Source organism: Natator depressus, chromosome 1 (genome assembly GCF_965152275.1).
Source record: "Natator depressus isolate rNatDep1 chromosome 1, rNatDep2.hap1, whole genome shotgun sequence".
Classification (NCBI taxonomy): Eukaryota; Metazoa; Chordata; order Testudines; family Cheloniidae; genus Natator; species Natator depressus.
Genome location: NC_134234.1, coordinates 218,060,840 through 218,132,928, shown reverse-complemented (window position 1 = coordinate 218,132,928; position 72,089 = coordinate 218,060,840). Strand labels below are relative to the sequence as shown.

General features: G+C 44.2%; 1 protein-coding gene across 3 annotated transcripts; it reads right to left on the bottom strand.

Moving 5' to 3' along the window:
• Positions 1 to 31,564: 31,564 nt before the first annotated feature.
• Positions 31,565 to 61,590, bottom strand: KCNA5 (potassium voltage-gated channel subfamily A member 5). Of its 3 annotated transcripts, XM_074935821.1 has the most exons (4): positions 59,669 to 61,590; positions 58,244 to 58,941; positions 35,347 to 35,478; positions 31,565 to 33,086 (listed from the first exon to the last, which is right to left on the bottom strand). In XM_074935821.1, the coding sequence occupies exon 1, from the start codon at positions 61,588 to 61,590 to the stop codon at positions 59,695 to 59,697; it is 1,896 nt and encodes a 631-aa protein (XP_074791922.1). In that variant the 3' UTR covers positions 31,565 to 33,086; positions 35,347 to 35,478; positions 58,244 to 58,941; positions 59,669 to 59,694. The 3 variants fall into 3 exon arrangements, with proteins under 3 accessions (XP_074791922.1, XP_074791910.1, XP_074791913.1); XM_074935809.1 differs by having other exon boundaries at positions 58,244 to 61,590; XM_074935812.1 differs by lacking the exons at positions 31,565 to 33,086; positions 35,347 to 35,478 and adding an exon at positions 44,365 to 44,436 and having other exon boundaries at positions 58,244 to 61,590.
• Between the last annotated feature and the right edge of the window lie 10,499 nt (positions 61,591 to 72,089).

The window sequence follows — 72,089 nt, the reverse complement described above, 5'->3', positions numbered from 1 at the left end:
TTCTAAAACTATATCAATAGAGCTATGTTTAATTTGACATTTCTCACTCTGAACGAGGGACCTTGTTCAGGAATGCTCTGTGTCAGCTTCAGAGGATATTTTTAGGAGAGGAAAATAAATTATTCATACATTTTAATTGCATTTTCCTTACTTCATCTGTTTAAGAATATATCATTCAATAATCCTTGTTAAGCAATTGCCAGAAAACAATACTCTTGTTATAATAAGATACATCAAGTTGAGTGTCTGGATAGTTCACTGGATTGATCAGGTACTTCAGTCCCTTTCACATCTAGATTGCTGGTTGTAGTCCGGCGGAGACCTGCAACAACTATAAGGTCTTGCTGCTTGCTCTGGAAGAATTCGTGACCTGAGCCCAGTTCCTAGCACACAAATTTTTCCACACCTGTGGACACATTTGTTAGACTCTGCAGAGATGCCAGTATCTAAATGTTGTCCTCTTCACCCTGGAAGCATGATCCCTTCAAATCAAGATTGAGGCCTCTTGGCAAGATGTTGTGAGGAAAATTTGTGGAACAACTATTTGAGCTATATGTGTTAGTAATAAATTCACTTGAAAAAGTATAAGTCACAGATTCAAATATGTGTTTATGGTGATGCATACCAAATACCATTTTCATGTGTATTCTCCCTTTCTAGATAATACTATACATATAAAGCAAAATCTGCAGCTCAGCCTCTCATCCTCTTCATCACAAGGTAGATTACTGCCTACATAGGTAATTTTATGGCCCTTCTCTCCAGAGTATTTGAGCACTTCACAAACAATGAATTTATCTTCTCAAAAAAGTCTGTCACAGAGCCAGGATCTGATTTGACTCCCAGTTCAGCCCCTACTGATAAGATTGTGTCATATGGGCTCTGGATTGATAACACTCCAGAAACAAGTCTCCCTGGAACACATTTTACCTAAACTCCCAAAGTCTTGGATAGGAAGGGGAGCCAGATAAACGTCTCTGGTTTTGACTCATCTCTAGTTTTGTGATTGTTTCACCACCATGACAATGATCTGTGTTACATAAATAATTCACAAGGAAGTATAACAAGACTGAAGTTCAGTGAGCACTCCAGTCAGGTTTACAGACCCCATTCAGATGCTAACACTAGCTTTCATCTTTCAGATAATACATATTCCATTTCATTTGCCAACCTGTTATGTGACATTGGAGCTACAGGTTACATTAAAGTCAATTTATTAAATCACTTAGCTGAAATCCCACACCAGCATTTGGCTTGTGCCTCTCCAGGATTAGCAGGCTGCATCATGTATCACTCCAAATGCTTTTAGTCAGAATCAGCAGTAATAATGGACTACAGAGCAGTACAAAGGGTTGAGTTTAGGATCTGGAAGGACCCCAGTGAAGTTAATTCTGAAGGCCCTTAAAACCACGTTGAACTATCACAAAAAGAAGTCCCTAGTTATCACATTGACATCTTTGTATTATGCCCTGGCTCCAAGATCATGGTGCTGCTGCCTCATCCCATAACATATTAATGAAACACGATTAGATTGCAATGCTGCATCATAACAATGTCATATCAGAGGGTCTGAATTAACAAGTGCCTTTTCTGTCTCTCACTTTCACTAAGAGCAGGAGGACATGGCCTTAGAGGGAGCTTCTCACTCATCCTGTCAGTATGTAGTGATCTTAAACTAAATTGCAAGGTGCTCAGACATCACTGCAACTGGCAAGGTATAAATACATTTTAAAAATACTCACATATTGCCATAAAAGCAAATACTTCCTCAGAACTCTCTCACATTACAATTGAAATCAAACCTACACATCACTATCTCGAATATATATATATATATATATATATATATATATATATATATATATATATATATATATATATATAAGGAATGTACCAATACATATTGGATCTAGTTCATTATTAGGGGGCAGGGAGTGAGGAGGAAATATACCAAAGTTTTCCTTTAGAAAAACACCCTCCCTCTTCACTCGCTGCCCCCTGGATACTACTGTGAGCAGCTTGGAGAAAAACCATAGGGAATTCTAAGAATGAATATCCCAGCATCTTAGTGAGTTAAAGAGCAGCACTACTCTGGCATCAGCTGCTTCTCTGTCTCAGGCCCTCCTTGGCCATTAGCTGCCTCTACCTGGATCATCAGACTGTCTTGGAATCTTTTGGGCCATAGGGTGGAGGCCCCTGACTCAGCTCAATCATTGGTTCAGTCTGTCATCAGGACAGCCATTCATTTCTGCCTCTGGGTGGGTGTCATGTTCCAGTGTGCAATCTAGACCCCAGTGAGGGGTTGTGTTACAACCTGCCCCACAACCTTGGGTGCCTCACAACATTTTGCTGCTGTAGGTCCCAACCAGGGCCACTCACAAACAGCCTAACATCATGCAGGTCACACCCTGAATGTCTGTGTATACATGCAGCCCTGGTTCAGTAAACCTGCCCCCAGCAGCCTGTCAGAAACACACCAGTCACACTCTGACTTCTACCAGGCTTTGGTTATGGTTTTCAGGGTGACCCCAACACACTCCCAGGTCTCAAATTTTCCCAAAAAATGTGGGTTTTGCACTGTCTAGCCCTCTCCTGGACAGTTCAGATTTGTTGCCCCTGTGAAGAGTCAATATTCAACTGTTTGTTACTTTAACTGGAGTTACTAAACAGTTCTGTTTAAACACAGCACTGGATTGTTTAGACTAAAAAAAAAGTTTATTAACAAAAGAAGATAGGATTGTAAGTGAATTCCAGAAATCGGGTATTAAAGGCAGATATGGTTACAAGATAAAGCTTTCTAGTATCTAAAATGTAACAAACTAGACTTGGTTCAAAGTCAAATCCTTACCACATAACTCCAGCAATGGGGCGGACCAAATTCTCATCTGAGGATCTGACCCCAGACTCAAACGGCTGATTCTTTTGTCTTGTTAGGCGAAAGAATACCTTGGGTGGTTTTGCCCCTTACTTTTATAGTCTAGTCACCATTTGAAATGCATTTTCCTGATAGTTACCCCTAGATAAAATTCATTCCAGCTGTGAGGACGGAGACATGGAGTCTCATGGTAAAAAAGAGGTTCCATGTTGTTATTTGCTAAAATGCAGCTAGATCTGTTCCTGCCCTCCTCTGTTGCAAAAGAATGGTCACTTGACAGGTGATTGCCAATTAACTTTGATGACACTTGGCTAGAGGCATCAGTTTGTCCTTTGCCTTGGAGAAACCAGATTATACCCATCTAGACTTGTGGTACAATATGTGGTAAAACATATTGTAGTAATCATTTCAGCTTATTTTCAAAACTCTTATTACACGTCATGCATCCATTACACAAGACTATTGATGATCAGCGTGTTATTAGTTTTTAAATGATACCTCACAAGGCATAGTTTGCACAAAGATTACTACAATAGTATGGAGGATATGAATACAGGGGTGCTTTTGATCACAGTGGGAGTGTGGGCTGGGGAGAGGTGGGGAGGCTCCCAGAATGTGCCCAACCAGAGTTGGCAACCCTAGTCTGCACGAACTCGTGCCATTTTATCCTGAGTGAAAGAATGGGAAAAGAATCTGGAGAGGACCTGCTTCTACCCGCCCTGAAACTTTGTCTGTTCCTCCTCCCTCCCCCTGATGGAGAGGCCTCCTTGGGTTGGCATGGTAAGGAGGGAGGGGAGACCCTCTTTTCTATGCTCCCCCAGCTGGGATCTGCATGTGCAGCCTCCCCTCCACTCAGAGTAATATAGGGGAACATGAAGCCTCTAATTCTCTGGTCTATATCTTATGGGTTTTATGTGATCCTAGATATCCTTTATAGCTTTATGTTGATACTGGGTGAGATTCTCAGATGGTGTAACCGAGAGCTCCACTGAAGTCAGCACTACATCATTTTATACCAGATGAGACTAAGGCCCTAGAAGGCTAACAACTAATTCTCAAAATTTGAAAAAAAAGGAACTCTTAATCAGCAATAAACTTAGGATACAAACAAAAGTCTCTATCCTTTACTCCTTCCACAGCCAAGCTTCTGACTGAAATCAATGGGATCAGGCTGTGGTAGTCTGCTTCTGCATAAATCAGATCCAGTATTACATGGATTTATATTATAAATCAGATCGAGTATTATATGGGGAGAACAAATATTCAATCACATTAGCAGACAATTGACTGATTTTCAGAAATTGTATATCTGGAGAAATGATTCCAGAGGGCTTACATCTAAAATGCATGTAATACTAAATTGGGCAGTGGGGAAAGAAAAGGGATAAGAATAAGTCCCAGACATTAGATAAGAATCTGTCTCCCTCACCCCAAAATGAAGAAAGCTTGGCAGCAAAACACAATAGATCTTGCACATTATTTGGAAGCCAAGAGAAGTTGCTTTGACACATTGTGTCCCATATGAAATCAGGAACAGCACGAGAGGGGAGGGAAGTGAAGGGGCTGCGTTGTGGAGAGCTATTAAAACAAGCTGTTAATTTTCTGGAAAATTGGGCAACATGCCTGTGGCTTCTAACACATAAAAAGCCAAATCAGTTTTGCTTTATGTTGTTTTATGTGATTTTCTTTTGCCATTGCTCTGTTGAGAGAAAAAAAACAAAACAAGAACACATGGACCTTAATTTTCTGGAGCATACAGGAAGATTAGTGCATAAGGGAGAGAACATCTGTTTCCCTTCATCACTAAACTAAAGATGGTTTTCATTGCAGAGAGATTGCAACCTTTATGATCTTGAGCTTGTAAATGCTTATTATTTGAATGAAGGCAGGAGTCTAGCAAGAGATTATTTCCCTTTAAAACCAATGGAATGAAATCACATGGATGATCAGCCTTTGAACTTTCTTCCTTCAGAACACATTTTTGTAGTGTCTATTGTAAGCCTTGACAAATTTCAAGCTGCGGTTTGCTCTGGACAGAGAGCAGAAATCTCTTATATTTTGTGAAGCACCTTCAGATTTGGTATTGATGGTTTCTTCTCCTGGAACACACTGAATCTTGGTACACACCACTACCATGATACTTTTCTAGTACATGTCCATAGCAATACAGGCATCTCTAGGATCATCCTATTTGTAAGCAGTTGGCACTCCCACCTGCTCCAATAAAAAAGTCTACACACACTGTATATTGTCAGATCGCTCCCTTCTTGGGGCTTACCTTTGTTAACAAGGTAATTCATAATACCTGGCTCTTACAAGTAGATGTCAAAGCACTTTACAATCTATAATGTGTTTATCCTCAACATCAGTGGGAGGTAGGGAAGTAGTATTCCTGTTTTACAGATGAGGAACTGAAGCACAGAGAGGCTAAGTGATTTTCTCATGGTCACCAAGGAAGTTTGTGGTAGAGATTGAAATTGAACCTTTGCCCTGGTCTACACTGGGGGGGAGGGTTGACCTAAGATACGCAACTTCAGCTATGTGAATAGCGTAGCTGAAGTCGGCGTATCTCAGGTCAACTTACCTGGCCATGAGGACAGTGGCGAGTTGACTGCTGCCACTCCCACGTCGACTATGCTTCCACCTCTCACGAGCTGGAGTTCTGGAGTCGACGGGGAGCACGTTCAGGGTTTGATTTATTGCGTCTAGACGAGATGCAATAAATCCATCCCTGATAGATCTATCACTACCCCCAGTAGGGAAGACCTGCTCTTTGTCTCCCAAGGCCTAGGCTAGTACCCTAGCCACTGTCTTCCTTCAATATAAATTCAAGACCAGCTCTGGCCTGCTTTATCTTGCTTTGTTTTTTGGTTCTTGTGTATTTGGGTTCTAGAATCTAAGAAATAAAATAGTGTTACATCACAGCCTTCCAGGAAAAACATTTTATGTTTTTCCATCTAACTTCTGTGTATGTGCCATAAACATAATTTCCCACAGGCCTGAATGTTCCTAGAGTTCATAGTATTCAAGCATTCACAAACCATGAAATTAGCTTAAAAATAATACATATGAGAGCAGGAGGTTGCCTTATGTTTGAGGCTTTAGGGTGTACTCTGGTCATATTCTCAAGCTTTCCTCTACAACAATATGGGCTAGAAACCTGCAGTCCAGATTTCTGACACACTGGCCGCATTGTATCTAGGGTAGCAATCTAGAGCAAAACAGGACTCATGGAAAGGTTCCCTACTCCTCTTGGTAGACTTTCTAGCTTTTTGGACAGAGCTCTTTTCTCTCAATTGAGCTTTGTTACCAGACTCAGGTGCACTAGCCACAGAGTCAGGGTGCTCCACTCTCTGTAATTTCTACTACCTTTTTGCTAGAGGATGTTTGTATCTGACACTGGGAGATGGCAGCCATGTTTACAGGCTCCAGGGATTGCTCTGAGGTGAGCCCAGGAGTGCTACCTATGCTTGTACGAGGGGTAGCACAACTGAGGGGCTTGGGGAAGAAGGTACCTTCTGGAAAGGGAGACTTGTGGGAAGAGGAGCAAAGCTGTGGAATTAGAATGAAGTGGGGTGGAGGAAGAGAAAAAAAAAGGAATGGAGACAAAAATAACTGTTAGCAAAAGGGCTTCAAATAAGGATATTTCTATTAGGGCTTGTAGCAGTAATAAGGGCTGTCTAGAGGTTCTGTCCCCCACCTCTCAGGTGAGTGTCCTTTTCCTGGGGCTATGGGATATTCTGATGGGTGTTTCTGCATTTCTTTTGTTGAAGCAGTTCCACTCCAATTAATTATTCATTGGGCCAGAAAGAATTACTTTCTAGTTCAGCAGTTAGGGCATTTACATGAGAGGTGAAAGAATTTGAATTTCTCATCAGGCAGTGTGGGGAGGGTAGGTGGGGGGGAGAAAGAGAGAATTGAACGTTGGTCTCTCACACCCCAGGTGAGTACCCCAACCACTGGGCTAAGGGAGACTACCACCTCCTCTTGCTGCTTGCCATTGTGTGGGGGTTAAAGAGGCTCTGAGAACACCTACCAGGTTGGGCCAAGCAGGCAAGATAGGTGGGGGAACACCTCATTCAAGGATCTCACTAGGGCTTAGACATGAGATAAGGTGCCCAGACTGAGGTGGCTGTACACATGTTCACTGGCAGAAACTTGACAGACATTTCCTAGGCACCTCCAGGATTAGATGGCAGCTGAGTAAGGGTTTTGAGGATCTCAGTGGTGCCAGAATGTTAGGAACCTAAGGCTAAGTCCTTGTCCAGAGTCCCTGCTCTTTCCAACAAAGCTATTCTCTCACATACAGCCCCTCACTCCACTTGTTGGTCTTGTACTCCCTACCCACCAGAGTCCACCAGCTGTCAGATCAGGGTGACCCACTGGCTAAAGGGTCTACCTTGTGTTGATGAAAGGGCATAGAATTGTAGAATTATGTTAACAAGCTATTATCATCCATAAAACACAACCATCTGGAACTATGGGTAAGCAAAAGTTATAAATTATTATAAGCAAATCTTATCTGAGCTGGCTTTTTCCTCCTAGAGGGGAAAGGAGAGAGTCTCTTTTCCCTTTCAACTTCCTGTAAGCTCCAGAGCTAGAAGGGTTTATGCCAAAACATTGCAATTAAATGCACATAAATGTTAGCATATGCATCCAGCACCTAGCACATCTGCTACTTCAGCACTGAATATTGCCCAGCTAGAGCCTCCCCAAACCCCCGTATCAGACCCAGCAGCACAAAAGAGGGATGAGAAGAACCCACCATTTATTCAAAATAAATATATTTGAAGGAGGGTTCATGACTGTAGGAAAAAAATGGTAGGGGAATAGCTGTCCTAGAGAGTCTGAAAACCACTGCTTTAGTGACCCCCATCCTGTCTTCCAGGCCTTCCCAATCTTCCCATCTTGATTAAACCAACTTATGACTTTCTCATAACTTCCTTTGCTGAATGTTAATAAGAGGCTGAAGTGCTTTTTCCAACCAAGAAGCATCTTCAAACTAAGCTACAACTCTGGTCTTCCTCCTTGACTCACGCCTACAAGACCGCGTGAGAGGGAATTACTTTCTGTTGGCCCTTGAAGGTAGTGGGACCAGGATCTAATATTAAGAGCAGGATTTCCTGATTGCCTTCTCTGATGAGATAATGGGCTCTGTGGATATGCGGGAGGCAGTGGACATGATAAATCTTTACTTTAGCAAAGCTTTTGATACCATCTCCCACCATATTCTTACCAGCAAGTTAAAGTAGTATCGATTGGATGACTGGACTGTAAGGTAGATAGAAAGCTGGCTAGATTGTCGGGCTCAACGGGTAGTGATCAATGGCTCGATGTCTAGTTGGCAGCCGGTATCAAGCGGAGTGCCCCAGGAGTCAGTCCTGGGGCTAGTTTTGTTCAACATCTTTATTAAAGATCTGGATGATGGGATAGATTGCACACTCAGCAAGTTCACAAATGACACTAAACTATGGGGAGAGGTAGACATGCTGGAGGGTAGGGATAGGGTCCAGAGGGACCTAGACAAATTGGAGAATTGGGCCAAAAGAAATCTGATGAGGTTCAACAAGGACAAGTGCAGAGTCCTGCACTTAGGAAGGAAGAATCCCATGCACCGCTACAGGCTGGGGACCGACTGGTAAGCAGCAGTTCTTCAGAAAAGGACCTGGGGATTACAGTGGATGAGAAGCTGGATGTGAGTCAGCAGTGTGCCCTTGTTACCAAGAAGGCTAACGGCATATTGGGCTGCATTAGTAGGAGTATTGCCAGCAGATCGAGGGAAGTGATTATTCCCCTCTATTCGGCACTGGTGAGGCCACATCTGGAGTACTGTGTCCAGTTTTTGGCCCCCCACTACAGAAAGGATGAGGACAAATTGGAGGGAGTTCAGCAGAGGGCAACAAAAATGATCAGGGGGGTGGGGCACATGATTTACGAGGAGAGGCTGAAGAAACTGGGATTGTTTAATCTGCAGAAGAGAAGAGTGAGGGGGGATTTGATAGCAGCCTTCAACTACCTGAAGGGGGGTTCCAAAGAGGATGGAGCTTGGCTTTTGTCAGTGGTAGCAAATGACAGAACAAGGAGCAATGGTCTCAAGTTGCAGTGTGGGAGGTCTAGGTTGGATATTAGGAAAAACTATTTCACTAGAAGGGTGGTGAAGCACTGGAATCAGTTGCCTAGGGAGGTGGAATCTCTATCCTTAGAGGTTTTTAAGGCCTGGCTTGATAAAGCTCTGGCTGATGATTTAGTTGGTGTTGGTCCTGCCTTGAGCAGGGGATTGGACTAGATGACCTCCTGGGATCTCTACTAAGCCCAATCTTCTACGATTCGGTCCTCAAACAGTCACATTTATTTTGCCCTCTTCATATTGGTTTAAAATGTGACTTCTCCTTATGTAATATGTTCTATTGTGCCAGATAAACTTACATGTGCACTGAAGCTGATGATTTTTGATGCTGAAGCTAAGCCTTAACACCGATGCCATGTAGCTGTGAGACTATTTTTGCCCACATTGTATTTGTTTGTACTTTGATACACTCATTTATGTTACAGTTCTTACAACAATGGATATTCAAGAGCATGATCAACAATTCCAAGTTGCATTCAGCTGTGAAATGAACAAGACAAGATTTCACAACTCAAGAATACTTCTGAGAAGAAACCTAGCCTTATCCTAGAACCTACAGGATATTCATAAGATTTTCATCTGAAATGAACCTCCCCCCCACCCTCCTTTTTGTTTCTCTCTTTCACACACACCCTTGGTCCCACCATTAGAATTAGTGGTATTGTTCTTTCAATAAAACATATATGTTTAAAAAATAGAAATCTGTGACTGAAGTTCAGGTTTACTAGCTTTTTACAATGACTTTAGCTGCTGCATGCAATTGAGACCCTAATCCACCAGCTGGATCCATTCAGGCAGAACTTTTCCCTACTGCGCAGAGGGTCTGCTCAAAGGACTCCCATTCCAGGATCAGCTCCTTGGTTATAACATTAAAAAAAATTTAAAGTGGTTAATGCACTGTGTGACGGGGCATGACTCACCACTGCAGTGCCTCCTGCCGAATGTCCTGAGGATCAGCTCTGCTAGCTAGCTATTGCAGCCTCTTCTGGTGGCATCTCGCCACCATAACTTCTTCTCCAGATACCCACATCACTCCCAGGTCTGTGGCTTCCTCTTCAGTGACGCAGCCCTCTGGCTATGCCGCACTCTGTGCTCCCCTCTTCTGGGTGACAGTATCACAGTCTGCTCTCCAGGCACTTCCCTCAGTGGTGACTGCAGTCTACTGTTTAGACACTTCACCAGTGGCGAGTGGGGGAGACCGGGGCTGAACCAATACTCCAGGACCTGGCCCAGGGACCCTGTAGAAGGCTGCTGCTTGCAGTGTCCCCTCTGACTCCTCTGTAGATCTCCCTGGGCCACTTCCCATGGCTCCAGCACCCTCTTTGCCCTTGCCTCAGGGTCTCAGTCTGAAGATCCCTGCAGCCTACCAGGAGCTGCCTTCAGCTCCCCAGGTCTCTGCCTGCAGCAGTGGTTTGTTCAGGGTGCTTGCTGCCTTCAGTCTGCAAGGCAGCCAGTCCCCCATCCCTCCTTAAGCTCCAGGAAATGACTGAAGCTTCTCTGCTCTGCAGCCCTTCTTACATGGGCCAGCCCTGATTGGCTGTTCCTCAGGTGTCTACCTAAGGCTCCTCCAAATTGACTGCCTCCTGTGTGCCTACCTAAGGCTCTGTTAACCCCTATGGGCCAGTGTGGGGCATATGCTTCATCACGCACTGAAAAATTAAAACTAACACTTTCCATTCTACCTATTAATACTGTGCACCTATTATACAAAATGCCATAGTCAGACCATTATTTAAAACTAATAAGAACAAAAGACACCCAAGAAATTAAAAACAAATATAAAAACAGATACAGATTCCATTTTTCATTACAGATTCCTTTCCCACACTCAGCCTGAGAGTCTGTGGGGCTGATTTGCTTCTCATTTACAGCGTAGACCAAGAGTAATAGTCTAATTTATCTATCAGCCCAGTTCTAAGTTATCTAACAAGTTTCATATCATGTTCAAATGAATTATTCAAGATTAAAAAAATATTCAGCCTGCTCTAGTTAACAAATGACAATGGGAGACGGGTAGGAGAGGTCAGTGAATAGGAAATTTCCAATGTACTTTGTACCTGTTGTGTGAAGAAAGAGGACTGCAGTCTCCAGGGCAGTCTGTTTAGCTGGCTTCCGTAGGGAAGTTCTCTGCAACTGTGTGTTAGGATATAGATATTCAGGTCTGTCTGTAAAGGCCTATACTCTAAGAATTTAGGTGTATTCTTATCACTTAGCTAGTTATAGAGGTATAAAAGAAAGAATCAAAATCACTGTCTTCTGGTGTAAGGCCTTCTCTTACTGTCACAGTCTGAGGCCCTGTTCTTAGGCTAAGATCTCTGGCTAAGCAGCAGAGGCAGCCATAAGCTGGGAAGCGACCGGTCACATCCCCACATTCCAAACTAGTCACATTGAAATAAGGCAATCTGGGGCTGTTGGAAAGGGTGATTCGATCTATCACCTCCAGAGAAAGGGAAGAGCCTAGAGGATGTAAAAGGAAGTTTAGTTTGATAGTTTTCTGTTCGGTAAGAACTCACTTATCAATAGATACAGCTGGGAAACCCTTATGTCTTTACAGATGTAGTTGTGAAATCCTCACTTCTGTATTGTTTTGTCATTATAGTTGCCACTTTGCTATTGTTTATTTGCATGGTCTCTGTCTGGTTCTGTAATTGTTTCTGTCTGCTGTATAATTAATTTTGCTGGGTGTAAACTAATTAAGGTGGTGGGATATAATTGGTAAAATAATCATGTTACAATATGTTAGGATTGGTTAGTTACATTTCAGTAAAATGATTGGTTAAGGTATAGCTAAGCAGAACTCAAGTTTTACTATATAGTCTTCAGTCAGTCGGGAAGTAAAGGGGGGGAATGGGAACAGGGAATGGGGGTGGGGAATTGGAATCATGTTTTGCTAAGGGGGGTGGAATGGGAACAGGGACACAGGTAAGGCTCTGTGGTGTCAGAGCTGGGAAGGGGGACACTAAGGAAGGAAACTGCAATCATGCTTGCTGGAAGTTCACCCCAATAAATATCAAATTGTTTGCACCTTTGGACTTCGGGTATTGTTGCTCTCTGTTCATGCGAGAAGGACCAGGGGAGTAAGTGGGTGAAGGAATAAGCCACTGTGGGGCCCACTTCTATTCCCTCATTGCTTCACGCATCCTGGCATAGTTCTTCTGGATAGTGTTCACCGATTCCTTAGATTTCTTTGTGGAGAAGTAGGCACTGTCTGGGGTTCTTTGCTTGGTATTCCCTGATTTTAAAACTGACACTTTACTGGTTTTTCATTTGTTGTCTTGTTATCTGTTTTTCAAACCCTGTGACTCCTCCCTCACCTAGGGGACAGGCCTTTAGCTGGTGGGCTCTGCTCATCTTCCTCAGAATTCAGAGAGGAACATTTGCATCCTTGGGAAGGGGGGGGGGGTCGGTGGGGGGGGTGGAATTCTCTGCGACTCCAGGGCCCTTTTCCAGTCCCCTATCCATTCACACATCTAGACAGAGTCCCTTTAAAGTGGACTTAGATTCTGTCTCAGATCAGTGGCTGTTTTCTAGAGGAATCTGCTTGGTGTCCCCTTCTGGCTTCCTCATTTTGACTCCCATGACCTGCACACCTATCCCTGGTTGTTCATTTTTTGGCCCCCATGCTCAGTTAAGTTCTGGGTTCTATGGCCCCTCTCTCATTTGAGGGAACAGGTCATTTGTTGCTTTTGGGGTGGGGTAAGGGGGCGCATTGCCCACCATCAGGATTTAAACAGGCTAACTGGCTTCCAAGTCTGTGGCATGTACTCTTCTGAGGTGGAGGCTGTCACAGTTTCAGGGTAACTGCATCTGTATTCCCCCATGCCATGGTCCACTCCAGGAGTTCCCAGTCAAGTCTCCTCCAGTGATCACCTGTCTCTGGGCAAGGATCCACACTACTTTCTAAATGGGATCACAGCCCCCTGCCTTTACACTGTGATGTCCCCAGCAAGCCAGTCTGCCTAAAGGCCAGCCCTTGTGCATTGCTTTCTCTCCCCAAGGGCTACGAACAGTGTATTGCCAGCAATTACAAGTTACCACACAGCCTTTTCTAAGCACGCACATTCATTCTTAAGGCAAAAATCAGAGTCTTTCCAACCCTTCCATGAGGGTTGGGGAGCCTCTCTTGGACAGAAGGCCCTGATGGTTTGAAGGATCAGAAAGAAGGCCCTTCATCCTCCTCCTATGTTATAAATAAGTAAGTAAATAAAAATAAAGTGAGGTACCTTGATTGGGGCAGGGGGTTGGGGTGCAGGAGAGGTCGGGGGGGTGCTTACCTTGGGTGGCCTGGTTCCCAAAGCGACCGGCACACCCCTCTGTTTTTTATTTCTGGAGAACTTGCAGTAACCTTCCCCCATGGAGTAGAACACAATCATACCTAAACTATTACAAAATGTAATACCATGATTTCTAAAGATAATGCATGCTATTCCAATATCTGTCACACCACCCACGGCTGTTCCTGTGGTGGGGGCTCCACCTCCTTCTGTGAGGTCAAAGACTAGTTGGCTTATGTCTTTGTTGTCTTTCCCACTCTGAAGGCTCTTTCCGTTTCTGTGGTGAGGCCCTTTTGGAGGGCACAGGATTGCTAGACAGGGACCTTTCAGGAGCTTGTTTACTTGAAAGGCAAAGAGAAAACACAGAGCTGTAAGTACAGCTGAAAAAATGAAGTTTTCCCTGGTGAAACATACAACTCAGAAGTAACGAAGAAGAAAACCCGCATTAAAGTGGGTTTACTATGAGCTACTGCTTGACAAACAAGATACAATTAATATAGAATCATTATTGAAAAGTAACTTTTCCTTGTATATTAGCTACATTTTAGTTCTGAAAGCTTTATTCGTTGGATTCTATAGAGGAGTAACCAGAATGGCCTATAGAGGCAAGGTGGGGGGGGGGGGGACACGGAGAAGATGCGGGTCACATCCCTGCTTACATTGTGCTGAGCATGCTTAGTAACACTGCTGAAGCCAGCTGCCCTCACTCTGCCCCCGCACTGTCAGCGGGCACGGGTCATCTCTGCTCATGTGTGTTGAACAGGGAAATACACTTTAATCCCTAGAATTGCAGCTTTTGATTTCCTGTTCTTAGTAAGGCAGCAGCTTTTAGAAAAGCTTTCATCCTCAAGCAAGACAAAGAATGGAGGAAGGAGAGCATCAACTGCAAGCAACATTCCCATTGCTGGCAAGGAACACCTAGAGCCCTGTCAAGTGCCTGGCTTCTGGTTGACCTCACTGTGTGGGCGCAGTACAGAGAGCAGGAAGGGAAGGGAAAGAAATTGCAAATGAAAGAGGTATTCAGGGATCTAAACATGCCTACTTGTGGCACTTTTCCCCTAAGGCCCTTCATGTTTGAATTTAAGTATATGACAGAACATAGTTCGTTACTCTGCCAGGTCAACTCAGAGTCAGGACTATATACTTCATCTTTTGGTGCTGTGCTTGCTGACACCCAAACCAGTGCTCATTTGAAGATGGGACAAAGCACTGGTAAGAGGCCACTAGGATCACTGATGGTGCTGTATTCAAGGGCAGATTTCAGTTCTGTTGGATGAAGTTTCTCTCAGGTACAGCTTGTGCAACCTCAATGGACTGGATTCTCCTCTCACTTGCTGTAGTGTAAATTGGGATAGCTCCATTGAAGTCAGAGTCAAAACATGTAAGTGAGGATAATCAGGCCTATGGACTCCAGGGGGTAGCTCAGAATGTAACTCAGCACAGATTAAGAGGCCTGATTCTGATCTCACTTACACCAATTTCCACACTGGAGTAACTCCATTTACGTCAATGGAGTCACTCCTAGTTCACACTGGCATGAGATCAGAATCAGGTCCTATATATCTGAGTGCCAGGGAAATTGGTGGTTAATTTTCAGCTCACGCTACAATAAAAAATGTGAATTGGGAAAGAAACTGGTTTGGGTGACAATTGCACTTATACTGGTGTAAGTGAAGGCAATGAAATCATTTCAGTTTCACGCAATGTATCCATGGTCAGGGTGTGGCTCAGAGCGTTAGCATTTCTCAACCTTTAAGAATACCACAGTAATAGTAAAAAAAAAAAAAAAAAAAAAAACCATGCAATATCACTATTGCATGCCATTGTGTTTTGTACAATTACTATAGAATAGAGTTGTATTTTTTCTTAAGGGAAAAATGCTAGAAATCTGAAAGGAGCTAAATTCTCAGCTGGTGGTAATGGGCATAGCTCCAGTGAAGTTAAAGAAGCTATGCTGGTTTACACCAGATAAGGATCTTGTCCTCAATTTCCAGCACATTGAAATGATCACAGAGAGGGGGCCAGATTTCCAACTGCCCCACACCTTGTGCAATCATTTACGCATGTGCAGAAGTCTGCTGTTGCTACTTTGTTTTCACAGTTATGAGTACACAGAGTGCATGGTAGTGAAGAATCTGGCCCACTGAATTTATCTCATGTGGAAACTTAACTTTGTAATGTGTGGCTTTAAATAAACTATTTAAATAATGAAAAGAGCATAAGAAGTGATGTTCTAGGGATATTTGGTCTCCTAGAATTTGGGAATTTTCTGTGGAATGGTTTCTTTGATGAAAAAAATCAGTATCCAGAATTTTATTTTAGAAGAAAAATCAAAATGAATTTTCTCATTTTGACATTACTGCGTCTACCAGAGCTACTGCTGAGGCTCATGAGAATTGTAGTTTTGGTTCTTCATGCCCCCATACTTCTGTGGGCCAGGATCCCTGGCTGCACTACAGTCTCCTCTCTGGCTGAGCTGCTGCGGTGCACCACAGGACCCCAGTGTATCCCAGAAGACGCAACCCAGCTGCAGAGAGTGGCACGGAGCAGAATGGGGGCATGAGGCATCTGAACTACAATCCCCATGAGGAACTGACGGCTCACGAGGACAGAAGTGAACCAAATCAAAACACACTGACATTTCTGAACTGATTTTTTTTCATATCTTTATTCGGAGATTCATAGATACTAAGGTCAGAAGGGACCATCTATGATCATCTAGTCCGACCTCCTGCACAACGCAGGCCACAGAATCTCACCCACCCACTCCTGCGAAAAACCTCTCACCTATGTCTGAGCTATTGTAGTCCTCAAGTCATGGCTTAAAGACTTCAGGGAGCAGAGAATCCTCCAGCAAGTGACCCATGCCCCATGCTACAGAGGAAGGCGAAAACCCCCCAGGGCCTCTTCCAATCTGCCCTGGAGGAAAATTCCTTCCCAACCCCAAATATGGCTATAAGCTAAACCCTGAGCATATGGGCAAGAATCACCTGCCAGATACCCAGGAAAGAATTCTCTGTAGAGATGTCCCACTTAGGATCAATTTTGAAATACTGGAATTTCATGAAGGATGAAAATTTAGACTGCTGACCAACTTTCATTGCAGTGATTGACTTCCTTCTCACAAGTTACATCCTTTAACATCTCACATAAATGAGAGAAATCTAATGAATCATGCCTATTACAACAGAAAGTAATGTATCATTATGTTCACCTATGTGGTTATCCTTCCCCATGGTTCTTAGAGCTGTATGGAGAATATCAGCAATGCAACACAGTGGTGTCCCATTAAGTAGCATTGCGAGTCTTCATGTGTGACATTTAATTGATTCTACTTAAAATTTACAGAGCAGCTGAGCCTTTAGAATACACTGTTCCCCTCCCAAGTCCATGTTGTTGGACAAACCAAGGGGCTTCAAAGAATGAAACATTAAAAAAGAATTTGGGAGTGGTGCCAAATTATCGGCCATGGAAAATGAATTTTTCTATTATCTCCACAACAGGTAGAGCAGCAGTTTAAGATTTCTCCATCCTCTTCTACACGGGTGTGTTGCACCTCAGCAAGAGTAAAGATGACATTTTAATTCTGACATGTCTTTCCCTCGTGGTTGCAGATCTTCTGCTGGAAGCATTTTGAGAATCCGAGGACAGGAAGGAAGCCCATAAAAAAATGTCTGCGTTCTTTATAGCTGTGGCTTCCAAACTGTGATTCATGGAGTTTGCTAGTCACATCATGTCAGCTCATCTTCCATGGTAGATTGAATTAAAAGAAGTGAATATAATTTTTTTCCACTCTAAGCAGCCACTAGAGTTTCCCCAAGGATGTTAATATGATTGCAAATGTGAGTCTATGCAAATACAAAGAGGAGGAGAGGGGTTGACAGGATGAGACCAGGTTGAAAAGTTTTCAGTTTCAACAAAACAGCATTTTCTGATGGAAATGTTTCATATCAATTTTGTCAAAATGGTAGATGGAAAAAATTTGGAACAATTGAAATCTAATTAGAGTGTTGCATGGTAACTCTCTTGTTATAATGATAAAAATATTAAACATAGAAAATATTATATTATGTTAAATATTAAATTGGCCATTTCAGTAAGTTCATTTTAATGTTTCCAAATAGAATAATTTCAGAGTTTCTGCTGTGAGAAATTTCAAGATTAAAGTTGATTCAGGACAAAAACGTAGCACAGTGTATATGTCCTAAGGCAAATCAGCTGTGATGCAGCCCATCTAATGAAGAAATCTCAGTACCTGAATATTAGTGGGCTGCTGGCTTCATTTCTAATCTCTTGCTTATACGATCTCTATGTTAGTAACAGGGCAGCCCAAAGCATGCTTGGATCAGACCTTTTTTGGTCATATCTTACAGATGAACCCATGATAAAGCCCTAGATAACATGGTAGTTGATCTACTCCAGGCAATGAAGAAAAGGAAACTACCACTGTCTGAACACCACTTTTTCCCCTTGAGAGATTATCAGCAGACTCTAGTTAAAAGACACAGATACTTGCAGTCTAGGACTAACTGGGGGAAAGAATAAGCTGATAAAAATCTGCCCATCTCACGTCAAAAAGATAAAGCTACATCAGTCTTAGCCCCTGAATTTAGAGATTAATTCACTGACTGTCACTTTTCTCCTGACAGACTGTTACTACAATCCATTCTAGGATTTATTTTGTTTCTGCTAATGGCTTGCCTGCCTGCCTCTCCCTCCCTCGTTGGAGTCCTCTCCTTTGGGTAAGTCTACAGAGGCCAGGCTGCCACTTTTGCACCTGCATGTACATGTACATGCACTCACACTTGTCAGGTGCAAACACCTGAGTATGCTCCACCGCCAGGATGAATCCCTTTAAGAGTCAAACAATTGCTCCAGCCCAGGTGTTACTCTTAAAAGCACATGCACTAGGATTAGAGTTTTCAGAGTGTGTGAGCAGACACCTATACCTCATAAATGAGGCACATGTGTATGAGCAACCCTGTATGTGCTCATCACACACATGAAGGCCCAGTAGAGGCCCTTTTGAAAGTATATCCCTTTATGACTGGGAGCACTTAGACAGTCATGACATCCTAGATAAAGTCCAAGTCTTATTTCCAAGCGAGGTGTTGAGGAGAGGATCTTACATTTGTTCCCGGGTTCAGTTTTATTTGGGTATGCTGTTCTAGGAGTAATAATGGGTCACATTCTCAGGTGGTGTAGATCAGTGGGGCTCCATTGAACTCTGTGGAGATGCTCTAATTTACATCGTAATTACACCTACACTGAAGCTGGGCAGTGCAATTTCTAGCTCAAGTTGACATACACGTTAGCTCTGCTTGAGCTAACGTCAAAAATAGCAGTGTGGCCGCAGCAGCATGGGCTAGCTGCCCGAGTACATGCCTAGGATCTTGGGCACGACTGCACTTGGGCAGCTAGCCCATCCCAATGCACATTACACCTTAGAGAATTCTGCACCACTGTGCATGTGCAGAATTTATGTCCCCTGCAGATTTATTTGCTTACCTGTAGAAAAATGACTTTCTGGTTGGGAAGCAAAGGGAAACCACAAGAGTGGTCATGCGACCCTCTCCAGCAGTATGTTTTGGGTGCCCAGGGCAGCTGGCAAAGAGGTAAATCACTGTGGGACAGGGGCCAGGACTGGGGAAGACTGGGCTAGTGGCTCTTATTTTGCGCCAGGCTCGGTTGCTAGTCCAGGCTGGGCAGGACTGGACTTCTTCTTCCCTTGCACGGCATCCTGGTCTGGGTCAGACCCACCCCCAGATTTCTCCCCCAACTGTAGGAAGCTCTGCAAACTCTTCCCCCCCACACACTTCCTGCACCCATTGCTCTTCAGCTGCATGGGGGGAGGGGGAGAGATCTCTGTACAGGGAGCTGCTCCCCCATCTGCCCAACCCCCATGCATCCAGACCCCCCTCATACCCGGACCCTCCCACCGAGCCCTGAGTCCCACTCCCCCTGCACAGCCCCAATGACCAGCCCCACCTGGATCACCACCCCACTGAGCCCCACTCCCCCAGCATCTGGATGCCCCCAGAACCTCCCACACCCAGTTCCCACACCTGAGTTCTATCCCCCCCCCAGCAACATCCAGACCCTGCATCCCCGCTGAGGCCCAGCCACCTTCATTGGGACCCCCCTGCAGAGTCCCATTATCGTTGCACCCAGACCCCCCTTACCCCAACAGGCCAGTGTGCGCACACACATCCCCCCCCACACCTGGATCCCCCACTGAGCCGCCCACACCCAGATTGCCCCACAAAGAACCCTCTCAGCCCACACCTGGATTCCCCCCCAACACTAAGCCCATCCACACTTGGATCCTGCCTTGCTGAGCCTGCCTCCCACACCTGGTGCACCTGGCCCAGAGGGACAGGCCCCTGTGGTTTTTCTGGGGCAGGCCCTGTCCTTGTGCTGTGTCAGGGTTGGATGCAGCCTCACCACTGAGTCCATGTCCCAGGGGGCAGGGGTGGAGGTGCTCACTGATCTCTCACCTTTGTGCAGCCAGTGGCTTGTGCGCCCCAATGCCATGCTGGAGCCTCCACATTTATTTGACAAATAAAATGTGCAGAATTTTAAAATATTGTGCACAGAATTTTTTATTTTGGGGGGGAAGAATGCCCTCAGGCATAGCACTTGCAGCTACACTGCTATTTTTAATGCACTAGCTCGATTCTGTGCTAGCTACCCAAGCTAAAAGTTACACCTCCCAGCTGCAGTGTAGATGTACCCTTAAGGGAGGATCTGACCCAATGTGTCCAAAGGCAAAGATAATTAATGCAGCAATGTGATGAGTACAGTAATCTAGATTAAAATAGATATATGTTACAGAATGTGTAACACCACCCCACAAGGTTTGAACTTGCAACCTTCAAGCCACAAGCCAGGTATATGAACCATTAGACTATGCAAACAATATTATAACACCACTCCATTTTTTTCAAGTAAAAACACCCAACCACCAGAGGGTGTTCATTCCATCCCATGACTGTAAAGGATATTGATGAACTACAGTGGAACAATAAATGTAGAGTGAGAAAGTTCGGTGTGTTCTCCAGTTCATACCAAGTTCTGATTGCACACAAATCTAGTGAAAAAAAAACAAGATTTTTTTTCCTCTTTGCTATCACAATTAGGGCTGATTGGGAATGTAATGACTCACCTGTTTTTTGTTGGACTGTTGATTTGTCAAAACGGGGGGGGGGGGTTGTGGGATTGTACCAGTTTCAGCTAGACTTTCATAGGGAAAAATCCCAGGTGGAATTTCTGGTTAAAACTAGAGACAGAGACCCACCCCAGAATACCCAGTGGGCAGGACACTCACCCAGGAAGTGGGACACCCAGGCTCAACTCCTTGCTCTACCTGATTCAGGGACTTGGAGCGGGGGGGATCCACATCTCAGGTGAGTACTCTAACCACTGGGCTATAGATTATTCTCTTGCTCGCTTTTAGTGAAAAAGTTTGAAAGGTCACAGTTTTGTCCTGTTCAAACAGTTTTGAAAATCTTGAAAATTTTCACAGGATGAAAAAAACCCAGCTCTAATTATAGTGCATACCTATGTGCAGCAGTGCCTCATTTAGCGGGAGTCTTGTGCAAGGGAGTGTTCATAAGAGGAGCATGATTGGAACAAGTCAGTATTTCAGTGGGAGATTGTTTCTCCTCCCCTTAACCTGCCCCCCCATGCACGTTCAGATATTACAGTGACGAGGACCATAGAATTACACAAGTAGGCGTGGATCTCAGGTACTGCAATTGGTTAAGCAGGTGACCTCTGATTCACAGCAGAGCCAGGGCTTCAGTCTAGTGGTATTTGTGGCAATGTGCTGTCACAACCTGTCAGAGGCACACGTGGTCAGACCATTCCTTGGCTATTAGAATCACCCAGGTTACAGATAGAAGAGGCTTCTTCGGTCACCTGCTGTAATTCATCCCCTGCAGTGCTGTTCCAGGGTTTTCTCCCTCCCAAGGTACTTTGACCAGTCATCTTTTAAAATGTGAATGATGGGGCTTTCCCCACTCCCTTTGGGAGACTTCCAGAGTGAAATACATCACCCCATTCCAAACTGGTTCTTTCTACTGGGCCGAAGTTGTCCTTAAAAAAAAAAGTTATCCCATTACTTGTTTATGTACCCTGCTGTACAGCCCCGAAAAATCCTTTTCTCCCAAGTGTTTATATGCTTCACATTCCTGTAGACACTTTTAATCTCTTCATTTAGCAGTCAGTCAAGAGATTCTATCTAATCTAATCCAGCAATTTGCTGATCTGACTATGCAGATCCTCTGGGACTCACTCCCTTGGGCAGAGGAGTGTGTACATTACAGCTATAAAATGCTGCTTCAGCTTGACTGACGTGGCCGCTACAGCATAGCTCTGCAGTTTCTCCATGGCCTAGAAGGGCATTCCTTCCTCCTTTCCCACTACACATCCATCCCAACTTCTTAGCCCAGAGTCTTCATAACTGCAGAGAGGACTTGTTGTTTTTAACTCCTAATGGCATTTGGGAAACAGACAAGCTATAGCTCATAAGAATAAAGAGGATCCTGAAGAGGTCTGCACTTGTGCCTACCCCATACGTGTTTGGAACTGTAACCGGTAGAGTCATCACCAGACCACCCAACAAATGAAAGAAAAGACACTTTAGAGACTGAGCTCTGTCTTTTACAGGTGGAGCAGCACCAAGGCTGGTTCCTATGCTTGGAATCTGGACCTAAGGGGATCTCCATGAAGACCAGATGTTTTCTCATTTGTACTGGTGTAAATCCTTAGAAGCTACATGGACTTCACTGGAGTTACTCAGGATTGACCCCCAGTAAAACGGAGGTAAAAATTGGGCTCAGTGTGAGAAGATATTCAATCTCACCAGTTAAACACCAGAAATTCATTCAGACAGATTTGGAAAACTGTAACATAGATAAGTTGCACTTTTGCATACATATTTGTGGTTAGGCTGCTTTACATCTAGTTTTAAAATGTCATTAACCATTATCAAAAAAAGAAAAGGAGTACTTGTGGCACCTTAAAGACTAACCAATTTATTTGAGCATAAGCTTTCGTGAGCTACAGCTCACTTCATATGTGTCCCTTCTCTTTTTCCATTGTCTCTTATTTGTTTGGATTTGATGCAACAGACTATCAGATATTAGATTATATGAGGAACACAGATAAGGGGGACAAATTACATCTATTAAGGTATTTGGAAATGCTCTGTGGTGTGTTCCTGTAAAAAAGTCTTTATTTGAATGCAGGACTGCTGCTGATTTCTCCAGCAAGGAGTCAAATCCTGCAGTATTTATTCAATGAAACCCTAATTGAAGTTAGTGAAAGTTTTGCCCAACTATGAACTGAAGGACTTATCCCACTGTTTTTGAGGGGCTGATTTTCAGACACTGGCCTCCATTTTTATGTAGATCTCTAAGTGACACTAACCCAGCATTTCTCCAGTGTAGCCACTGTGGCCATGTCATAAATATAAAGGGAAGGGTAAACCCCTTTAAAATCCCTCCTGGCCAGAGGAAAACTCCTCTCACCTGTAAAGGGTTAAGAAGCTAAAGGTAACCTCGCTGGCACCTGACCAAAATGACCAATGAGGAGACAAGATACTTTCAAAAGCTGGGAGGAGGGAGAGAAACAAAGGGTCTCTACCTGCCTGCTGCTTTTGTTGGGGATAGACCAGGAATGGAGGCTTAGAACTTCTAGTAAGTAATCTAGCTAGGTATGTGTTAGATTATGATTTCTTTAAATGGCTGAGAAAAGAATTGTGCTGAATAGAATAACTATTTCTGTCTGTGTATCTTTTTTGTAACTTAAGGTTTTGCCTAGAAGGATTCTCTATGTTTTGAATCTAATTACCCTGTAAGGTATCTACCATCCTGATTTTACAGAGGGGATTTCTTTACTTCTATTTCTATTAAAAGTCTTCTTGTAAGAAAACTGAATGCTTTTTCATTGTTCTCAGATCCAAGGGTTTGGGTCTGTGGTCACCTATGCAAATTGGTGAGGCTTTTTACCAAACCTTGTCCAGGAAGTGGGGTGCAAGGTTTTGGGAAGTATTTGGGGGGAAAGATGTTTCCAAACAGCTCTTCCCCGGTAACCAGTATTTGTTTGGTGGTGGTAGCGGCCAATCCAAGGACAAAGGGTGGAATATTTTGTACCTTGGGGAAGTTTTGACCTAAACTGGTAAAGATAAGCTTAGGAGGTTTTCATGCAGGTCCCCACATCTGTACCCTAGCGTTCAGAGTGGGGAAGGAACCTTGACAGGCCACATGTGGACACCAGGGGCTTTTCTTGTGGCCACAGCCTCCTGGGATGTGATTGGGGGTGGGGCAAAGTAGCAGCCCCCTCCACCCCCGTTGTTCCTGGGTGCAAAGCCTTGGTGTTGATTGCTGGGGCGGCCAGCAGGAGTTGGGATGTGCCCCCCCTCTGGAGACATCTGGGGCACAATGCTGTAGGAGCTGGCAGCCAGTGAATTCCCCACCTTCCTAGGGGCAGTAGGGCTCAGGCTTTGGGCTTCAGCCCTGGAGTGGTGGGGTGGCAGGCTCTGGCCACAGGGCTTCAGGCTCCAGACCCCTGCTGCTTCCCCCAACCCCCCATCCAGGGCTTAACCCAGGCTTGGCAGGGCTGAGTAAGTCTGCTGTGAAAAGTGACACTTGTATGTTTGTTAATGTTACTTTTCCCTAACAGACTTACTAGCTAGCAATTAAATACATTACAATGATTTGGACATGTATCTGTGTTGGCTAGAGTTGGTAGCCGCACTCTGAGGACACCAAAACGTTGGTCTTGAGAACTCCTGCACTAAACACTGGGCATCAGATTGCACCCGCATTCTGGATGCTAAAGAAACGGAGGCCTGTGTCAGAAAATTTGGTCCTCGCTATCTAGTTGTATTTGCTGGTTACTCTGTATTTACTTAGCAAATTTCAATAAGGAGCAAAGCAGTTTTTACTGTGCTTGAAATAGTAGCAAAAGTACAGAGAAAACCATGTAAACACTAAGCAACACAGTAGTTCCCACAGGACTGGTGCCAAGCCTGGGAATTCTCTACCTGCACAGTCAGGCATTGCCAAGAAGGCTCAGGTGTGCCCTGTATGAGATGGAGAACATGACACTGTGAGGGTTGGAATAGCTGATATGCAGCAATGTTTTTAATGTGAATTAAAAGCTTTGATAGTATAAGTTGTTTGAATCTCTGCCGGAATAGTAGAGAAAGGAAAGAAAGTTATAAGGGACCTGTGAGCAGACAGAAGAGAATTTGTTCCAGCCAACAATTGAATCAAGAAACTTTACTTGATTTTTTGTGAATTATTATATTTGGATTTTTACCAATTTGTTGCGACTTGTAACATTTGTTGAGTGATTGATACAGACCTATTTCAGCCTAAAGTTACTGAGTGATACACTACGTGTTACTGTTGTTAAGAGTAGCTACTAGTTGTAATTCACTATCCATGTTACATGACCAGGCACCTAAGTCACATGGTATCTCCATTCTGACTGGAGGACTCCTAAATCCTCCAAGACCTTTCAAGATAGTCACACAAACCTTTCCAGTGCAGAGCCTAATGGGGGTCCGTTGTCACAACCTTTATGCTTTCCACACAATTTGAGTCACATAAATGTTTTCAAAGAGAAAATGAGAGGGGCTAAAGTGAATTGGTGGGGTCTTTTTTCCTCAGATGCTTTTTGGGGCTGTTTGCCCAGGTTTGGCAGCATTCAGGGAACAAGGATTGTTCAGCACGAGAAGAAGAGGTGAGCATCCTAGACAGGATAGATATCAAATGACTATATCTACAGAAATTAACTCAGCTCTCTTTCCTCTTATGAGTAGTTGTGTTCATTTCAGCTGCAATGGTAGTGTGAGACTATATCACAATATCAAAAGCAAGCATCTTTATCTGGCCATGTTTCAAACCCGTTTAGGTCATTTCAAAACCTTTTAGGTGTCAGAGGCCAGTTCCTCGGGGGGTCATTTCACATCCTTGTTTTCCCAATGTATTCTCTTGTTTAAAATAATCCCATGTGCTAGATATCCTTCCTACAGATCCATAACCTCCACACAGAGGAGGAATGATGCCTTTGATACATTTAGTAAATGGATTTTAGCTATAGATATCCCTCTTGTGACTGCTACCCTGCCAGCCCACAAAGTCTGTCAGTCTGATTCTGCTCTCCCTTATGCTAGTTTTCTATTGACCTCACTGGAATTACTCCTCAGTTAAACCAGTGAGACTAAAAGCAGAACTAAGCCTGATGTTTCATGGAACAGGAAGATTTCTGAAACCACTTCTCAGGCTGGAGAGCTATTCTAGAAATGACAAAGCACAAAAACAGTGACCCAGCTGTCCTTTAAAAAGCAATATGGGAAGTAGCGATTCATGTTTTACTAACTGCTGGAGCATACACTGTTTTTAATGGAGGGAGATAAAGAAAGATCATGCATACTCCAGTATTCTGTCTCTGCATGGAAATGGTTAGGACAGATTTCAGTGCAGAAGAAAGCGCTTGCACTGGGAAATTCACTTTTCCCCCCCCTCAGTTTTAAAAACTCAAATCTATTTACACATTAAAAGGCAGCTCTGAGTTACACTGGCTACAGACAGCCCCAAACAGTCCCTATAAACTCAGCTGAGCTTAGGGATGTCCCGACAGTGCCTCCTTTCCCTGGCCAGTGGAATGGGGCATGTATGCTAGAAAAGCCACTACACCAACTTTTACCACACAGGAGGATCCCTGCACACTGGATTTACCTTCCGATTGCAAGCTTTGTCAGGTTTAGGTCCAGAATATGCCACTTCTATTGTGAAAAGCACTAACATGGGTCTCTAACTTCAAAACCCATTCATAGTTAACACCTTCTGTGCCATACCTAAGCCAGCCTTATATCTGGACCTAGTAAGCATTAAATTAGAGGCCACATGAATAGCGAGTGAGGCGCTGCTATCAAGTTGCTCATCCTCAGAAGCAACTCACTGAAAAGTTTGTGAAGAGAGGTGGGCCATGGCCGTCTCCTTCGCTTCCATGTGCGGACCAGCAGAGCTGGCTGGCCACACAGGACTGGGGAGGGAGTACACCAAGTGACTTTAAGAGCACTAGTCAGTCACAAGTGAGTGCTACTCAGGCCAAGTGAGGATTGCAGAATTGGGCCCTCTCTTTTCAGGAATAGGAGGGTAACATTAAAACTCATCACCTTTTCCCCATCTGAGCCAAACGTGGATTCTTTTTGCACAATGCTTGAGGAGGGCAACTTCCTCCACTTTTGTGCATCCACACAGGGCCAAGGAGGACTTGCTGCTGCTATCTATCCATGAACACCCGGAGAAAGGAGATGGACTGCTGTGACTGTGCCAGTGCTGTAAAGAGTGTCTCCCAACCCAACTGGATAGCGTGTGCAGGGCTCTGCCTTCTGCTAGCAACCAGGAGGGTGTGGCGCTCACTACAGTTTATATAGCCTAATTCTGCCACCCTTACTCATAGAGAATAGTTCCTTACCCTGAAAATAACCTTGTTGATTTCAATGGGACTAGCTGTTCTGAGTAAGGGTGACAGAATCGGGCCCACACAAACAACATTGGAAACATCAAGCATTAAAAACACCAGAAAATAAACCTTCATGAGCCAGTCTGCCTCCCTGCCTCCACCCACACACACAGGAAGTTGGCTTAAATGTCATGATATTTAAAAAAATAATAATAATTTGGGGGTTCTCTTTATTTGACCTCTGGTTTTGAGCCATTAGGATTTATGCTTTTCTACAGGTTTGAGAGCTAATGTGCTTGTTGTTGTTGTTATCTGAAAGCTGAGATTCTCTCATAATCACAGGATTTCAGGAGCTGCTGGGGCTTTAAGAAAAACAGAACCCACACACCAGCTATCGCAAGACTTGCAATAGATCTGAGAGAACTGGCAACACTAATGTGTGTTCTTCTCCTGAGCTCTACACCCCAGTGTATTCTGCCTGCATAGGCAGAGCTCCTCCAGGCCTGCCCCAGCTGTACATCCCCTGCAGCATGGATAATGTGCTTAGCGGCACCATTTGGCCTACTAATCTTGTTTACTCCTGTCTTTTCTATCGTTTTGTTTTCTACATGCCTGTTCTGTAATCTTGTTTACAGAGGATTTCAACCCAGAATGTAAAACAAATGATGACCTTACAGGAATGTGTTCACCTGTCTCACATGGACAGCACCAAGTTGTTTGTTTGTTTGCCCAACACCCAGATCCTATTAGCATTCCCCTGAATCCCCCCAGTTTTTCAAATGGGCAGAAGAGAGTAACAGGATTTGTGGTGTGACCATGGAAAAATACAGTTACCTGACTCAAGGCTTCTACATACCTTTGAATGCTGTGTGTAATGTACTGTACACCTGCAGCTGCCCTACTCTAGTCCCATCTGTTAGAAATTGATGTTCCTTTTGCTCATCTTCCCTTCTTAAAAAAAAAAAAACGAATTAGTGTTCAATAGATGGAGTTGGCAGTGATTTTAGCCAGGCACATTGTGGGTATGAGCTGTGCAAGTTTCCCTTGCCACAAACATACACAGGCCTGTGGATTCTAATCCCAAATGGAAACATCCCCTGATATTCAAGCCCTGGCACCACACGTAGCTCTGCCAGGGCGCATTATTTCTGACCTACAGCATCCCCTACTATTCAGACTCTAGGATGCTACACAGCTCTGCCCATATACCCCATTCCCATCCTGCATCACCCCCTGATTTTCCAGCCTTTGAGCCCACCCACAGAATGACTGATTAGAGCTGGTTGGGAATTTACTGACAAAGTATTTTCTCATATGGAAATGACAATATGTCAAAACCAAAACGGATCACAAGAAAGGGTCGGTTTCAATGAATTTCCTGTTATTCCCCCCCTTCCCTGCCCCTAAAAAAGTTAACAAGCCTCATTCTGACATTTTAAAAACAAACTTCAGATTTTTGGGTCAAACTGATATTTTTGTTTTAAAAATTAAGTTAATTATAGCAAAAAAAAAAAGTAGAAGATATTAAAATCAAAAGTAGAACCAATCTGGTTATTGTTTTTCAGGGGAGGGTGAAATTTTCATTCATGAAAATCTGAGATTTCAATTTTTCATCCCAATTTGGGAGGGGGAAGATTTTTGAAATCTCACAAATTCTCTGTGGATAGGAAAACTCACTTCCTACCCAGCCCTATGAATGATGCTGTTTGATCCTGACTTGTAATACCCCCATAATTTCAATCTCAACACAGGAGCAGTGAACATAGGAGGACTGACATTTCTATTACTGCAGTCTACAGACTCTACACTGCTCAATTTGCAGCTGCTCAGAAGTAGGTGTTTTTCTTGTTGTCCTCTGAAGTATGCTGGAACCAATCATTGCCATAAGGGATTCAAAGTACGTTGGATTCAGCTCTAGTTTGGGATTTGTATCCAGCGTGTGCTTTGATTTCTTTATGAAATCTATAAGGGGTAGAAAGTCCTTGGTTTTAATAGAATAATATTATACAGTTGCATGCATTTGTCAGGATTCTACAGAAGTTACAGTAGTAAATTAATTATGAAGAAAAGTGTTCTCTCTTTGGATTGCTCAAGAGGTGGCAGCTGTGCTCAGAGCATGCATCAGAATAGAGGAAATATAAAAGGAATCAAGAGAAGTGAGTAGCTGTGACTGATAATAGCAGTTTGCTAAGAGGAACCAGCACATGGGGAAGCCAGAATGGCTTTCCACCCTCTAATAATTATGATCAGTTAGAAAGGAAAAATGACAATGTAGAAATGAGTTAATCCAAACTAATTTAATGCTAATTCTAACTAAACTACACTGCCCCAACTACTTGCTTCTGTGGATGCATCATACTACTTATTGGACATTGCTAGAGGTGTATATACTCCATGTCCAAAACTCAATGGGAGTCAAGCAGTGGCCATACAGGCAGAGACAGATTAAGATATATTGGAGCCCTGGGCACAAAGAACATTTGAACCCCCCACATCCCTCACCCCTGCCATGAGGCTACACCTCTGCTCCTCCCCTAACCCCCCCAAGGCCCTGCCCCCTGATCTGGCCACAAGCTGGGTCATGGTAAAAGCTGCCCGGGGAGCCTGTACCACTGTGGGGAACCCTGGACCCTCCATCTGCCCTGTGTAGTGCACTCTGGGGAGCAGCGAAAAGGGCTGGGGACTACTCTCAAGCACTCCTGTCCCCTGCCCAAGGCAGGTGCAGGGCCAGGTCTCCCCACAGCTGCCCAGGCTCCCTGGGCAGCTCTTACCACAGCCTAGGGCAGTGGTCCCCAAACTGTGGGGCACACCCTCTTAGGGCGGGGCATGCCAAATAAAGAAAGCTGACTGACAAGATAGAGTTCTAGAGGAACTGAGTGGAAAAGTTCTCAGGGGAACTCCAGCAAGAGTTTTCTTTTAATGGACACTTTTAAATTGACAGAGTTAGATTATTATAAACAGTCATTGACTTGATACAAAGTCTGACGTGGGCAAGGATGAAAAGCATCTCTAATTTTGAGAATGGTTCATAAATATCCTGGTTTAATGAACTCGTGTGTGGCAGCAAGAGCCTGAACCAAAACCCATTGATGTCAGTGGAAAAATGCCAATGGACTGCCATAGGCTTTGCATCAGGCCCCAAAGGAATATTGCAGCAGTAATAGTGGCCTTGAGTTTCTCCTGCTAGTGATCTAATAGAGTTGACAAGAGAAGCTGAATCTCCATAAAGCAGAAGAGACATTGGAGTGTTTCATGTCCTTCTTCTGAGAGTTTTTTTTAAAGATTCACACCGAGATCAAACTCTATTTGACAATGTTTTTAAAAATGCTAATTAAAAGGCCTCTACCTGCAGACATCTGTGTATGCAAATAAATAGTCTCATTCACATCAGCTGGGATTATTCACATGTATAAAATTAAGTATGCTGCATGATCAGGACTTCTGACCCTACACACAAGAAAGAGCAGTGCTGAAAGTCACAGTAGCAGTTTCTCATGGAAAGGAAAGTTAGTGTTATTTGAGGAGCTCTTTGTTTTTCAGACTGTGAGGGTCTAAAGGCTTGTGTCTGATCAATAGCACCTCAGGTCACAACATTCATTTTATTTCAAACAGAGAAAATCCCCTGTTGGAGGCTGGGTTTTATGGCAACACACTTCAACTAAACAATAAATGGCCAGATCCTCAGATAGTGTCAATTAACCGAGCCCCCATAATGTGAAAAGAGCAATGTTAATTTACACCAGCTTAGGCAAATGGCTCAAAGGGTCTGAAACAGGTGAACCAGCCTTTTTCCAGTACCACATACGAGTATATTCAATTCAAAAAGCAACACAGGGTTCATAGAAGAAAAACATTGTACTCACCCAAGCTTTTAAGAGTCATCCATCCTAGGAAACCTTTCTTGTACCTTCTGTTATAGTTCATCTCCTGCTGTGTATCACTCCTTTAAACTGAGGAACAGAACCCACCTGCTCAGCTTGAGCAGCAGTTGGGATACACACAGCTGTCTTTCTTCATCCCATAGTAACAAGAGAGTTCTCTGCTTCTAATTTAAAGCAGCTGTGTCTGGTTAATACCCTGCTGGTGTCCTCTGTGTATCTTAGGTATTTATATGGATGCCATTACTGTAGCATCTGATCACCTCACAATCTTTAATGTCTTTTTCCTCAAGACATCTCTGTTAGCTAGAGAACTACTATTGTCCCCATTTTACAGATGGGAGCTTAGTCACAGAGTGACTTGCCCATGGTCACACAAGAAGCCTACAGCAGAGGCAAAATTGAAGCCAAATCTTCCAATTTGCAGGCAACAGCCCTAACCACTGGACCATCCTTCTCTTCTCAGGGAGGCTGTGGTGTAATACTACCCCCAAAAGTTTCCTCTTAAGATCCTTAAAAGGCATGTACACCCTCATGAGCAGGACAAAGGATTTATTGTAGTCATAGATTCACCACTGAGCTGGAATAACACATGATATACACATGAAGCCAAATTAGACCTGGTGTAAATGGGTGAAACTCCATTGATTTGCATCTGCTTATACAAGCTCTGATTCTAACCCATGGTGTGCAATGTTTTAGGAAATAGATGTTTTTGAAAAAAAAATCTTCTCAATGTAAGCAATATGGTGTAGTTATTGCAGGGATTAATTTACCCCTTCACTGGTATAGTTCCACCCTCTCAAACCCCACATCAGAAGATCTCCTATGTATGCCAGATATATCCAATGCACACCTACAAAGACTTTCTGTACTATATAAATAACATAGTTTTGAGGAAAACATTTTTTTATTGAATTAAGGGACGGGGCAAAAGGCAGAAAGAATACAGGCAGTGCACATTTCCCAAATACCAATATTAACAGAGAAATGGAAAAGTGTTCAAGTCAAAGCCACACAAAAACAAAGACTAACCTTCAGGTGTGTACTAGACCCGTATGCACAGCACTTTGATGCTAAGATTTGAAATATTAACCCCAGAGACTTCACATCTTAAAAATACAAAATAAATAAAAGAAAATGAATGTCAAAAAAGACAGAAATAAATGGTACTTTAATAATCTCCCTAAACTATGAGAGACTTTGACAAAGAACAGCACTAGTGGAAGGAAAGCAAAGAATTAGAATCAATCATTCACATATTTCCATACAAAATCCAAAACAGCAGAGTCACTGATGTGTTTCACTGTGTTTGAGAACGAGTTCAAAACTGGGCTCTGAATGCAGAACAGTTTCTCTGTAAGAGAACCCCCAAAAGAACAAATTCCTAAACATCCAAATTGTGGAATCCAACCGATGGGAACACATCCATGTGAGGGGGGTGGGGGGACGGCGGAGAAGAAGTTGGGCAACTCCAAAGCAATGTATGCAAGGGAAAGGCTTTTGATAGAATTTCATATCCCAAGAAGGTATGGGAACAGGGAGCAAAGGAATCTGGCTACCTGTGTCAGTTCCAATCTCTGAATTTCTTCCCAATGTCCTTTTACTGCAGCGTGACACCAGGAGAAAGGCAGCCAGTCCTCTACCAAGCAACTGCAGGTACAGCCTTCAGGATACATACCAAACACAGACATATGGCTTAGATCAGGAGTGGCAGACACACAGATTACAATGTTCCATTATTTTCCTAACTTTTTAGAGCAAACCAGTAATGTATCAGTGCCTCAGGAAATCATTCCTGACTTTCCTTTTGGACAATTCTTCTAGTTCAGTACAGTTGCATAGACAGATTTCACAGAAGAAAGAAATTACTTTTCTCCCCTACACTCGTAAGTGTAACATTTTCAGAAAAGTAGGTAGATCCACTTGCAGGACTGTATGCTCAATTACATGCTTACATTCGTGCATGCAACTAATACAGCTACCTCTGCAAATCAGGTATTTGCATATGCAAATCACCAGTTAGCTTGGCCAAATGACCATTTACAGTGGACAGATTTCCATTGACTTCAAGGGCAGTTGTGTATTTTCCTACCTCCAACCTCCCTTTCTGAAAATTTGGACCATAAATGTCCTCTCCCAGGGAGTTACCTTCAGCACCCTATTGGGTTTACAGATATGATTAATGAAATGGTGTCTTAACCAAAACAGTGGCCACTGAGTAGCGAATAAAATTTGTTGCCAAAGATGTCAAATCACAATTACAATGACTTCCTTTTTCTTGCATAAATATACATTAAAAAAATTTTTTTTACAAATTTTGAAATAAAAATACGTAATATACAAAAAAATGACGAGCTACGTAGGTGTAAGTATAAATTAAAAAAGCAACACAAGATCAGTTAAAAACATTATAAAAAAGATGCCCTAAATAGCTTCTCAAGCAGCCTCTGAAAGAGAAAATAGAAATATAAAGGATTATTCAAGATGGTTTCATCTTAGTGGAATCACATAAGCCATTTGTAACAAGATCTGAAAGGAAGAAAAATATTTTGCTCACAAACCCCGACCTTGCAAATACAAATACACACGTGCTTCACTTTGAGCACATGCATCAGTGTTTGCAAGACAAGGGGGATTCTCACCTGGCTAAACTTCAGCATCTCTCAGAGGCAGGGTAAGTGCCCTGCCCCATGAGGCACCTAAGCGGAGGGGAGGAGGAGGAGAATATTTACAAAGACAAGTAATTTACATTTTGAATAATGTAGCATTGTGAATGGTGATTACGGCATTCACAGTTAGAGAATGTGATGGATAAGAATACACATAGTCTTGCGTTATAAACTCCTGTTTTCACTAGCCTCTCACTTTTGCAAGTCTTCTATGTTTTGTTTTCCACACTCCCATCAGAGCCCAAAGGCAAATGATGTTAAGAAAGTTGAAGTAAAATACACTTTAGTGGGTTTTGAAATGACTTGAAATGACTAGAATAAAATAGATCCCTTTTCCCACTTGAAAAAATGAAGATACGTTTTTTCCCTGCAATGCTAAGAGCTGTCTATGCGGTAGCCTGCAAAGATGTCTATGGGTGTGAACCTGTGCTCACTGCAGTCAAAGACAAAGCACCCATTGACTTTAATGGTGCAGGAGCAGGGCCTAGATGCCTGACTAAACCCTAACAGACCTCCATCAATCCTTCCCATGAGGCTCTGGGGAGCAAATCCCCATGACGTTCCCGTTGCTGAGACCCCATTGTCCTTTCAGGGCAGGGAATGGCATCTACCCTTCCCAACCAAAAATGGCAATACGGCATAAGGACTTGATCCAAAGTCCATTCAGGTCTATGGGAGTTTTTCCATTAACTTCAATGAGATTTAGCTCAGTCCTAAGGACCAGATTTACAAAGGTATTTAGACTCCAAAAGATGTAGATAAGTACCCAGACATCTAACTCCCATTGAAATCAATGGGTGTAAGGCACCTAGGGACAGATTTTTAGGCACCTAACTCCCACTGATTTAATCAAAAGTACAGAATATTTTGGGGATATTTTCAAGCAAAGGGTCGATTTTCAATATCGCTCAGTGCTGGCCTAACTCCTCTCTCAAAATCCGATCTGGTCTCTAACTCCCAATGATTCCATTGGGAGTCAGGCACCTAAACACCTTTTAAAATCTGGCTCTTACTGCCTATATGCAGTGACCTTTAACTTTCCTACAGGTGTTTATCTTGGATGGAACATAAACATAAACTTGGGTGGAAAATTTGAGAATCACCTTGGGTGCCTTTTCAAAGTTCAAATATCTGGATAAGCTTCAGTGCAGAAAAGGTCTCAGAGATGTTTGGTAAAATCTGATTTAATCATTTTTCAATTTCAGAGACTTTGTTTGGGATTTCAGAAATGTTTAGCAGTGGCCTAACGTTGACCCCAGGAAGACTTAAGCCAATGGTGAGTGTGAGGGTTGCCAGGCCTCCAGGATTCTCCTGGAATCTCCAGGAATTAAAGATTAATCTTTAATTAAAGATTATGCCATGTGATGAAATCTCCAGGAATTCGTCCAACCAAAGTTGGCCACCCTAGTGAGTACTACTGAAAATTCCACTCTGCATTTGAAATTTTCCCCAGAAATATTCTGATGAAACACTTCAAAACAAACACACAGATTTTCAAACTAATCCAGAAGAACACGTTTTCATATTGATTCACATCAAATAGAAGCAAAATGAAAATGTTTCAATTTTGAGGCTTTTTCCTCCTCTCTATCTATTTACTCCTGGAAAGGGGATAGAAAAGATGGAGGAAGGAAACAAAAAAAGGAAAACAAAAAAAAAATCATTTTGATTCTACTCAGTTCAAATTGAAATGAAAATTTTTAATTTTAAATTGTTTTGTCCAAAATCTGGAAATGTTGAATGATGCAAAAATTTTATACAGAAATGTCCACACTGTTTGAAAAGGCATTTTTCATTGAAAAATGTGATTAATAATTTTCAATCAGTCCTAAAAAGAGGAATTAAAGGCATAGCCAATCCAGCATCCTAAACCATACACTTTCAGAAGAGTATACAACAATCTGTGTTATGCACTGCAGTGCACACTACATATTATTTTGTTATGGGTAATGCAAGCAAGGATAATGCAACGTAGCAGATTAACATTCAGCATCATACTTCGTTCTGTTATTTTTATCCTGCTGTTTCTTTCACTCACCAACTCATGACTCACACCCTTCCCAGACTGGAATTTCCATCCCAGTACTGTGTCTCATTGGGTGTGCTGTGGACTGCTATGCCCCGGGAAGCCTTCTCAAGAACAGCACCACTGTCTCTGCTCCAGGTCACTCTAGAGAACAAAAAAGTGTATCACAATTACTGTGGCTACTGCAGTCTGTTTAGCAAAGTGCTTTTAGCATTCAGTGGGGATATGGCATTGATTTAGCTTATTACATAAGTGTCGACACTTAGGAACCTAGATGATAGAAACACCGAAGACAGGTAGATAATACAAATACAGAGAGACCATCGCATGGATAACCTACATTTCAGAAGCCTTTATGAAGGCTCTTGTGAGATGGGCAAATGAAGTTCAGTGTGGATAAATGCAAAATAATGCAAGTTGGAGGGAAAAACTTAAATGACTCCTAAACCTTACAAGGTTCTAAATTTGCTGTATCAACTTAAGACAGTGACCTGGGTGTCAGTGTAGACAGTTCAGTGAAGACCTGTGCTCCGTGGGCAGCTGCATTAAGAAAAAAAGCTACCACAATGTTAGGATGCATAAGGAATGAGATGGGGAATCAAACTGAAAATATTATAATGCCTTTATTCAGTGATGCCACCTGGTCAGGAATAGCATGTGAAGTTCTGATCATTCCTTCTCAATCCATGACCTCTTACTCTCTTAGGACCAGATTGTGGTCCAACCTTTCGTGGCTACAGTGGGGCATAGGACCCTTCCCTCCAACCTCCCTCCAACCCACATCGCTGCTTAGGATGTAAATGGGAAAGCAAGCTCCATATGGCCACTACTCCCACTGCAATCAAATGGGTGCGGATGGGAGCAAAGAGGGGCAGGAAGAGGGAGAATCCTTGGCTCCACTCCACGTTCTGTGTGAGCCTGTGGAACTGAGCTGGTATGGACAGGAAGTAATCTGCCCCTGTTCTGGGGCCGTAGCAGATGACTTGCCCATGCAGCAAGAGGGAACAGAGAGGCACTTGGACTTTCTGATCTACAACTCCTCCCCTGCACTGCTGCTGGGGTTGCGCACACATGCGCTGACCCTTACGCAGGGCTGTGCCTAACGGCACAATCTAGCTCTTCATCTCTCCAGTACTCCAAGTCAGATCCCTTGGCCCTCCGTTCTCCCTCAGTCTTTCATGCCTGGTCTTACAGACACCCCCAAAACCTTCCCAAGGAGACGCCGAAGCATGATGCACTCACATGAAAGTTACATTATGTTCTCTGCAGATCCATTAGCTTTGTAGCAAGCTTAATCTCCTGTCAGCTCAATTTTCAGCAGGTTCTTCTAGGTGCACTGCTGATGGTGAGCTAGACAGTCATACAGCAGTGCCAAGTGGCCTGCCACTGCCAGAGACATTTTACTGCTCTATATGCTGATGCTACCTCAGGTCACCCGTTGTGTCCTCTGTTCTACTCTCTCACCCAGCCCAAAGCTAGAGTACGACTAACTGGCTGGAAGGGAGTGGATGTGCAGCAGAGGGAAGGAAGATCGAAGGCTTACTCATACTCCACAGATTCAAATGTCAGGGCCTTCCCTCAGTCCAAATAGCAGGACATCCTGAATGTGGAAGCATGTCCTTAGCACACCAGTCATGCCATTGCCTCTCACCATCTTTCCCAGCTGTAGAAACCCTGAAGCAGAAGCCTGAAGAGGCTGTGGTTACTGACCTGAAATGAAACCTGTTGCCATTTTAATGATGATTTTTTAGTGGGAAAGCTAAGGGAATCAAAGTGGGCCAAAGAAGAAGCAGTGCTCTCAAAGCAGTGCAACATCCTGCTGTCAGCACCTGTGAATGTTCGATCCCAGCTACAGTATCCCAGTACCCTGGTATTACGGAATCAAATCAGTAGCAGGTTGTGCTTGTCAAACCCTGCTCAGAGGCACTGTTCAGCAACACCTGTCCTGTGCTTTAGCCTCTTGTCCTGAGCCTACGTTTTTCCTGAGCTTGTAGCTCATTTGACTTTAACTAGTACCGTCCTATCTAGGTCATTCTGACATCTAACTGTCTGATTTGAGTGGGACTCTGACAATATCTTGCTAGATTCTCCCAAGCACCCCAGCCTCTTCCCACCATCTGAGAGGTGCAAAGGTGCTGGAAATCAGCCAGTCTGGCCACTGCTGTGAATCTGCCTGGCAAGGGGGAACTCTCCACTGTCAGAGCTGTGTACTGAGGCCTTGTGCTAGACCCATCCCATCCACTCAACCCCAGCATAGCGAGAGGGAGGCAGGTTGGGTGAAATACACCGTGCTTTATCTGTGACTCAGCTGATGTATGGACCATCAGGGAACATAGCCAGTTGGCAACAGTTAGAGCAGCCCCCAGGTTGCTCTCACCTGTGCAAGAGTGTCATCGAGAATCAGGGAGCCATAATCAGCTTCCTATTCCCCCCGACCCTTTTGTTGAGTCAAATGGAAGCGCAATGACATTGAGCCATCAGGGCCTGACAATAAATTATTCTGGGTCATCAGGGCCTGAAAATAATTTGTTCCTTAAGGACAAGTCCTATTTTAGAGCAAGACCTATAGGTAGCTCCCTCACTCCTAGCTTTGATACCAAAGATGTTTCTTAATCTACAAACTGGTTTGTCTTTTTCGTTTGAAAAGAGGCTTTAAATAGGCAGCCTAGGAAAGATGTAACTAGGAAGACGGTCTCTTAGCCCTGGTCTACACTACGAGTTTAGGTCGAATTTAGCAGCGTTAGATCAATTTAACCCTGCACCCGTCCACACAACGAAGCCATTTTTGTCGACTTAAATGGCTCTTAAAATCAATTTCTGTGCTCCTCCCTGACGAGGGGATTAGCACTGAAACCGACATTGCTGGGTCGATTTTGGGGTAGTCTGGACGCAATTCGACGGTATTGGCCTCCGGGAGCTATCCCAGAATGCTCCATTGTGACCACTCTGGACAGCACTTTGAACTCTGATGCACTAGCCAGGTACACAGGAAAAGCCCTGGGAACTTTTGAATTTAATTTCCTGTTTGGCCAGCATGGCGAACTCAGCAGCACCATGCAGTCCCCCATGAATATTTCTACGCTCCCCCTATCATCTCCGTCCCTGAGGTTATCACAGATTAGAAGGCGAAAAAAATGCACTCGCGATGACATGTTTTCCGAGCTCATGCAGTCCTCCTGCACTGATAGGGCACGGCTTACTGCATGAGGGATTCGGTGGCAGAGGCCGGGAAAGAATTGCTGTGTTTGCTTAACAGCAAAAGTGTCATGCCTCGCTAGCGATCCTGCCCGAGCCAGGTCGCTGTGTCACATGCGCTCCGCGCTGTGTCAGCCTTGGGCGGGGGCATGCCTGCTGTGTGAGCAGGAAGGCCATAGGTATAGACATTGCGTGAGGTAGCTTCTGTAGCTAGAGAAAACAGTCCTGTGCATTCAGCAAAGTCTGGGGCAAAAAAAAGAGAAGCGCCGTGACACACCAAACTATTAATAATACACAACCACACGTTACATAAGGTATAATAGGGACCACGCGAGGGATACGTTCAAGTTGGGTTTTCATAGTGTAGTGGTTATCACGGTCACCTTTTTCTGACTCCCCTCTTGCATTTTTAGTCTTAGAACAGACCGCACTGTGAAATTTTACTTTGAATTATGAGTTAAATAACATGGAAGCTCTCTCGAAGTTATAGTCCTGGGTTCCTTACCCTTTCAGCTGCTCTGATAAATTAACATTTTTGTTAGGGGCGGGGGGAAATTTTCATGAAGCCTTTTATAGGGACTAAATGCTATCTAGGACTCTGAAATAATCTTAACGTGGCCCATAGAGTGCAATCCTTCATTCTGGATTTGTCATTCCACAAGTTGAACTGCTCCTTACTAGTGTCCAGGCTTCATGAGCCATGGGAGCAAGGGGCAGGCTGGGGTAGGTGCGACCGTGTGGTGCTGCCGGCTGGCAGAGCAGCCTGAGGCAGAAGCCTCCAGCTCGCATGATATTCCAGGCAGGACTGAATCTCCATGAGACGAAACTTAAAGAAGAGAATGACCTGGAGTCACTCCTATTCGGTGCTCTAAGAGGAGGATAGCCATGTCCATCCAGGCGCCCCTGATCAACCTCACCGAGGTCTGCCAGGAGCACCCAGGAGACGTACGACGGCTATCAGTCCTACTGCACGGTCTGCCACGAAGGCAAGGAGCTGCTGCTGTGTAGCAATGCCGTACCTTGTAGGCCAGCAGCACCCAGGAGACATATGGTGATGGTGAGCTGAGCGGGCTCCATGCTTGCCGTGGTATCGCAAGCATGGCAGCAGGCTTAGCGGGGCTGACGGCCGGGATGCCGGCTGGCAGGAGCCGGTGGACAGAGCCCCAGACCAGCAGCGGACTGGGCTGCAGCCGGTCTGGGGCTCCGTCCACCGGCCCTGCTCAGCCCACTGTCTGCCTGGGGTTCCAATCATCCAGACAGGCAATGGGCTGAGTGGGGCCGGCGGACGGGACCCCAGAAAAAAGGCACGAAACGATTGTCTGCCGTTGCTTTCACAGAGGGAGGGAGGGGGGCCTGAGGACATGTACCCAAAACCACCCGCGATAATGTTTTTGCCCCATCAGGCAATGGGAACTTAATCCAGAATTCCAATGGGCAGCAGAGACTGGGGGAACTGTGGGATAGTTACCCACAGTGCACCGCTCTGTAAGTCGATGCTAGCCATGGTAGTGAGGACACTCCGCCAACTTAATGCGCTTAGTATGGACATATGCAATTGACTGTATGAAATTGAATTCTAAAAACCAACTTCTATAAAATCGACCTAATTTAGATGTTAAGGCAAAGAAACGGGCACCTAGGGGGTCTGGACTCCTAACCCTCTCAGTTGCTATCTCTCATTGGCTGACTTTGACCAAGTCACTTGACTTCCATGTACCACACAATGGCAACTTCATGGTACATGAAGGACCACACTAGAATATAAATGTTGGCTTGGCTTGAGATGCACTGAAGAAAAACATTTCAATAAGAAGTATGTAGAGACACTAGTCGCTTTGCTGAATGCATCATTGGAAGGTACAGTAATAGGAGCAGGGTTAGAGACTTAATAGAACAGAATAGGCCCTTTAAAGGGGCAGAAATCTTCCCCAATATAAAGTGATACCATTTTGGTATAGTAATTTAGCTGGTGTGACAGTTGAAGGAAAGGAATCCCATAAGAAATTAGCACTGCCACTTTATTCTCCTCCTTTATCCGCATCAGACATGTCCCTTGACTTTTGAGATTTTATGTTTTCTCCATGTTGTGTCGAGGCCTCCAATTAAGAGAGCTCAATTTTCTGGAGCTGGAATTTTCTTTTCCAGGAGATATTATGTGTGTTTTCCCTGACTATCTGCCCTCAAAAATCCATGAGCAAATGTGGGATTCTGCATTTTTTGGCTGATTTAGGCCACGTTTATATTTAATCTGACCCTGAATGAACTATTTTCAGAGTAGCAGCCGTGTGAGTCTGTATCCATAAAAATAAAAGGAGTACTTGTGGCACCTTAGAGACTAACACATTTATTAGAGCATAAGCTTTCATGAGCTACAGTCCCTTCATTGGATGCATACATGAACTAGTTGGTTATCTTGCTGGAATTTAAGTAAGATCAGTTACAGAGAGGAAGCCAACAGTCTTTCTTATTACAGGTTTCCATTGAAAGAGTAAGTCATCATATATATCACTGAAACCTGATGTTGATATTTAGGATTGTACAGTGCATCCCTCAGAAAGGTACAAGAGTCTGATTTCATTCTGTTGCATTCAATATCATAAAGTCACTGACAAGTGTTTTACAGGTGTTCTTTATAAAATGTAACAATATTGAACCTAGTCCTCAACTCCATGAAGTCAATAGCGAAGTCCCAGAGACTTCCATGGAATCAGGACTGGGCCCACTATTTTCCATACAGAGACTCACAACTAACCTGCAGGTGTTAGCTGTTCAAATTTGTTAGGGTTAGATTATCCCTTTCACTTCCAAGCATGGGAGAGAACTAGACTGAGTAGATCTGACCTGGCATACAAGGAAAGATGGGAGTAATAGCTCTGTGACATCATCTGTCCCTCTCCCTGGTCCTGAGGAAACTCCATGGTGAAGGTACTCTCTCTGTGAATCAGGAAGGAGAACTGGAGCATCACCCTCTCAGAATGTGCAGGGATTACCCAAGCAAAATAATACTGATCCTGTCAACACAAAGTGTGGTGTCCTTCACCATGCAATTAACAATTGCCCCTCCACAAAGACGGAGTTTGGGACAGTGGGGACTACAGGAAGGTACCTCCACTCTGATGAGCCTCTTAAAGTCTGTCAGAGCTAGATTCCTCTTCTGGAGACTTTATAACCAACTTGATTGAAATTATTGGTGCTTGTTCAAAAAACGGTGTCATTCATAAACAAACTGTTATGTTCTCATCATACACATAGGGTATGTCTACACCACAGGGACTATACTTGCATAGCTATGGTACTGTAGCTATGCTGGCATAACCTGGTAGTGTAACACCGCCTACACGGACAGAAGGGTTTTTTCCAGCAGTGCAGGAACACCACCTCCCCTAGCGATGTTAGCGAGATCAGTGAAAGCATTTTTCTGTTTACCTTGCTGCATTCATCTTGCTGTGGATTTTTCAAACCCCTGAGTGAGGTAATTCTGCCAGCCTACATTTTTCAAGTGTAGACCAAGCCCCAGAAAAGTTAGATAAAAACATAAATACACTTGCTGGAAGACTGCAATATAACACTACTTTATTTCACAGAATTCAGAACAAGAACTCATAAGAACCCAAGAAGATTGAGAGAGAGAGAGAAAAGCAGGTAGGTCCCTAAGGCAGTGAGGTACAGCTGACCCCACCTTGCTTTAAGCTGGCTTTTTCCAGACTGACTTGTCTGCTGACTGACTAAGATGACCCAGATCACATGGCTTTGGTAAGAGCCCTCATTCCTGCAAGCAGATCTAGGAAATGGCTCACATTTAAAATGAGAGCTAGTCATTTTTAGCCAGTTTCCAATATACCACACAAACAAAATTTGTTAGGTTAAAAGTATGTTTCATTGTAGTCCGGTGAACAGCCAAACTACAACATTACACTTTTGCCATACAACTTCTGCATTTCTTAAAAAATACAATAATTAGAATACATGGCAATGAAAAGTTAACGTGTCCAGTCAGTTCCTCATGGCTTTATAATCCCTCATCACTCACCATCCACCCGATAAACACCACTTACCAACCTTACTTTTGCCTCCTAAAATTTGAAAACACATGCACAATGGTGAAAATAACACATTGTTAGGAGACTGAAAAATACCATTTTGTATTCAAGGGCTTCCTTTTCAATAACCTCCCAGTAATTTGTTACTGTAACATCTGAATATGTTTTCAGAAGGGTACATTCAGATTGGGTGGGTGTTGTGGTTGGGTGGACCAATACCAATAACTTTCACTATTGCAGACTTGAGAATAAATCATCAGTTTTCATCAGGGCAAAAGGCTAGTAGTGGGGTGCTTCGAGCTTCTGTACTAGGTCTCATGTTGTTTAAAACATTTATAATGATCTGGAAAAGGGGGTGAATAGTGAGGCAATTAAATTTGCAGAAGGCCCAAAGTTATTTAGGACCAGAAAGGACTATAAGGAACTTCAGAGAAACCTAAACAAGTTAGTGGAATGGACAACATGATGGGCAATGGCCAGTGAATATTTCAGGGGGAAAAAATTAAACCATTCTTACATTTTAAGGGTTCTAAATTAACTGTATCCACTCAAGAAAGGGATTTGGGGCATCACTGTAAACAGCTCAATGAAGAGCTCTGCTCTATGTGCAGCTGCACTCAGAAAAGCAACCAAGATGTTAGGATACATAAGGAATGAGATGGAAAATAATTAAAAAAAATATTATGATGCCATTGTACAAATCAATGCTGCAGCGTCATCTGGGTACTGTGTGCAGCACCAGTCACTCCATGTCAAAAAGAATACTGCAGACCTAGAGGGGATTCAGAGAAAGACAATGAGAATTATCACAGGCCTAGAAATATTGTTATATGAAAAGAGAATGAAAAGACTGGGATTGTTTATTTTAGAAAGGAGATGAATAAGGGAATACATGATAAAAGTCTATAAAATAATGAATTGTATAGATAAGGTAGATTGGAAGCTTCCGCTATCCCTGTTTATAACGCAAGAACAAGGGGACATTCAATCAAAATAAGAGGTGGGAAACTTGAAATCAGTAAAAGGAAATACTTTTTCACACAACGGGGAACTAAGCTGTGGAACTCACTGCCACCAGAAGTAGTTAAGGCCAAGAACTTAACCAGATTCAAAAAGGGATTGGCTATTTATATGGATATTACGAATACCCAGAGTTATCATAAATGACAATAAAAATCTGGGAGGGATATTAAACTTTGTGCTTTAGGGCTTATGCCAGTCTCTAACTATTAGAGACCAGGATGAGACCTAATGGCTACTGTCAGGCAGGATACTGGGTTAGACGGACTACTGTCTGACCCAGTATGGCAAGTCTGATGTTCCTAAATCAGGCCCTGTGCAACCCAATATTTTAAATAGAATGAAATCTAATAGCAGTAGAACTTAACCTTTTTTAGTAGTCAGTCGTCTCAAGACAAACATGAAAGCAGCCCTTGAATTAGACACAGATGAGTTGCTTTTCAATTCTGGTGTCATTTGCAAATTGGATCATGGTTGAATGTACACCAAAGAAATGCATGACAAAGAGAGATGTGAGGCCTCCATGCTACGTGAAGAGATGGACATTTATTTATTATTCATTACTATTATTATTCAAAAAGCATCAGGAAACCCTAAGAGTCTTGGAAGTACCTAAAAATAGCAGGGTGCATCACTGCTTGAAGACTGACAGATGGAACTCTACATTGGTGCCACTACATTAAAAGAAAAGTTAAGGAAGAACAAAGAGCGAGAACATCTGAGTCTTGCTACTTTTTGGAGGAGAACATTAACAAGATAGTATAAAGCCCCCTCATCTCTTCCAGTGGTTTCACTTTTGCTTCGCTGCTGTGACAGAGGGAGTTCCACAGGCCAGAGCTGAAAATAACTGCAAAGCCAAGAAAGAAGAAAACATTTAGGATGAGATTTTCAAAAGCATACAGCATTAGCACAACTGCAACCAGTGAAATAGATGAACTTCCACTGGCTTCGTGGGAGCACAGTTATGCCAATACAAAGTGCCTTTAAAAATTCCAGGCTTATTTTTTAATGCAGTGAGTTCATTTAGAATGAATGTATCTGAACTGACATGTTTGCTCCAATAGTTATTTCTGGTACCCTTCAAAATGCTTCTTAACATCCTCTTATACTGTGGTATTATGATGCATTGCAATATCAGATCGTCTGTGATATGCTCTCAGATTGATTTCAGAGGGAAAGTACAAACCACCACTTGACTCAGAACTCCTTCTGCAATTCTATTTTCCAGGTTAAACGTTATGCACTGACAGTGACATCAGGCCTTATATAATGTCATGTGATGTCTTTCTAGACAGTCTAGATGCAGACTGAATCACAACTTTGCTTTAGAGTTGACAATGAATAATAATTATGTTGCCTCCAGCCTTTTCCAAAATGCTTTCTCATCTCACTGCTAGTTCAGAGCCACACTGAAGCCCTCATAGACGTCAGTGGGAAAATGCCAGTTGAAGTCACTGGGAGCAGGATCATGCCCCTGGGGCTCAATCCTGCTCTTATTGAAGCCAATGGCAAAAGTCTCTTTGATCTATATGGTGCAAAACCAGGCCTTTGGGGTTCAAGTTATAGAACAAACCAAAGAGGTTTCAGCAGGTTTGTGTGTGACCTGAATTCTGTCCCTCGGTGTGCCTTCCGGGTAGGAATAGAACAGAAATTTTCACGCCTTAAAGGACTGGTTTTACTCTCCAGTCAATGTTTGCCTACAATGCCCATGAACCTTGATGAGACCTATAGTACGTTTGCACATCAAGCACTATAGTGCAACCGCAGCAGCCTCTGTGCCTCCTTTGGGCCTTGTCCTCCAGGATGCTGAGCACATTCTGGGAACTGCTGATGGCTTTTAACTCCCAATGACTTCAGTGGGCATTGAGGGCACTTAGTACCCAACAGGAGGTGCTCAACACCTTGCAGAATTGGGCCTGGGTGTAGGTGTATAGATGATGATGGGTAACATTTCATTGGTGATTTAGAAATCTAAGGGTTTGTCTACATGGTGGGGTAATGTGTTCTATGGGGGTACGATTTCTAAAGCACACTAATGTGTTGCACATTAATTGGTCCATGTAGACCCTGCTGGTGTGCTTAAATGTCGTGCTCTTTCAAACAGCACTATGTTACAGTGCACTAGGGAACCATTAGTGCACACTAGCAGGGTCTACATGGACCAATTAATGCACAAGACGTTAGTGCACGTTAGAAATCACACCCCTGTAGAGCACATTAACCCACATGTAGACAAGCCCTGAGTGCCACTTGCTTTCAGTGACTTTCCTAAGCATCTGTGTGCCTTTTGAAAATGGGATTTAGTCCCAGATACTCAAAAGGTATTTAGGTACCTAATTCCCATTGATTTCAAAAGGTGTAAGGCTTGGTCTGCACTTGAAAGTTGTACCAGTATAACTATTTCGTGGTGGTCTGGGGTTTTATACTAGTAGAGTTATACTGGGACAACCCCTATTGCAGGCATAGTTATACCAGAACAGGAATCAGCAACCTTTGGCACGTGGCTCACCAGGGAAAGCCGCTGGCGGACCAGGATGGTTTGTTTACCTGCAGCAACCGCAGGTTCGGCCAATCGCAGCTCCCGCTGGCCGTGGTTCGCCGTTCCAAGCCAATGGGAGCTGCAGGAAGAGGTGGCCTGGCCTGCGCCACTTCCCACAGCCCCAGTTGGCCTGGAACGGTGAACCGTGGCCAGTGGGAGATACTTTGCGCTGTTCTGGGAACACAAAGGGAGAGGAAGCCACTCACAAGCCCTCTGTTGAAGATATCCCCAGAGTGGGGAGTGGACACGAAGAAAGCATAGCTGGCTTCCAGACACAATTTAGAGCAGCGCCTGGGTTGCTCTAACCTGCCCTAAGATTCAGAGAGTTGTAATTGGTTGTTGATTCTCATCTTCTCTTTAGTTTTTCCTTAACCTGAGCTGCCCTTGTTGGCTATTGGGGGGAGGAGGGAAAAGGGAGGGAAGCCATCCTTTCCTAGGTACTCCCTTAGGCTTAGGCAAAGCCAGTCAAGCTCCTATCCTGCTCTCCCTGGAGGGTCCCATTGCTCAGCAGGGAAGACCCTGATCCCTTCCCCCTAGTGACAAGACTGATGCAAACACTTCCATTTAATAATCAGAGGGTGTGGTTCAAAGAATTCCTTTCCAATGATCATTAAAAACATATTTTCTTTTTGAAACAGTCACCTTCGAGGGTCACAATTTACATCCCTGAGGGCTGTAAGTGGCTCCCAATACACACATTAGATACCACAGCTGCATCCAAATGTATTCCGTTATATAGTGCATAAACTGATTGTATAAATGAGGCATGCATGAATGTGTTGTTTTCACAGTAGTTAATCAAGGAAGCAATGTTGTTTTCCCAGAAACAAATAGAGTATTTATCAAAAGTTCCTAGCCATATTATAACAAGAGGTTTAAGTGGAGCATGAAGGTACAAAAAAAGACCTTGGGCAGATTTTCTGCCAGTTTATGTGGTCAACATCCAGATATGAAACAACCTCTTCTTCATTTAGGCCCAGATTACAAAGGTATGTAGGTACCTAAACCCCAAATGTAGGTACCTACAATGCACTTTTAGGCTCCATTGAGATCCACAAAACTCATGCCAAACCCTGAAGGTACATAAACTCATTCAGCAGCTAAGTTTTAGCAGTGAAAGTTCCCTAGGGGCCTGTGATAAATGAAGGGGGGAGGTAGCTCCCATTTATGGACACCCAACCATCCAGTAGCTATAAAATCCCACTTAGTAGCTGTTCTCTAATTGCTCTACCTACAAAGGGTTAAAAAGTTTCACTGCTATGCATAGTTAAAAGGAAGTGAGTGGGCACCTGGCCAAAAGAACCAATGGGAAGGCTAGAACTTTTAAAAATTGAAACAAGACACCCCTTTTGTCTGTCTGTGTTGTTCTCCCAGGGAGAAGTGAACAGGACAACGACTATGTTATAAGAAGCTTGGGGCCAAGTATGAAAAATCCCCAGTATCATACCTATAACCTACTCATTTGAAACCCCAGATATGTAAGTAGATCAGGAAATGTCTAGGAAGATGCGATCAGGTTTATCTCTTTTTATTTCTTTATGGCTTGTGGACTCCTCTGTGCTAACCTCAGGTGTGTTTGTTCTGCTTGTAACCTTTAAGCTGGACCTCAGGAAAGCTATTCTTGATGCTAAATCCTTGTCCTTGTTTTTTTTTTTTAAATCTAGCAAATGCCTAAGTTCCCAGGTGTATTTTCTTTCTTTTTTTTTAATTAATAAAGTTTACCTTTTTAAAGAACAGAATTGGATTTTTGTGTCTTAAGAGGTTTGTGCACATTGTTTAATTAGCTGGTGGCAACAGCTGATTTCTTCTTTTTTTTTTCTCAGCTCTTCCCTGGAGGTAGGGTGAAAGGGCTTGAGGGAACCCCACAGGAAGGAATTCCCAAGTGCGCCTTCCTGGATTCTCAAAGGGGTTTCTGCATTTGGGTGGTGGCAGCATCTACCCATCCAAGGTCAGAAAAAAGCTGTAACCTTGGGAGTTTAATATAAGCCTGGAGTGGCCAGTATTAATTGTTAAAATCCTTGCAGGCACCCACCTTCTGCACTCGAAGTGCCAGAGTGGGGAATCAGCCTTGACAGGGCTTAAGTTTCTACCTCTGGGTACATGCAGTGCTGCCTCACTCTAGGCACCTGGGGAACTATCTTCCACCTAAGCTCCAGAGCAATTCACAAATCAGGGAAGACAGGTGTTTGGCTACCTTAGTCCTGTGCAGTGCCCGATCTGGTAGGCATGCTCAGAAGCCATCTACCAGATAGGGTCCCATTCAAAATCCAACCAGAGGAGGAGGTGGTGGTCATGCCTGTGCCCTCTCAGGTGGGTGCCCTAATCACTGGGCTACAGAGTCATTCTCTCTGGCCCAATGACTCTTTAAGCATTTATCCACAGTGGAACAGTCATTGGGAGTGTGAAAGAGAGAGCACGAGGGAGCATGACTCTATGGTCCAGTGTTAGGGCACCCATGTGGGAGATCCTGGGTGCCTCGTCCCTGCTCCAATCACTCCGTAATGATCTATCCACAGTGGAACAGCTTCAACAGCTACCTACTGGCTCACTAATCTGGGCTTGGTTATTTGAACATTGATCATCACCTCTCTTGCCATACGAAAGAAGAACAGAAGAGATTGAGGGAGCCCCCACCTCAGATTACCCCATAGCTCAGTCGTTAGAGGGGTGGATGAGCCCTGTTCAAATCCATTCTCCCACCCTCCCCTCCAGCAAAAGGGAGGAGAAAAGACGGGTGGTGCGGCTGCCTCCTCCTCTGCCTGTAGTTACTGCCTGCGTAAGCAACTCTTGTGAGAAACTCCTGCGGCACATAAACCGCCTAACTCCAGGACAGTGGTTCTTGATTGTAAATAGCTAGCTGAGATCGTCGCCGCCCTGCAGCCAGGACGTAGGCACCTGTCTCTCTGAGAGGGGTGGGGCTTAGCGCACACCCTTCTCACTGACATCACCCACTGGCTAGTTTAGGCGGCTCCCCACCTAGTGCACTGGCTCTTGGGACACAGAGCAACCCAATGCCTAAGTTCCGTTGCGAATCTGGGCCCTCGTGCCTGATTCAATGGGAGTGTTTCTAGTGACTCCAAGGGGTGTTGGAAGAGACCCCTAATGAGGGAGCTCTTAACCCTTTGCATACAGCTACTGCACCAAAAAAAAAGAGCAGCACAATGAAGCAGTGTAACATACCAAATGACCAGAGTGACTGCAGGCCAGACTTTTAAATTTTTTAAAGGTATTTAGATGCCTAAAGATGCAGATAAGCACCTAGTGGGATTTTCAAAAGTGTCCTACGAGGCACCTCTGTCTGCACCTGTAGGCTTTAAATACCTTCAAGAATCTGGTCCTAAATCCTTGGAGTTAAGGCATAAGACTCAGGCTCAGGAACTGTGTGTCTTATTCCTGGCCCTGACGTTGTGTGCCCTTGGGCAGGGTGCTTAGGGCTCAGTTGTGTCCTGTAGGCAAAGCCCTATATTGGGGACAATGTGGAGCTCCACTACCCGAAGGAAAGTTCTAGGAAAAGTTTTTCTTCCATGGAGGAGCACGCCAGCTCCTATGACAATTCTGGAGGTGCAGCATACATAGCTGCTTGGTGCATAGGGTGGGGAGGCATCACCCAACCCCATTTAGGGGGTCTTGTGCCCCTGCAATTAAAATAAAATAAGCAATCCCAGAGGTCCAGGAAGCAAAGGGGCTGCAACTGTGTCCCTACTGCTGTCTGGGGGTGCAAAAAGCAAATGGGGGTAGTGCTAGTTTCTTTGTAACCCAGCCACCCACCCAGCTGTGCAGCTGGACAAAATCTGACAATTGATCTTTCTGTGTTTCATTTTCCTAATGTGTAAAAAGGGGCTAATAATATAATTTAGCTCCCTCCTAAGGGTGTTGTGAGGTTTAATAGGCCTGATCCACAGTCCACTGGAATCAATGGGAGTCTCTCTGTTGATTTCAGTGGGCTGTGGAGCAGGTGGAATGTTTGTAAAAGGCTCCGGAATCACTGGATGGGAGGAACTATCTTAATGCAAGGTTATTATTTTCCAGTGTTATAACAGACCCCTACTTCCCACTGGTACTTTGTAATTTCCCTCTAATCACTGTTTGTTACATAGCAAAAGAGAGACGAAAAAGAAAAATCAGCACGAGCTAAAGCCAATGTGATGTTTTTTCCCTGTTACTCAGCAATACTACCTATCGCAGTGACAGCACGAGGGCATTAGCATACAGTGGGCCAAACTCTGTTCTCAGGATGCACCCGTACAAATCACGTGAACTGAGTTCTGTGCTGACTTACCCCACGTGCAACCCCATTAACTTTAGTTGGGTTGCACCTCTGTAACTGACAGCAGAATTTGGCCTGCTCAGTGTAAAATACTTCTGTATGCTAACTCCATAGTTGATTTAATAAGGTAATTAAAACAAGCACCCTGGGAAGCCTATAAACCTGGTTGCCATGCCCAGTACTATTAATCAGCCCCATTCATTCTTATAATTCTAGTGTTTCCGTGTACAATAAAAGGCCCCGGGCCTGATTCACCTCTGTGTTAGTCCTGTTTTATGCTGGTTTACTCCAATTACACCAGCATAAAACTGGAGTAATGCAGTGGTGAATTAGACCCAAGAACAGTATTAACCAATTTCTTCACTGCCATCAGGGTTAAACCTTGGAAAATCCTCTTTTCACCATTGTTGTTTGCAGCACAGATATTTTTCCTTCTTCTGGGAAGTAAATGTAAGATTGGCTGCTTATCCTTTGGTAAGAAAAGGGAACTGAATGTGTCCTCACTATATCAGATGTGCCAGAATTCATTTCTACTCTTTCCCTAAATAAAGAAGGCAAGAACTACACACACCTGAGTGAACCAACTTCATTAATTAGGCTCCTTTTCAGGAAATGTACCTGTATCATGTTTCCTATTCATGGGAGACTAAAACTTCACAGAATCTGCTATTGGCAGCTCTCCCGGGATATTTTCCATTCGCACATATTTCTAAAAATGTCAACCTCACTGTAACCATTCTCGTATGGGAAGCCTGACATCAGATGTACATTAGATTGGGGGGAAAAAAATCACAAAGTACTTTTAAAAAGGAAAACAAATTTCAAGTATGTCATATTGGCCCATGTCTACAACCCTGTTCCAATGATACCTAGAAACCATTTTTTGGACCCTCCGATGACACAGTCATGGTAATACAGTTTGAAAACTAGCAACGAGAACTCTTCGGTTTTAATTTATGAACAATGGATTTTATGTGAGACCTTTATTAAGGCCTGATTCCTGCACGTTAGGGTGTATTACCGAATATAGGAAAAAATCCTACACGAGGCACTAAAACCCAAGCCTACTCCCCAATCCTGGAATTAAAAACAGACAGCTAAGCAGCTATGCATCTGGCTGTAGGAGTCCTCCCCAGAAAGGGGAGTGCAATGCCGTGGCATGTCAATTTCGCACCAATCATCAACCCTAGATGATTTCATCACCTGATTTTGGTCCCCACCAGGTATAATCACTTTGGGACTAGTCTCCTTATAACTCCTATTCAGGGTGTGAACTAAATATGGAAATACAAAACATGTGCAATCTAGCCATTTTGCATGTCAAGCATATGGAATAAGCACGGTTGGGTCCCCCCACACTCTCCCTCTCCCTGCACCAACACGTCCACTCATCCTACTAGCCATATAAGTGAGAGCTCAGCTGAATTAAGGATGAAGTGAAAACAGACCATTCCCAGGTCTACCTGAGCAGGGCGCAAGAGAAGGTCAAAGGTTCACTTCAGTGGAGTTACTCCAGATTTACACTGGTGGACCTGAGAGCAGAATTTGTCCCCTAAGCTAGTTGAAATTTACACTTCATTGTCCATTGCCATTTTTAATTCTATATTTAGCAGCTTCTCACTGCAGAGGAATCGGTAAAAAGGCATAAATTCACTCCATAATGGGCACATCTGCTACAAACTCCAGTGGGAGTTATGTCCACTTCCACCGGGGATGAGACTGGTCCATGAACTGCAGTTCTGTCCTCTCACAAATCTGAGCCTGTTTTCTGAGGCAAGCATGTGTTTCAAACATATCATTCCCCCAAGTGCTTCATAATACTAAGACATGATAATAGACTCTTTGAGGTTACTTCCAATAACAATGGACCTGAACGAACATCCTGAATTGTGAAGGGGTGAAGGCAAACCCCTCCTGCTGTGTTTGGATCTGAGTCAGCTTCCCTGTGTCAGGAGGGGTGTTCTAGTGGACTTTACACTTTCCCCCAGAGTTACAAGAGAGTTCTAGTAATGGTTTATTTCCTATAGACCACAGTATAGCAATTACTGACAAAGAGAATGTCCCTAGGGTTCCAAGAGAATTCTTCTGACACTTGCAAGATTTCCCATCATTTCTAAGTCCAGTGAAGCTCCAGCTAGTATACAATGGCCATTGGCAGCTTAACCACCAGGTGGTTAAAATGCCAATAGCCAGTCTACAGTGTTGCTATGTGGGTGGGATACAAGAAGGTTAGTGTAGAACATAAGCTAAAGCAGCAGCATCCTCCCCTCTTTGTTAAAGTCACAGAAGCCCTTCCCTGGAATTCAACCAGTTTGGGCCTCTGTTGAATGGCATCGCTGGGTGGATGGGGGACATCCAGAACCAAACTGGACTCTACAGCAACAGCCCTTTCCAATCTATGGAAACTGACGACATATAAAATAAGGTCATGTTGACAAAGTCAATATAATATGGGACCCATAGTCCACTATTCCTAGTGGATCCAGCTTCTTCCCATGGACACTGAACTCTGCTCCACTGCCGGTCCACAGCAGGTGCATCTACACCCCTCTGTCATCTAAAGCTGAATGTGCACAGGTTTGCTTTGTTGGGAGACACAGGATGTGTAGGAGACTTCAGGTCTCCTCCTAGACAAAACTTCCAGATCCCTCAATAGGAATAGAATCCACACAGGTCCCCACTGGCATTAGTCAGTGTAAACACCACATTGAAATCCATGGAGCTTCCAGGCCTTGCATTACGATTTCTCCCCACACTTCCAACCCAGCCCCTTTTGATCCTACATTCTTGCTTTTATCACATTTCCCCTACATGTCTCCTAGATACTATTTCTGTCCATTCCCCTCAATACAGTACCTGCTTAACAAGGTATGAATTCAATGGCAAAGCAAGATGGCCAAAATTTAGGTAAAACCAAAATCTGAGACACTTCCGACCATACTAATATTCAGTCAAGTTCATTCTGCATTAAATATATATAAAATCAGCAAAATACGCTAAAAAAACCCACAGCTACTAATAATATTTAATATCTGTGTATTTAATAATAATAGTATTTAGTGCTTACATGGTGCTTTACCTATTCCAAGCAATGGAGATCTGTTAACTAGTTCCACTTCACAACACTCCAGAGAGGTAGATGGGTCAATCTCACTTAAAGATGGGGAAACTGAGCAAGACATTCAAAGTGCCTTGCCCAGGGTCACACAATGAGTCAGTGGCTGAGTTAGAATTCAGAACCACCCATGAGCTCATTCCTCCAGACCATGCTGTCTTAGACAAAGTTGTGGTGCCGCTGTGTGCCTCAGTTTCCCCATCTGTAAAATGGGGATCAGAATATTGGCCTCCTTCGCAAAAGGCTTTGAGATCTACAGATGAAAAGTGCTATACAAAAGCTGGGTGTTTGTTTATTATTATTATGACAATTATTATTATCATTAAAGGCCTCTTTTCAGACTGATCATGTCTTCCTAATTAATCATTTGGCAAGCAGTCTGAAACTTACCACTGCACTAACGGTTACTTTATCTCATTAAAACGTTCAGCAATTTCACTGTATAACAACAAACTATTTTCACATTAACTTTTCTCATCTTTAAATAACCCTTTTATGCCTTGAAAATTATAGTGTTTCCTAAAGCAAAAAAAAAAATCGTAAAGTTCATTCACATTAAAAACTTCCCTCAATTACTCCCCCTCAGATTTCCAAAACATTTAACAAGAGAGAGAAATTACAAGGCTACACTCTTTCAATCATGCAAATCTCTTTTCAACTGTCCACAAAAATCACATGCATTTCCAGCTATGTGAAGGCGTATGCAGATTCAGCAGGGGAGAGAGGGAGGAGGGAAAGATTTAAAAGTGCCTTGAGCTTGCCCAAAAGTGTAAAGCAGAGTAGAATCTCACTAATCCCTACTAACTTTAGGGAGGACAAAGAGAACCTTGGTGCGGATTTGTGAGGTCTGAAGATAACCAAGTGCTGGAATGACACCAGTGCAGGGAATGAAATTCTACTGTACACACAGCCTGGAATGTCACTGCTGCTGACCCTGCTCCTAGCACAGCTGCAGACCCTCAATTGTCTGCACTACTGTCTACCTAGCCATCGTATTTCTAATGCCCTCATCAACCCCGTTGTAGCCGAGTGCAAGCAAACTGCAAACCTGATTATGAGGATTTGCCGTTGTACTGGTTATTGAAGGCTGGAGCAGCAAGATTATACTGTACGTATCACCTATATGGAATATATAATATTGTAGTGGGCTTCCCTGCCTCCCACTATCTGGGTTGCAGGTGGGCGTGATTTGAGAGAGAGGTGAGGTAAAGCTGCATGGTAAAGATGAGGGCTCTCAGGTTGGCACACATTAGGTCTGTAAGTGGGGCGCTCTCAGGATGGTAAGGGAGAGGGTGGTGAGGGGAGGCACAGTCAGGATGCTCAAGGTCTCACTTTTTGAGATGAGCAGCTGTCAGTAAGTGGGGCTTTAAAGTTTGAGGCGCTCAAAATATGGGAAGGGACAGAAGCATGTTATGCAAATATCAGTGGAGCCAAATGTATATCAATGCACCTGGGCATAGGGTGTAAAACAGCATGGAATTTGGCCCCTGCTATTCAGCTGCTTTCTGCAAGGTAGCGAGTGACATTCTTCATGCCACACTGTAGCCAAAACACAGAGCTGTGATTTGTCTTTCACTTCGCCCTCATGAATGTCATCAAATGCTACAACCCTTCTTGCTTTCTTTGGGAACCTAATCTCTTGGTGATACTAAACCTGAGGTGACAGATGATTCAGCAGAGGAGTTACAAGATTTTTTACGTTACTGTGATAATTTGACATTTTTTGGTAAACCGCCTTTAGGGTAATCCATCCGTCCAATGATGGCTAGCTAGGTCACCGAGCACAGATGCTGGCTCAGAGCCAATGGCTGCACTGCCCCCCAGTCAGCCAGGCTGCCACTGCTGGGTGTGAGTGCAGAAAAGCATAAAGGAACACGGAGAGTGAGCTGCTCACTCTTTGGGGGGGTTGGTCTCGGGATCCCCATTTTATATATCAGGTCAGGCCCTGCCCGGTGGCACTTGTGCAGCACTACTGGCCCAGTGCACAAGAGAAGCTGTATTGACAATACAGCTCCCTTTCTCCGCGGACATTTTCAGTTGGTGTTTCTGTTTATACTTTTCTCTATGGGAGAGGAATACAGTATCCATTGTTCAGAAAGCACTTTGGGGATAAAGGGGGTTCTAGAACTGTTAGTTATGGTATTATCATTTGTAGAATGACAGGCTCTGATGTGCAAGAATGTCCACTAGTGACCAGGCTGAGCAACCAAAACTCGTGTCGCTGGTGACCCAAGGTATGATTCAAGCTAGCATCCCAGAAATGAAAGGCTAGTGCTTTTCAATACCTTGTATCATCCTGTCCCAAATGACAAGTCATTAATAATCATTACATATGTTTCAGTGACTGAAGAAGGTTGATCTTGAGACCTCACATGATGCAGTACATTGCCCATAAGTCCTGACCAATAACCACTATTATTTTCAAACTTTGATTGATTTCTTTTTTACTAAATTCTTACATTTTGTGCCTTGTATTGGATTAAAGAGGTTTTTAAGTTTGTTGTTAATTTCCAGGTCAGCTAACATAAAATCAATAATGGTCTGCGGCAGATTTTCTTTCTGAAATGGTGGAGAATGGGTGAAAGCAGCATTAACTCTCTCCAAATTTCACTCATAATGTGTGAACTTTCTAATTTTGGTTTTCTCCTCCTTCCCTCCCTCCCCCCCCCCCCGATTTTGTTTTGCAGCAGTAAATTGGGTAACAATTTGTTCCTCCTCCTTGTTTTACCTCTTCAGCACTGCATATAGGAGTGATCAATGCCAGAGCCTGCTCCCACTGAAATCAATGAGAGCTTTGCCAGTGAAGTCAATGGGAGCAGAACCAGGCCCTCTCTACTGGAAATTTATTTATAGATATTCTCAGTCAGGACACAAACTTGCAACTCTTATTCATTCAAATAGTTCCTGCTAGAGTGGTTAGTGCTGCTGACTTTAATGAGACTGTTTGATTGAGGAAGGATTACTCTCAGGAGTAAGGGCTGCAGGTACTCATTTATAATAAGAATAGTGGAATATGATAGGAAACATGGAAAGCTGAGTTCTGATCCTGGTGTACCACACAGCACTTAAGGCCCAGTCTCGCAACCCGTGAAGCACATTCCGAAAAGGACTAAGGCTCCCAATTCCTCCCCTTGAAGTCAATGGGAACTAAGGGCTCTAAGTCCCCATTTAGGCACATACTTAGCTTCAAGCACCTGAATAGTTATTGAAGGCAATGGGACTTAAGCACATGCTTAAGTGTGTTGATGAACCAGGGCCTAAGCACTTCTTGAATCCCAAACCTCAGCACCTTGCAGGCTCTATCTCTTTCTGCCTAATAAGCCTCCAGCAATCTCTTGTCCTTGAAAAGCCATGAAATCTAAATGTGTGATTGACAGTTTAAAAAGCCAAGCCAAACAAATATTTTCAATCATATCTGAAGAATAATTGGTTTCCCTTTTATTTGACAGCTCTTTCTTTTTATTGGGGAAAAACACAGCATGTGAGACAGTCAAGCACCAAGAGAAAGCATCAGACAGTCCATCTGAGCGTTCAGACTGAAGGATGAAGAATGATCTGATGAGCTTGTAAACAGCATTGTGCAGAAGCAGACTCCTTTGCTTTCCTAGGGCCCGATCTTGATGGATGCTGAGCACCCACAACTCATACCGGAGAAATGCTCCCCTCAATTACCCCAGGGACCATCCAGCATAACTGAAGGCAAAATTTGGCCAATTGACTTAATTGGACTTTAAGGACACTTTGCACCTCGCAGGACTAAGTTCTATGCTACCTCCCCAAACTCATTGGGTCTGATTCTGCTCTCACCTGAACCAATTTTACACCAGTGCTACTTCATTGACTGCATTTAGTATGTACTATTTTTATTGCATTAGTGGCCAGAGAACCTAAACAGGATCAGGACCCCATTGGTGTGCCAGGCACTATAGAGACATTCAGGTCCCTCCCCTGAAGAGATTACAGTCTAACCTGAATACAAGACCAAAGTGGGAGAACAAACAATGGAGAACACGAGGGAGGGAGAACTGGGGTAACGGTGACAGGGAGACATAGTCAAGGCCTGATCCTGCAAGCCCCATTCAGGGATCTCAAAAAAGGACTAACTGAAGTCAATGGGACTATTTGCCCATAAAGGCAACTCTGATAAGGCCTTAGAGGATCAAGACCTTAAAAGCTGCAGCAGGCAGACTGTGACACCTATTTTTAAAAACATTTTTGCTCAACCTGCACTTTAGGCTGCACTTCTCATGGAGGCAGAACTCCCACTGGAAAAAAAAGAAAGGTTTGCCTATAACAGGAATGCATCAGGATTGGGCCCTTTATTTGTAACTTCTGTTGTGAATGATTTCTAAACAGACTACAGCATCGCATCCAAACTAAAAGACAAAGGTCTAATGCCAACGGGGAGAATCCGGCATGCCTTTCTCAGGCAAATTGTCCCTGGCTTTGAGTTGGGCCTTATGTGATATTTCTTTACACCATCTGGAAAAGATTCTGCTTGCCTGCTCACCTGGCATGAATCACATTTTTTGGAACAGGAGGGGAAAATATCACTTTTTTTCCTTAGCATCAATCATGGTAAAGGATGGGTGGGTAGATATTGTGCCTGGATTATGGAGCATTAAAGGACATTTTTGCAAGGTTGATTTACACTAACAGTGCATACAATACTGTATTGCATACAATAGATTCTTGTAACTATTAAGTGCATTGAAAATTTGATAAAAACAAACCTTGAGCGCTGACAATCAAGACTTCTCTTCCATGACCTGCTAATCTTGCCATGGTAAAGGCATGAAACGTCCTTCAGCAGTGCAACAGGAGTTTGTAAAAAAAATTGTAAGCTCTTTGCAACAGAAATGATAACGTAGCGTTTCGATTTGAAGTAACGAATCAACTTCATTTCAGTGTTCACTAAGGTAGCTGCACAGCGCCATGTCATCAAAATGAAGATGGTCTGTCATTGTCATTTAGGAAGATTGAAACTGTAAAATCCAGAGCCTTGTGACCGTTTTGCTTTGAAATAACAAAAAGAAAACATTTTGATGAAAGATGGTTCTTTCCTCTTCAGTCCAAGACATAAGCCACATGATGGTTATTTAAGTAGCACTCTGTGCCATGTCAGACTCTAAGTGCCACCCGTTTTGGAAATATTATCATGAAAAACAGCAAGCCATTTATACAAATGGCATGGGTACGCAATGTGCCTGATTCATGTGCTAAAGAAATCTGGAGTGTAAATCAAAAAAGCTTTGCAGATACCGCACACATGATTAGCTTTCAAGTTGTTTCCCCCCGTTCCCACTGTTTTTGATCTGTTGTGCACTTGGATAAAAACTAGGAGCGGCGGACAATAGCCTATAAAAAAATCTCCAAATTATACCAGTGGTAGAAAAAGAAACAAACAAACAAAAAGCTTCACCATTTTTTTCTGGAATAAAAAGCACAGGGCTGAATTATTAGCAATTCTGAAACAGTAAGGTTGTTAATAAAAGTACTTATAAAGAAATATATCTACAATATTTAATCATTTAAGGCTCACAAAAACCTAACATTTTCTCAACAACAAATCAAAAGTTTTCTGCTAAAGGGTTAAAAGCAGCAAATTCACTTCACATACTAGATAACCAGATCTGTACTGATCACAAGGGAGAAATCTGAAAGTGTTTCTTAGCTAATGGTTCTAGTGCTTTAATGAAGTCATGTTTCACAGGAAAATAAATACCCCATTCATTCTTAAATACAATTACACATATATAAAATATATTGGAATAATTTCAGTTTGAAACTACAGTACCAAAAAAATCCATTCATTTTCCATACACAACCGCCCCTCCCAATCTTTTAATACTAAACTTTGAGCAAGTGAATTAGTTACAAATGACGCATTTAAAATCACAGTTTGCTAAAGTAAGTGTCTACAAATAACACCAGTTTGCATTGTAATAATTTACCAGCTCCTGCATCATGGAGTGTAGCTTATTCTTAGTCTATTTTAAAACTAGATGGCCCTTTATGTGGTGGAAAAAAGAACATAAAAACATGTACTCCTGGAGGTCTGTTCAATTATAAAATATAGGCTGACTTAAAATACTGTCTAAGTGATACAAAAAAATTATATATATATATATCTCCAACATCAACAAATCCTGCTGTACCTCAGAACCCAAATTCATTCCCTTCCTTACAGGTCTGTTTCCCTGTTGGTGTCCAGACAGAGTGCATAGAGGGATTTTCTAAGATCTAGGTTGCTTTTAGCTTTGATATTGGTTTTCTCTAAGGATCCAGCACCGTTGTTGATCCCCTCACTGTTTTCCAAGTGCACAACAGATTTGTTCAGAGAGTTTTTACTGCGACTTCTCTTCAGCTCCCCCCCAGCTGAGCTGCCCTGAGCGCTGCTGGGCTCCTCCTTGAGAACAGACTGCTGCTCTTCGTTGTCAGTTCCTCGGTGGTAGAAGTAGTTGAAGTTGGACACGATGACAGGTACGGGCAGGGCTATGGTCAGCACGCCAGCGATGGCACACAAGGAGCCGACGATCTTGCCGCCTACGGTGACAGGCCTCATGTCCCCATAGCCCACCGTGGTCATGGTCACCACGGCCCACCAGAAAGCGTCGGGGATGCTGGAGAAATGGGAGTCTGGGTCGTCCGCCTCGGCAAAGTACACGGCGCTGGAGAAGAGGATCACCCCGATGAAAAGGAAGAAGATGAGGAGCCCCAGCTCCCGCATGCTGGCTTTCAAAGTCTGCCCCAGGATCTGCAGCCCCTTGGAGTGCCTGGAGAGCTTGAAGATCCTGAAGACCCTGACCAGGCGGATGACCCTGAGGATGGCCAGGGACATGGCTTGCTGCTGGCCCCCGTTGTTGTTGCTGGCGGTGCTGGGGGCCCCGGGCTCCTGCTGCTCCTGAGCCAGCTCGGTGCCCAGGGTGATGAAGTAGGGGATGATGGCCACGATGTCGATGATGTTCATGATGTTCCTGGAGAACTCGGGCTTGCTGGGGCAGGCGAAGAAGCGCACCAGCAGCTCGAAGGTGAACCAGATCACGCAGGTGGTCTCGATGATGAAGAAGGGGTCGGACAGGCTGCTGGGGGGCTGCATCGGGGGGGCCTCCCCGGCGGTGCCGTTCAGGGCTGCCCCGTGCGGGGGCAGGGGGGCCTGCAGCTCCCGCTCGTCCCGGAACTCGGGCAGGGTCTCCAGGCAGAAGGTGATGATGGAGATGAGGATCACCAGCACCGAGACGATGGCGATGCCCCGGGCGGAGCTGGAGCTCTCCGGGTACTCGAAGATGAGCCACACCTGGCGCTGGAACTCGTTGCGGGGCAGGGGCTTCTCCTCCTCCTGGATGAAGCCCTCGTCCTCCCGGAACCGCTCCATGGCCTCCTCGCCCAGCTGGTAGAAGCGGATCTCGTCGGCGAAGACGTCGATGGAGACGTTGACCGGCCGGCGCAGCTTGCCCCCGGACTGGTAGAAGTAGAGGATCCCGTCGAAGCTGGGCCGGTTCCGGTCGAAGAAGTACTCGTTGCGCAGCGGGTCGAAGTACCGCATGCGCTTGTCCGGGTCGCCCAGCAGCGTGTCCGGGAACTGGTTGAGGGTGCCCAGCTGCGTCTCGAAGCGCAGCCCGGAGATGTTGATCAGCACCCGCTGGTGGTGCAGGGCGCGCTGGCTCTCCTCCGCCGCCTCCTCCTCCTCGGCCGCCGCGGCCATGCCCATGCCCAAGCGGTGCCCGCCTTCCTCCGGCAGCACCATCGCCTCCTCCTCGCCCCCGCCCGGGTAGGGGCGCGGCGGCTCGGCGGGAGCAGGTGGCGGCGAGGCGCCCCGGGGAGCGGGCACCCTCCGGCTGGCGCTGCCGGGGCTGGCGCTCCTGCTCCGGCAGCCGCCGCTGCCCGCCCGGGGCTGCTCCTGCTCCGGCTCCGGCTCCGGGGCGCCGCGGCAGCCGTTCAGCCAAGCGGGGGCGGCGGCGGAGTTGGGGACGTGGAGCCGGTCCCCCCGCCGCCGCGCCCGGCCGCCCCCCGCATCCTCGCCTCCTCCCCCGATGGCCGTGGCGCCTCCGTTCTCCAAAGTCACCAGCGCGATCTCCATGGGCAGCGGCGGGCGGGAGGCGCAGGGGAGGCGGCGGGCATGCTGCGCTCCCCTCCCTCCGAGCCGGCCAGCTCCGGGCTGCCCCCGGCCGCCGCCTGCTGCGCCGCGAAAGGCAGCCCAGCCGAGCCCCGGGGAACCGCGCGGGGACCCGGATATGAACGAGCGAGCATTAGGCTTGACGTCAAAGAGGATCCCTGCTTCCCCGCGCCCCCCAATGCAAACAGCCAGCAGCCTCCCCGGTTACCAGGCTACAGCATCCCTGCCTGGCAAACACGGCCCGCCCCGGCCAGCCGCCCTGCCCCTCGCCCAGCCCTGCCCCTCGCGGCGGCGGCGGCCCCCGGGGGACAAGGGGATGCTCCGGGGCCGTGCACATGCCTCCCGGGGGTGGGAACTGCATGGGAGTCCGGGGCGGGGCTGCAGAGGGGGAGAAGGGCACGACAGGTAGATGACTTCACCGTGGAAATTCTCCCCCTCGGATCTCAGTCACCCCGAAGCAGACCCAGTGGGTCTACTCCGGGTTCACACTGGTTTCACTGGGATCTGAATCTGGTCCGGGGGGGTGGGGGTGGGGTGGGGAAGGGTTCTGCATGGAGAAATGGCAGGGAAGAAGAAGTGCAAATATGACCAAACCGGGAACCATTCCCGAGCTCCTTACTCCGCAAAGTTCCCACTGGGATCCGTGGGGCAGTGCTCGCAGTGGGCTTTAGTGAGACTATAACCATCCAGCTCAGACCCAGAGAAAGTCTCCTTTCAGTTACAGATCCAGTGATGCCAGTGCGTTTGCAGCAGTGTAACAGGAGAAATGGGTTGATGTGAGAAAGGTTGGCTAGACAGAATCCAGAACCGCTGTAATAATGTGATGCAAGAAAGGACATGACAAATTGTATCTCGCACCACAAGGGGGTATTTTCCCTTCGTGGGATACAGGAGCGATTGAAGCTATACAATTAAGCCTGCCCTACAGTGAATGTATAGACATCGCCCCCACTCCAAAACACACACAGGCTCTCACATGCCTGCACACACAACCAGTTCAGGCTGAAACCAGTTCAGGCTGAAAGGATTATACTGCCTGTCCCCATTCATGGATTATTCGTTAAAGGGATTTTATAGAGAGAGGTCTGTAAAGTCTCTCCGGCTATAAAACCCCATTTACACATAATGGAAATCATAATCACAACACACTTTGGGGATTCTTTTGGCCTTTCGATTTTTTTCCAAGTTCAGACAGAACAAAGAAATGGGGTTTTGTTGCCTTCTCTGAGTTTGTTTAGCCTGCAGAAGACACGAGCTGATCCTTGTTTCAAAGCCTCCCAAAGGAGAAAACAAAATATTTTCATCAGAATAAATTTCTATTTAGGATTTCAGCATATCGATACCATTGATCATGTTTTCCATTGACATAATCCAAGCATATACCATTCTTAAACCACATCAAAACTTTGTAAATGTCAATAGATGCAAATTTATTCGAGAAAACGGGTTGAATCTGTTTTACCTTATCACACCGAGTGGAATCAATACTAAGATATTATTTGTTTGCCATCTTCAGTACATCTCCTCAATTTCTATATGGAGATATATATAATATTGTAATATTCAGAATTTTACAACGTGTTGTACCTGTTTTTTAACTGCTGTGGATTTCTGGGTTTCTGAAATAACCAGGAGTGAAATATTTAATATTAAAGTGGAAAACCATTTTCCTTCCTCTACTATGCACCACTGCAGGAACATTATTCATTATTGCATCCTTTTGTTATAGTCATGTGGCTGTATAATGATTTGCCTAGTTTCACGGGGATTAATTCATTTCCACTTAATGTAAAATGTTATCTCTGTACACAACATATGCCCACACATATTAACCATTCCTGAAATAGAAAAAAACATAATTATATTAAATGGTTGTCATTAGTGACTATTTCCCATTGACACAGTACTGTTCTATAATTTGCCTCCCAGAGCTAACATAATATCAGTGACATGTAAGGCTATGCAGTTATTACCTAGGGTCCAACGAGTGACTTTACTCACATGAGCAGTCCCTATTGAATCCAATGGGACTACCTGCCCAGGAGCAAAATTCTGTGTACATTTGCAACACAGGGCCCTTATTTTGCAATATCAATTATTTAGATAATAATTCAAACCTGCAATATATATATATATATACACACACACACACACATGCATGGCATTTGTGTTCACACCTATGTGAGTGGGTAAGTGCAGAGGTGTAGTGGGTTTATGTGTTCATGTAAATACAGTATATCCATGGGAGCACACACACACACACACACACACACATATCCTATCCTCTTTACACAGTTTTCCTACATTGCAACCACAATAATCCATCCATGGCATTAGGTACACCTTGATAAATACCCCCAAAGACATCCTGTACATACCAACCTTCACCCCTTCATACACACATCATACAGATCCACACTCATGGGAGGGAGAATTGCAGAGGGTGTTTCTGAGGTGAGTATAGGTGGATGCACAGCTCAGTGCATATTCTTGAAGCATCCACCTATACTCACCCCCAGAAACACCCTCTGCAATTCTCCCTTCCTCCCCACACCCCGCCCCCCCGCCCCACTTAACACACACAGTGCAGTATTATGGTGGAGATCACAGCCTTCCCTGGCACAGCATCTAGGGGTTGATACTACTGCCTCTTTTGGAGAGCCGGGGGAGGAGAGAGTCGGGGAAGGACAGGCAGATTTCTCTCTCCCAGAGTGTTCTGTCCTAGCCCCAATCAGGGGTGAGAGAGAGCCAGCACTCTGTGACACACTGTACCAGCATTTCTCTGATGCCTGTAGGAGTTTCTGCAGAATTTAAGCTTTCATTTGGAATAAAATTCTAGCCCTAACAGTTGTGAAGGTAACCTTCTGAAGGTGAACTGATGCAGTGCTGTTTTCCCGCTTTTGGAGGCAAATGGGAATTATAGCACTAAAAGAGAGATAAGCTGTCTTCATTCAGCTCAGGTAGAGTGTTAACTCTGAAACCTAATAAAGGAAATTAAAATGGCAACATCCTTACCTCTTGCCCTGCTGATCATTTTAGCAGAAACATCCAACTGCTTTGGGATTGTGGGAAGTTTTTGAGTAGAATACCACTATTTCTCTCTCTCTCTCTCTCTCCCTCCCTCCCCGCACCAACCTCCCAGTTTAACCATCCTTGGAACCCTCACCTCCATGTACGATTGAGTCTGTGTCCCTTTCCTCTATACAGGGCAGGTTGTCAGGTTGTGTGTATGTGGTGTTTTATGTGAGGGGGGACATGATGAAAGCAGCTCTTGTTCAGGATCCCCACGTTTCTGAGTGCAGTGAGCAGTGGCTATGTGGCTGAATGCTTTCTTGAAGGGTAGTAGTGTCTATGGAAACCCCAGGAATGTGGCATTGGATAGAGAGGGAGGCATGGAAAATAGGCTGACTTGTAGATAGAGTAGTAATGCTGCCAATACTTTAACAAGGGTCTTTCTCAGAAATGTTCCACTTCACTCAGTGATACACGTGACATTCCTTGGGTTACATAACCTCAACCACACTCACGTCCACACCAAAACATTCCGTTCGTTCCAGCACCGTCCATGCATCAAAGGGATCAACACTTTCACTCTCAGTTTGCATACTTCCTGCTTCAGGGAGGTACTTCTACATGGCTCTCTTACCTGTTCCTCACAGAAGGAGCAGGTGGATTGGCTTGTGGCCTGAGTAACAAACCTCCTCTTGTGGTTGGTTGGCTGGTAAATGGGATTCCTCTGGTTCTTTAGGTGCGCAGGCCCCTTCTGACTGCTGTTGGTTTCCCCTGGCCAGGGGGATGCACAGGGAAGGACAGCTTCTTCCCCTTTGCTAAGAGCAGAGGGAAATGTCTCCCTTTTCCTGGTTTCAAAGAGTGCTGCTCCCCTGGAGCATCCCCTCCCACTGGCTTGTGAGATGAGGACTCCCCAGGGAGGAGAATCTTAAGTGTGGACAGGAAGAGGAGCTAGTGTCTGGCTGAGGCTCCCATCCTTTCCCACCAGTGCCTCAGAAAGGCCTTCCCATAGCAACAGTGCCTGAGAAAGAAAAAAAAAAGGTATCCCAGCTGTAATACCTCAATCTCCTCTCTAAAGGCAGACCTGTACCCAACCCATTGTCTCCCTATACTCACACATACATCCCTCTGCCAGCTCCCTCCCAGGTACAGATAAATAATACAATCATACATAGATTTACTGTCAAACCTCTATTTTGAAAGGTCAATACTATTCCTAAAATGCAGGGAATTGCACAATGTTCCATGGAAGGACCCCTCCCACCCCCAAGCATCCATTTTTACTTGTTTTTCAGTCAGTCCAAGCCTCCACCCTGGCCACATTCTCCATCGTGGTAGAAATGGGGATGGGAAGCATGTACTAGCTTCACAGGCTGTGCCACCTAGAGCTGGGCAAAAATCTTTCAGCCAAAGCCTTTTGCAGTGAAAAAAGCATATTTGACCATACCAAAACACTGAGCGACTTGTCCGTTTCACCAATTTGTTTGTGTCTAAAACTGGTTTGTTTGTTTTTTACATCAGTACATTTTGTTTTGACATTTTCTAATCGAAAGACGTCAAAATGTTGATGCATAACCACTTTTTGTTCAGAAATTCCCTTCCATTTTATTTTTTTAATTAAAACCCTTTAAAACATTCTCAACATCTAAATGAAATGTTTGTTATCCCAAAGAATTTTTTAAAACTTTTATTTACTGATAGTTTTGGGGGGGAAAAAAATTCGGACCAACCTAAACCTTTTTTTAATTTTTTTTTTTTTTAGAATTGCCAGTGAACCAGCCGCCCCCGACCCCAACCCTAGCCTTTCGCACAGCTCAAATGCCCCCTGCCCAGCTCCACACTCTGGACACGTACACAAATAATTTTGTTTTCTTGGCTATGAATCATCTTGGGGAGACTAGCTGCTTCCAGTTTCATTTATTTGTGTGCCCACGTGCTCTGCCCCTGGATGCATCCCATCCTCACTAGTGCTGCAAAGGTGCATCACCCTAGAAATACATATGACACTGAGCTGTAACTCGCCCTGCTGAGCTCTCCCTTGATGTTGATCAGCTTTTACCATTGACCTCAGCTGGTGTAGGGCTTAGAATGGACCTCCACTGGTAGGTGGAATGGGGGGGCCGGGCCACCTGTGAAGTGGGGATCTGCTAGATCTTCCCCCTTGTTTCCTCTCCATTCATGCCATAGCTGATCTATAAATAACATGTCCCTCCTGGGTAAAAAGAAAAGGAGTACTTGTGGCACCTTAGAGACTAACAAATTTATTTGAGCATAAGCTTTCGTGAGCTACAGCTCACTTCATCGGATGCAGGAAGCCATTTGAAGCAGAGAAGCTGCTGAAGGGGTTAAAGGCAAATCCATGTCCTCCCTTTGCTAATCCTCCAGCAGCTTGATCCTGTGTTGTGATGATTCAGGCCACAGAGAGAGAGAGAGAGAGTTTCTGCAAACTGCCATAGTCCCTGAGGGAGTCCCCTGTGCAGACTCTTATTTCCTGTTCAGGAGGATTAAGTACAAGGCCATTGACAAATCACAGTAAACATCTGTATGTGAGCACTCTCTCTATCAAGGCCTAATCCACGAAGAAATTCATTAATGAATTCAAGACATTCACACTGTTCTATCTATAGTGTCTGGCTGATCCATTTTAATGTAAGTTGTGCAGATGTGTATTTCTGCACCACTGATTTTGTATTTATTTCATGTGACAATCTCCTACGTTACCCGCTTTGTCCAATGAGATGCAGAAAACTGCTTGGAGATTCAGCCCTTTGCTTTTGGACTGTACACTGCATCACATACATTGATAATAGCTCTGAGAATTATAACAAAGCCAGGGAGTGTTCCTATCCTTTATATTTCCCTAGAGTTAATACACACATTCTTTAGCACCTTACCGGCATCTGTGAAGGTATATGGAAAAGATTTAAAATCGAGATTTCTTTTATTTTCTGAATTTTGCTTTGATTAAGATTATAATCCCTCAGGGATATTTTCTTTCTTAAAACTGAACATTAGGCTAATTTCCTGGTTAATTTGGTGCTTTAGGGCCAAAATGTCTAAACTTGGACATTTTTTAGGCACACAGAACAAAAGCGGCCTGATTTCTCAGAAGTGCTAAGACCCACATCTCCCATTGACTTGAAGAGCAGCAGCGAGTGCCCAGAACTTGTGGAAATCCGGCCACTTACATCCACTTATATAGTGATTTGCATCCGGAGAGCTCAAGGTGCTATACGAAGGAAGACCTAATGAGCCCCATTTTACAAAGGGGAAAACGAAAGTACACAGATATGAAGTGATTTGTCATATATCACACAAGAATTCAGCAGCAGAGCTGGCAATAGAATGCAGATTTCCTGATCCAGTGTCTTACGCACTGGCCCACCCTGCCTCTTAAAAAAAAAAAAAGAAACAGAAAAAATTTAAAATCAGGCCATCTATTAGACTAGACTGGTGCTTCTAGGTACTATCTTGTGTATAGGCCATATTTCAATATCATCCTGCTCCCACTGAAGTCTGTGGGGGCTTTGTCACTGATTTTAGAACAAGCAGGATTGGGCCCAGGGACTATTACAAATCCGGCAGTTACACGGTATTTTCCAATCCACTCTCAAAGCTTTGGCCTCCACCAGAGAGCATGAATCTTTCCAACTTGCAAACACATGCCTGATATTTTTAATCTCCATCCTTTTGCTACTTACAGTATATTACTGTGATGTAATCTTAAACTCTAGGGACATGACATTAAAGGGAAATTCACATTTTTTGCTCTTTTTTTTTTTTTTTTTTTTAAAGAAGAATATACCTCTACTGTCAAGTTTCAGCTGTTGCCACCTGACAGGATGCCTAAGTCTGATAATAACAACTTTGATCACCCAGTTTAAATGAAAAAAAGTTGAGTACTGCAAATAAGGAGTTCATGATCACTAATTTAGTCCTAAGTGGAGCACAGGATCTGGTCCAAGAGGTGAATATAGCTGGACTGCTTGGTAATAGTGACCATAATATAACTAAATTGAACATCCCTGTTGCGAGGAAAACACCACAACAATCCAACACGGTAGCATTTAATTTCATAAAGGAGAACTACATAAAAATGAGGAAGTTAGTCAAACAGAAATTGAAAGGTACAGCACCAAAAGTGAAATCCCTGCAAGCTGCATGGAACCTTTTTAAAGACACCGTAATAGACGTGCAACTTAAATGTATACCCCAAATTAAAAATGAGAATGCAATAAATACAGGTTTGTCATTTATGGGGTATGGATGGGATTTCCAAAGGTGTCTAAGTTCCATTTAAATGACTTTCAGTTAAGTATCTAGATGCTTTGAAAATCCCACTAGACACTAGCTGCACCTTTAAGTGCTTAAATATCTTTGGAAATGAAACTGTCGCTAAGTGACTTAGGAGCACTAAAGAGCCATACAGTCTTTTTTAGAAAACGCCACTCACATGTCACAGCTGATGTATAGCAGCATTGACTTTCAATGGATCTGTGCCAATTTATACAAACGGAGGATGGAGCCTTATATGGGATTTTATGTAGAAGTATGATTTAATAGTGTAGGCAGTTATCAATGTTGGTCTAAATCTCTTCCACTTCTGAGTGGAAAAATAAGTAATGGTAATAATAATCAGTAACAAAAATTATAAATGGGGAAAGTAAAGATTTTCTGCTTGCTCTAAGAACTGACAGGAGCAATGCCCAATGGGGCTAAAAGTAGGGCTGTCGATTAATTGCGGTTAACTCACACGATTAACTCAAAAAATTAATTGTGACTAATTACAGTTTTAATCACACAGTTAAACAATAGAATACCAAGGGAACTTTATTAAATATTTTGGATAGTTCTCTACATTTTCATATATATTGTATTCTGTGTTGTAATTGAAATCAAAGTGCATATTATTTTTATTACAAATATTTGCACTGTAAAACCAAAAATAGTATTTTTCAATTCATCTCATACAAGTATTGTAGTGAAATCTCTTTGTCATGAAAGTGCAATTTACTGATATAGATTTTTGTTGTTACATAACTGCACTCAAAAACAAAACAATGTAAAACTTCAGAGCCTGCAAGTCCACTCAGTCCTCCTTCTTGTTCAGCCAATCGCTAAGACAAACAAGTTTGTTTACATTTACAGGAGATAATGCTGCCCGCTTCTTATTTACAATGTCACCAGAAAGTGAGAACAGGCATTTGCATGGCACTTTTGTAGCTGGCATTGCAAAGTATTTACGTGCCAGATATGCTAAACATTCGTATGCACCTTCATGGTTCGGCCACCATTCCAGAGGACATGCTTCCATGCTGATGATGCTCCTTAAAAAAAATGTGTTAATTAAATCTGTGATTGAACCCCCTGGGGGAGAATTGTATGTCCCCCTGCTCTGTTTTACCCACATTCTGCCATATATTTCATGTTATAGCAGTCTTGGATGATGACCCAGCACATGTTGTTCATTTTAAGAACACTTTCACTGCAGATTTCAGAAAACACAAAGAAGGTACCATGTAAGATTTCTACAGTTAGCTACAGCACTCAACCCAAGGTTTACAAATCTGAAGTGCCTTCCAAAATCTGAGAGGGATGAGGTGTGAAGCATAGAATCATAGGACTGTAGGGGACCTTGAGAGGTCATCTAGTCCAGTCCCCAGCCTCATGGCAGGACTAAGTATTATCTAGAGCAGGGGCGGGCAAACTTTTTGGCCTGAGGGCCGCATCGGGCTTCAGAAATTGTATGGAGGGCCGGTTAGGGAAGGCTGTGCCCCTGCCCGCCCCCATCCACCTCCGCTTGCTTCTTGCCCCCTGACAGCCCCACCCCCCGGGACTCCTGCCCCATCCAACCCCCCCTGTTCCCTGACTTCTGCCCCATCCACACACACACACCCCGCTCCCTGTCCCCTGACTGCCCCCGGAACCCCTGCCCCCGACTGCCCCATCCAACCCCTCCTCCTTCCTGACTGCCCCCCTGGGACCCCTGCCCCCATTCAACCCCCCCCATTCCCCGCCTTCTGACCGCCCCGACCCCATCCACACCCCCACCCCCTGACAACCACCCCAAACTCCCCTGCCCTCTATCCACCCCACCGCCACTCCCTGGCCCCTTACCATGTGGCACAGAGCACCGGCGGCTGGCGGCGCTACAGCTGCACCACCCAGAGCGTTGCCCAGCCACCAGAGTGTTGCACTGGTGTAGTGTAGTAAACTGCTCTCCGTAACTGCAACCGGTAGCACATTCCTAAGCGGAGCAGTTTAATACACTACATCGGCAGCATGGCGCGCTGAGGCTGCAGGGGAGAGGGAAAAGTGGGGGAGGGGCCAGGGGCTAGCCTCCTGGGCCAGGAGCTCAGGGGCCGGGCAGGAGGGTCCTGCAGGCTGGTTGTGGCCTGTGGGCCATAGTTTGCCCACCTCTGACCTAGAGCATTCCCGACAGGTGTTTGTCTAACCTGCTCTTAAAAATCTCCAGTGATGGAGATTTCACAACCTCCCTAGGCAATTTATTCCAGTGCTTAACCACCCTGACAGTTAAGAAGTTTTTCCTAATGTCCAACCTAAACCGCCTTGCTGCAATTTAAGTCCATTGCTTCTTGTCCTATCCTCAGAGGTTAAGAACAAATTTTCTCCCTCCTCCTTGTAACAACCTTTTATGTACTTGAAAAGTGTTATCATGTCTCCCCTCAGTCTTCTCTTTTCCAGACTAAACAAACCCAATTTTTTCAATCTTCCCTTTTAGGTCATGTTTTTTAGAACTTTAATAATTTTTGTCCCTCTTCTCTGGATTTTCTCCAATTTGTCCACATCCTTCCTGAAATGTGACGCCCAGAACTGGACTCAATACTCCAGTTGAGGTCTAATCAGCACAGAGTAGAGTGGAAGAATTACTTGTGTCTTGCTTACAACACTCCTGCTAATATATCCCTGAATGATGTTCGCTTTTTTGGCACTAATGCTTTTTTGGCATTACACTGTTGACTCATATTTAGCTTGTGGTCCACTATGACCCCCAGATCCCTTTCCGCAGTACTCCTTCCTAGGCAGTCATTTCCCATTTTGTATGTGTGCAACTGATTGTTCCTTCTTAAATGGAGTACTTTGCATATGTCCTTATTGACTTTCATCCTATTTACTTCAGACCATTTCTCCAGTTTGTCCAGACCACTTTCAATTTTAATCCTAACTTCCAAAGCACTTGCAACCCCTCCCAGCATGCTTTCAGAAGTCTTAAAAGAGCAACACTGATGTGGAAATTACAGAACCTAAACCACCAAAAAAGAAAATCAACTTTCTGCTGGTGGCATCTGACTCAGATGATGAAAATGAAGATGCATCGGTCTGCACTGCTTTGGATTGTTATTGAGCAGAACCTGTCATCAGCATGGATCCATGTCCTCTGGAATGGTGGTTGAATCATGAAAGGACATATGAATCTTTAGCGCATCTGGCAT

What these genes read in the sequence shown, in the direction of transcription:
- KCNA5 (XM_074935809.1), bottom strand. Translation starts at nt 61,590, where the DNA reads ATGGAGATCGCGCTGGTGACTTTGGAGAACGGAGGCGCCACGGCCATC.